We start from the raw sequence: 60008 nt of genomic DNA, 5'->3' as shown, positions 1-60008 counted from the left end.
CGAAACAGTGAGCTGTTGATCTCCCCTCTCATTGTTGCAGGAGTGGTATCTCCCTCTCCCTCACTAGTGAGAGAGAGCCTGTCTAAGATGTTAATGTATTGGGATGGACAATACTTTTTGATGGATTCTAAATCATGGTCTCATTGGGGGCTTTGCTATTGTTTCCATGGTGGGCAGTGGGGAGCTGATGTTTTTTCTGGAGCAAGTGGCGGGGGGCAGTTGATGTTTTTGCTGCTACTCGTGCATGGGGGGAGGGCGCTTCTGGGTTGTAACATCTTCTTCATTCACTCTTTAGATTTTTTTCCTGTTTCCTGGATGTCCGTGAAGAGTAGGAATTTCAGGTTGTATACTCTATTCATTCTCAGATAGTAAATTGAACCACTTAAACTGTTTGGTCATTGAGGGGTCACAGAATGTTAGTGGAAGGGGACCGGGTGATTGTATGGACATTTTTTTTTGATGAAGGCTATGGGACTCCTCCAGCTGCTCTGACTCTGAGTTTAGGGACTCAATTTCATTCTGAATGCTGTCGCTCGCTTTTACTGTTTGTACAATTAGTGTTTTTTTTCCCTCTGTGCATTGGGTGTTGGTCTTTTTAAAAAAATCGTGTTCTTTTAGGTTTCTTGTTTTGTGGTTGCCTGTAAGCAGACGACTCTCAAGCTTGTATAATTTAGACATACTTTGCTAATAAATGTACTTTGAACTGCCCTTTTAGATGGGCTGTAAAGCTGCTCACCCCAACATCCCCAGGGGAATTTGGATGGGCAACGAGTGGTGCATACAGCACTAGAGGCTAGCACAGTGCACCCAAAATGCGCCCCCCAAAAAAGTCTGTGCAGTGATTTCATTGCCTGATAAGTTTGCACTGACCTATTTCTAAATGGGGTTTTAAATATCTTAGAATTATAGGGTTGTTATGGAATTATAGAGAGCCGTTCGGCCTATCAAGGCTAAGACTGGAGAAGTAACTATACAAATAGCCTTATTACGTGATTTCTATTCATTAATTCAACCTTATTCATACCAGTTCTCCCATCCAAACACACATTCACGAATACCCAACGCTATTGGTTTATAAATTACAGCGAGAGCCAAATTCATTGTGGAATGCGAAAACAAAGTTCCCTTCAGTAAAAGGCTCTGAAATGTGCTTAACTATTCTACTGACTTCCCTCGGTTCTCTTTGTTCAGCGGAGCAGCCTATAAGAAGGATTGGCGAAGATGAATGCCCCGCCAGGGTGAAAGGAGCAACACAGCTGATGTCAAATCATACGAGGCAACAGGCGATGTCTACCCTCTGTCAGGGAGACGGATCGGGCGCAACGGCTTTTCAAGGCAGAGTGAGTGCGATCTAAATCGCGAGCAGACTCCTAATCCGCCTGCTGGAGAATTTGTTAATCACCAATGTAGACGACGAAAAGAACTAAGAACACCGTAGCGCTGTTTTATTTTTACAGAAACAATTCTTTAATAGAGTGCCAGAAACAAAATTTCTGTTTCAAATTCATATTCAGAAGTCTCCGCCTTATAAAAATATGAGTCAGTTATAAATCCGTGTTGGAATCTCATTCTTTGTTGAATTGTCGTTCCGTACCTGCGGGACATAGGATTTTTTAATATCGAGTAGCCTGTTATTGGAAGTATTTCGAATTATGTTCAATGCACAGAGCGGAGGTGATATTTAATTTCAAAATGTCTCAACTGGAATTAGAAGATTTCAGACAAATACTTGATTTCAGTAAATTAATTAAAAAGTTGGAAGTAAATTCATTATCAAAATAGGCATATGCCGCCATATACTACTTAGAGATTTATTTTCAAAAAAGATTCATTTTTAGAAAGAATTCGTTTTTAAAATGCTTCCATCTGTTGTATAGTTCTTACAGTATGTCACCATTAAACGAGATACAAAGAAAAATTGCAGGTGATTTTAAAAATGCATAAAATCGGGAGTTTCTGAAACTTCTTGACAGAGTTCCATTGCGAGGTTACTGTCGGTCACCAAATCCGAGACTCCATTCATTCTCCGGCACAATGGCACAAAAGTGAAGGGTTACTGTCGGTTATTCTGGGGAACAGCTGGAGAGTCGTGCTCCAGAATTCGAGGGATTTACTGCGGAGAACACTGCTGGCGAGATTTCATCTATTAAGTCACAGAGACTGCATTGCAAAGTGCATTCATACATTAACTAGGGTGGCGTAAAATGCGGAGGAACCCTTTCCCAAGGCATGAAATGTTTCACTTGGTTACGCAATCATGTGGGGACAAGGTGGTGCAGTTAAACCAGGGATTGAAATAAATGGAGATTTCTCTGGAATTACGCGAATATAAAGTTCTCCTCGCGGGTCGCTTTATTTGACATAGCAGATTTATTGGTGTAAATCATATGTAAATTCAGCGGAAATCGCGCAGGCAGATTTCGGGATTGGTGAATTTGCCTCATTAGGGGAGGTTGAGTGGATTGGGACTGGATTCGGCAGAGTTCAAAACCAATGAGAGATCTAATTCGAACATGCAAGATCGACCAAACCCAGGAAGGATATTTCCCTGGCCGTGGAGTTTAGGACAGGGAGCAGAGGGTGAGAATGTGGCAGTCTGGGAGAGAAATTAGGAGATATTTCTTCACTTAGGAGAGTGGAACCATTGGAATTCGCAAACAAGAGAAAATCTGCAGATGCTGGAAATCAAAGTAATACACACAAAGTTCTGGAGGAACTCAGCAGGCCAGGCAGCACCTTTGGAAAAAGAGTTAACAGTTGACGTTTCGGGCTGAGACCCTTCATCAGGACTGGAAAGAAGAGAAGTCAGAGTAAGAGGGTGGGGAGGGGAGGAAGAAATACAGGATAGTAGTTGATAGGTGAAACCGAGAGAGGGAGAGGGGTAAAGAGCTGGGAAATCGATTGGTGAAAGAGAAAAAAGGCGGGACAGGGGGGAATCTGATAGGAGAGGACAGGAGGCCGTGGGAGAAGGGGAGGGGATAGGAGCACCACAGGGAGGTGATGGCCAGGTAAGGTGAGAGAGGGAAATGGGAATAGTGGCGGGGGGCAATGCCGGAAGTTTGAGAAGTCAATGTTCATGCCATCAGGTTGGAGGCTACCCAGACGGAACATAAGGTATTGCCCCTCCAGCCTGAGTGTGGCCTCATCGTGGAGGAGGCCATAGACTGATATGTCGGAATAGGCAGTGGAATTGACATGGGTGGTCACTGGGAGATCCCGCTTTTTTTTTCTGGCGGAGGGAGCGTAGGTGCTCGGCGAAGCGGTCTCCCAATCTATGTCGGACCTCACCGATATACAGGAGGCCACAACGGGAGCACCGGATACAACAGATGATCCCAACAGACTCGGATGTCACCTCCTCTGGAAGGACTGTTTGGGGCCCTGAATGGTAGTGAAGGATGAGGTGTAGGGACATATATGTGTGGCACTTGTTCCACTTGCAAGGATAAGTACCAGAAGGGAGATCAGTGTGGGGGGGGGGGCGGGGGGCGAATGAACAACGGGGTCGCGTAGGGAGCGATCCTTGTGGAAAGCGGAAAATGGGGCGGGGGGTGGTGTGGCTTGCTGGCAGGATCCCGTTGGAGATGGCGGAAGTTACGGAGCATTATGTGCCTGACCTGGAGGCCGGTGGCGTGGTAGGTGAGGACAAGAGGAAGCCTATCCATGGTGGGGTGGCGAGTGGATGGGGTGAGGACAAACGTGTGAAATGGAGGAGATGCGAGTGAGGGCAGCGTTGATAGTAGAGGAAGGAAAGCCTCTTTATTTTAAGAAGGAGGACATCTCATTAGTTCTGGAATGAAAAGCCTCATCCTGAGAGTAGATGCGGCGGAGACGAAGGAATTGAGAGAAGGGGTAGCACTTTTACAAGTGACAGGGTGGGAAGAGATATAGTCCAGGTAGCTCTGGGATTCTTTGGAATTCTCTTCTCTGGAAGGCCGCAGAGGCTCAGTCCTTGTGTTCATTCTATAGATTTATGGAAATCAGAAGTAATGTGGAATGTGTTGAAGAATGGCGTGGAAAAGAAAATCATCCAGAAAATTACGAGCAAAAGAGTCTCGAAAGATGCTGGTTATCTCCTATTCCCAATGATTTTCTCTTTAATTTGCATAGACTGAGTTGTTTAAAGGTATATTGCATTTGTACGGCCCTTCAAATCCAGTTTAAAATATTGAAATTATATTTAATATGCAGCAAAAAAAATAGACCGGTTTAATCGATCCAATCAAAATGAAAGTACAAAATACATTTTACACAAGAATTATGTATCTATATGTCTAACTATCCATTTCTTTCTCTTTCTCATATATTGTGTGTGTGTGTGTGCGCGCGCGCTGTATATACTGTATAATAAGTCCACAGATACCAGAAGTCTAAAACAAATCAGAAAATTCTGCAAAATTCAGCAGTCAGACAACATCTATGGAAGGAGAAGCGGTGCTAATGTTTAAAGCTGAAGGGTCTTCTGCTGAGTACATGTAACATTAAGCATCAGGGTCGTTCTTCAAAGAACGGGGTTTCCCTTCCTCCATCATTGATGCTGCCCTCGCCTGCTTCTCCTCCATTTCCCCACATCCGCCCTCACGCCATCTTCCCGCCACCTTAACGGTGATAAAGTTCCTCTTATCCTTACCTACTACCCCATGAGCCTCCATATCCAACACATCATTCTCCACAAATTCCGTAATCTCCAGAAGGATCCTACCTCCAAACACATCTTTATCTCACCCCCTTCTTTCCGCAGAAATCGCTCCCTCAGCGATTCCTTTGTCCATTCGGCCAATCCCACTAATCTCCCTCCCGGCATTTATCCCTGCAAGCGGCCAAGGTACTACACCTCCTCCCTCACCACCATTTGGGGCCCCAAACAGTCATTCCAGGTGAGGCAGCACGTCACCTGTAAATCTGCTGGGGTCGAACATTGCGTCCGGTGCTCCCGATCCGGCCTCATTTACATCGGTGAGACCGATCGTAAACTGGGGGACTGCTTCGTCGGGCACTTCCACTCCATCCGCCAAAATCGGAACTTCCCGGTGGCCAAACATCTTAATTCCCATTCCCATTTCCGATTCGACATGTCGGTCCATGCCTCCTCTTATCCCACGGTGAGGCCACCCTCAGGATGGCACCTTATGTTCCATGTAGGTAGCCTCGAATCTGATGCCATGAAAGGCGATTTCCACTACCAGTTTTTTTAAAAAACCCTCTCCTTCCCCTCTTCTTCTATCCCCCACTCTGGCCTCTTACCTCTTCTCACCTGCCAATCACCTTTGCTTGGGCCCCTCCTCCTTCTCTTTCTCCTATGGTCCACTCTCCTCTCCTATCAGATTCCTTCCTCCCCAGCCCTTTACCTTTCCTACTCACCTGGCTTCACCTGCAATCTGCTGTCCCCCCCCCCCCCAACCCACCTTTTTATTCTGGCGAAGGGTCATGAAGAAGGGTCTCGGCCCGAAAACGTCGACTATTTGTTCCTTTCTATTGATGCTGCCTGACTTGCTGAGTTCTTTCAGCATTTTGTTTGTTACACGTAACATTTTGTTTATTTTATCTCGGATTTTCTGCATCAGCATTGACTTTATTAAAATTTTCATTTTCTGAGCCATTGTGACGCTGAATGCATTCAATAGCTTCATTTGTGAATGGGGTAATTCAAGTAGGCTGTGTAATTATAGCAAGCAATACACGCAGTTTCATTAAAGGAAGTTACACCAAACATCGCCTCCGCAGTAAATCCCGCGTCTTAATGAAAGACAACACACCAGCTGTTCCTTGGAATAACCGATAATAACTCCTTCGCTTCAGCTCCATCATGCGAAGACTCGAACTCCGATAGTCAGTGACCGATAGTTACCCCAATTACCCCTCGCCCAGAAACCCTTTCCACAAATGCTGCCTGACCCACTAGATATTGGCAGTATCTTCCACTAGAATGCCAAAATAAAAATACCCGCCACATGTAAGCAGAAACATTAAATCATTGGTCAAAATCACTCTGAGAGAGGAAGAAGTTCTCGGGTCAGTCACCTCGACTAATTTCTCCTTATCCCCACTGGCTGATCCTTTGCAATCACAATTCAAACCGATGGAAAGTAGCCCCTGGGCACAGGATGGAAGAAAAATTCAACAGGTTTTACCAAAGGAACAATATCATCAAGTGTGAACTTTTCTTTGCAAAAGGTCTGTGTCATTTCGACGCTGGCAGTGTTAAGGCGTTTTCGGGTTCAGTTCAACGTGTCTACACAGTTAGATTCGACGTTTCGGGCCGAGAGCCTTCGGCCCGAAACGTCGACTGTACTTCCTCCTATAGATGCTGCCTGGCCTGCTGCGTTCCACCAGCATTTTGTGTGTGTTGCTTGAATTTCCAGCGTCTGCAGATTTCCTCGCGTTTACACAGTTAGATTGGTATGTTTGGTGTACAATTGTAGTAAATGCAGTCACGTTAATTGGTTTTACCAGGATCGGAAAAAAAAAACACCAAAGGACGGTGTGCAGTCGTAATAAGGACGGCTGTCTTGCGGGAGATGTTCGAACGTGGAGACACTGAATCCGACTGTTACATCTGCGAATACATGTGCTTATTTCGCGTGTAGAAAAAGTTACTGCAGTTACCGAAAGTACCCAGCTCCTTCATGTCCAAAGAGTTAACGGGATATGCAGCCAACAGTAAAATAGAAACAATTCCCTCCGATTATAGAAAATTGATAATGAAGATCGACATGCCTCCTGGCTGAAAAGTGTTAGCTGTGAGTGTTAGCTGTGGGGTTGTGCATAATTCACTGCGTTTGGAGAGCAAGCCAGGGAGTGCGATTTATGTTCACAGTGCACGTCGTGAACAGGGTAACGAGGACTGCCTCTGATTTAGAAACGATTGTGCTTTATTTGAATATTTTAACGTCATTTTGTTTAGCAAAAGTAAGTAGAGATACCATTAAAATGTTTACAGACCTAATTTGATTCTGAGCTGATCGATGCTTAGTTTTTAAGATTCTGATCTTGGTTTTCAAATCCTTCTGGACTGCATTCTTCTCTTTCTCTGAATCTCCTCCAGCCTTATACTTTCCCACGTTGCCTGCACAGCTCTATTACCAGTTTCTTACATGTTCTTTATTAAAACGCATTAACCGTGGCCTTTTGGCCTATGCTGCTCCAAGGCCAGACTCCAGAATTCCCTCCTTAAGTCTCCCTTTATCCTTAACTCTCTTCCTCCATTAAGATAAATTTTAAACCACCCTGGCTGCCCAAATTAATGCTCACATGTTCTTATAGTTCTTTATTAAGAAATTCTATCCGATAATGTTTCTGTGAAGTGGCTTGAGTTATTTATAGGCCAAAACATATCCACCTCTGGCCAAGGGTTCTGTGAAGAATAACTTCTTCGAGTGTTGGTGGATTGTAGTTGACAGTCGCTCACCTCTTTGCGGACTGTGGGTGAGGAGAAGGATGCAAGGGCCCGTCTCACCGTTTATCCAGGGCAGCTGCGTGAAAGAGGACTCTCTGATCTACAGGCTGTTCCCGGGGACACGCACACAGGCAGGCCTCAAGTGTTGCTGGAAGATCACGCAACCAGTGAAAGGTGCCCTTTAGTCTTCCCGAAAGCTGTTGGTTTGCTGGCACATTGAGATCTGCAATAGAGGAATGACACTGACTGGCACATTCCAGGCTGTAGGAGATGTGCTGAGGGACATACTAAAGCTAACACAAGAGCTCAGTCGGGAAAGGCCACTATTGGACAGGTAATGGCCGGGTTGGGTGAGGAAGCCTGTCGATTATTGTGGTTGTGTACCATGCCAGGGGGTCCCATGAGTGACAACAGTCCTACTGGGTTTAAGGAGTATACTAGAACACTACTTAATGCAAGGACTATGAACGTAATAATGAGAAGGCTGTGCATGGCTTATTGTAAATATGTTTTACAGGTATTTTGAATAAAGTTTATTTTGATATATAAAATAAAAGTCCTTGGGTTCCAGCACTAACTGGAGATTGGAAGCTTGTGTACCCATCTCCCACTCCGGCATGGATTTGGTCCAATATCTTCTAAGATTTAATCTGGGCCCAACATATTGATACAATTACAAAGGTGGCACAACAGAGGCTATGTTTCACTAGGAGTTTGGGGAGACTTGGTATGTCACCAAATATTCTCACAGAATTCTGCAGATGTACGGTGGAGAGGATTCTAGCTGGTTGCATCAGCTATGGTACGGAGGGGCCACTGCAAAGGATCGGAAAAAGACTGCAGAAAGGTGTAAACTCAGCCAGTTCCATCTTGGGTGCTAACCTCCCCAGCACTGAGGACTCCTTAAAAAGGTGACATGCCTCAAAAAGATGGCATCCATCATCAACGACCCCTTCACCCAGGACATGCCCTCTTCTCATTGCTACCATCAAGGAGGAGGTACAGGAACCTGAAGACACACACTCAGCATTTCAGGAACAGCTTATTCACCTCCACCATCATATTTCTGAATGGACAATACACCCAACCCAAGAACACTACCTCACTGTTTATTTGCACTACTTATTTAATTTAGTTGTTATATATACATTTTATTGTAATTTTATAGTTTTAAATTTATGTATTGAAGTGTTCTGCTACCACAAAAACAACACATTTCACGACATATGCCAGTGAAACTTCCAGTAAAGATGGCGGCTGCGTGCAATGCTCCTTCGGTGGACATCTGCTGGATAGAGCATGAAACCATACATTTCACTTCTTTATGTCTTCTACGTGTGTATTTCTTCTTGGATATGATTCTGGAACTGTTGGAGCCTGTGATTTGCTACTTGGAGATTGTTTGGGTGTTCCATCACTCTATGATCTCTTGAGAAGATTCCGGGAGGCAGAGACAGAGTACGTGAACCTCGCGGTGGGCAGTCTGCGGGACAACACGCGGGCCAATGTCCCGACTTCATTTCACCATTTAAAGCTTCCATTGTTCGCCGATTAATGTGCTAGGGAAGATTGAAACATCGAGGCGAATGCAGAAGTTTGGAGATCGTTTGGGTGTTCCAGTGCTCTGCAGTCTCCGAGAGGATTCCAGGAGACCGAAGTCCGTGCGCGAACCTCATGGCAGGCAGGCTGTGGGATGGGCTCAGGCTGATGTTCGGCTCCATTTCGCCGATTAAAGCCCCCATTGTGTGCCGATTAAAGCGACGTGATAGATTAAAGCATCGAGCCGATTGCGGAGGGTGAGTAGTGTCTGCCTGCCTTCTGTTCGCTATGCGACGGAGAGGAGAGCGCCTGCTGCCGTATCCAGAGAGCGTTGCCCAGGTTTTCTGCATTTTGGACGTGGATTTGGACTATAGACTTTTTCCAGTCTTATGGGGTTTTTTATATTCTGTATTTTTGTCCGATCTTTCTTATATTTTTGAGTGGGGTGAGGAATTTTGGGGGTTGTTCCAGTTTGTTCTTTTTTGTGAGGGAGGAGGGATTTGGGGTTTGATGTGCCTGTTCCATTAATTTTTTTGTGGGGGAGGAGGGATCTGGGGGGTTGACGTGCCTGTTTCACTTTTGTTCATTTTTTTTGTGCAGGAAGAGGAATTTGGAGTTTGATGTGGCATTTCCATTTTTGTTTGGTTTTTTTTGAGCGGGGAGCGGGTTGATGATCGTCGTGCTGCCTTTCTTTTCTTTCTTGGTTTTGTGGCTACCCAGAGGAGAAGAATTTCAGAGTTCTATACTTTGATAATAAATGAACCTTTGAGCCTTTAAACCTTTGATATTAAACCTTATTCCGAAACTGATTCTTATTGTTGAGTAAAGGAAAACTCTAATAATCCAGCAATTGCTCAGAATTGTTCAGAAATCCTAATGGTCCAACATCTGGCTCACTTACTAGTGCAGAATGTGTGTTGAGGGTCCAAAGTGCAGGCGGGGTGTGTGATAAGAGCTGAGCATCCAAATTGTAGTTGGAACCCAGTGGACTGGAGCTGGTGTTGAGTTCGAGAACACCAGGGGATCAGGAGCCAAAGTTGGGTCCAAAGTACGGGTATATCTCATAGCCCCGTTAAACGCACTGGGATCATTGGTAAATTTATCACAGGCTCTCCCTGGGTAATGAATGGATTTCATTTGTACAGACGCCCATCAGTTGATTTTGTCCTTGGTCAGAAAAATTAATGAAAAATCAACCCTACCTCCACAGTATTTTAATAAATGGCAAAAAAAGCACTGGTAAGAAAAAAACAACTATTAAAATTGAAGACAGAGAGCGGAAACAACAGGAATTCTGCAGATGCTGGAAATTCAAGCAACACACATAAAAGTTGCTGGTGAACGCAGCAGGCCAGGCAGCATCTCTAGGAAGAGGTGCAGTCGACGTTTCAGGCCGAGACCCTTCGTCAGGACTAACTGAAGGAAGAGTGAGTAAGGGATTTGAAAGCTGGAGGGGGAGGGGGAGATGCAAAATGATAGGAGAAGACAGGAGGGGGAGGGATGGAGCCGAGAGCTGGACAGGTGATAGGCAAAAGGGATACGAGAGGATCATGGGACAGGAGGTCCGGGAAGAAAGACAAGGAGGGCGGGGTGGACCCAGAGGATGGGCAACGGGTATATTTAGAGGGACAGAGGGAGAAAAAGGAGAGTGAGAGAAAGAATGTGTGTATAAAAATAAGTAACAGATGGGGTACGAGGGGGAGGTGGGGCATTAGCGGAAGTTAGAGAAGTCAATGTTCATGCCATCAGGTTGGAGGCTACCCAGACGGAATATAAGGTGTTATTCCTTCAACCTGAGTGTGGCTTCATCTTTACAGTAGAGGAGGCCGTGGATAGACATGTCAGAATGGGAATGGGATGTGGAATTAAAATGTGTGGCCACTTGGGAGATCCTGCTTTCTCTGGCGGACAGAGCGTAGATGTTCAGCAAAGCAGTCTCCCAGTCTGCGTCAGGTCTGGCCAATATATAAAAGGCCACATCGGGAGCACCGGACGCAGTATATCACCCCAGTCGACTCACAGGTGAAGTGTTGCCTCACCTGGAAGGACTGTTTGGGGCCCTGAATGGTGGTAAGGGAGGAAGAGCGAGCGGAAACCAGTTTTGCCATTTATAGGAAGGAACATACGTTTGTATATTGAACTTCTTCGTTATCATTATCATTATGTTCTGAGTCATATGATGGAAGTGATCATGGTCTTGACCATGATTGCTCTTGGCAATTTTTTTTTACAAAAGTGGTTTGCCATTGTCTTCTTCTAGGCAGTGGCTTTACAAGACGGGTGACCCCAGCCATTATCAATACTGTTTAGAGTACGTCTGCCTGGCATCAGTGGTCACATAACCAAGACTTGTGATATGCACCAGCTGCTCGTACGACCACCCACCACCTGCTCCCATGGCTTCACGTGACCTTGATTTGGGGGGGGGGGGGTGCTAAGCAGGTGCTACACCTTGTCCAAGGGTGACTTGCAGGCTAGCAGAGGAATGGAGCACCTTGCATCTCATTTTGTAGAGTCATATCTCCATCTCACCACCCAATTTATCAAACTTAAGAATTCAAAAAATGATGGGAATTTGTTCTAATGTAGGGATGTCCAAAGCTCAGTGCTTATAAGCCAGCGGTGTCCTGTATACCAGGATGTAAACACAGAAAAGAAGTGAAGAGAAGTGTGTTTCTGTGTTAATGGGAGCAACATCCCATGGTACAGAAAATTTTCTGGTGTGACCCTAACAGAAATCTAAAAGGTGTATATTACTGGAGTTTTACTATGGTAAGAAACTTATATTAAAGTTTTCACTAGAACTTATCCAATATCTGACTACAAGTGTGGGCGTTGGGTCTGCTTGGATGCAGATCAGATTAAGACCATGTCATATCAGCCTGACAACACATGTCAAGATGATTTTCTTAGAAATCTGTCTTCTTCTTCTTGATCAGTATCAGTGCCCTTCAGCCCACAATGTTGTGCTGACCCTCAAACCCTGCCTCCCATATAAGTCCCCACCTTAAATTCCTCCATACACCTGTCCCATAGTGTCTTAAACTTCACTAGTGTATCTGCCTCCACCACCGACCCAGGCAGCGCATTCCACGCACTAACCACATCCTCACACATTCTGGAGCCATGTAGTACTTATACACATGGTCAGGCTCATGTGACCAATTAATGAGAGAGAGAGCGAGAGAGGGAGAGAGAGATTTAATAAAAAATAATACAACTGCAGTGCAAGGAAATATATTTTCCCTCTACTGTTATTATTGATTCACATTAATGCAGACAAATTCAAACCAATTCAATGACAATGAAGTGTGTAAATTCTGTATGTATTCTTTATATGAAGATTGATCTTATCTTCTTCATGGTATGTGGATCATAACGTGTTGAAATCCTACATCCAGACAAACATAGCAACTTATTTTGGATTTTTAAACCAAGCTGGTGTGTTCTTGTTGATTTCATTGTTTTTTTTTGAAAATTTTGAAACTAATGAACTAAAAAAAAACGAGCAACCAAATGAGACTAGTATCCAGGGGGAATTATGATGAGGGGAATGGCATGACCAGCTACCATTGTGGCCCCCCATTGGTCAAAGTCGACCTTGGATGTTGCTTGTTTGCTACCTACTGTACCTTGATGATGTAGTGCTGTCTGTGGCTAACAAGACAAATACGAAAGTGCCGGTCTCGGTTGCAGAGGTCACATCTATGAGTGATCTCAGCTCTGCTGGAGATACAGCATTCCTTTCCATGGGCCCGCTTGTCTTCTGCTGCCTTCAAGAGTTTTTCCTCACCTGACTTAAGGTGCTGTTTCAAGATGCTTCTCCATCTGGTGCACTTGTTTGCAAGTTCCTCCCAGCGCCTTCATGTCCTGCATCCTTGTACTGCCGTTGCAGGCAGACAGCGGTGCTCCTACCTGAAGCCAGCTCACTGTAGAGGATGTCTTTGGAGATGTGGCCATCTTGCATGCAGCAGACATGGTGCAGCTGAGCAGGGTGTACATGCTAGGGAGGCTGACATGAGTCCAGGGATGATGGACTTCAGAAGATTTGTTAGTAGGCAGGAGAAACAAGGGGACAGCTGGTGTACCTGAATGGATCCTTTCAATCTTGGTGACATAAATTCATGCCCCTGTAATTGGAAATATGGAGGAAGGAAGGGGTGACCTGAAATTTTAGGGACAGTTGAAAGAGCAGGAAAGAAGTCAAAGGTCATATTTTTATTTCCAATATGTTCTTAGAGTTATTAACAGTAGAAGGTAAGAGCTGATAGAAGCTGCTGTTGACCAAGAAGCTCTGCATTGAATGGCTGAGCCAGATGTCTGCCAGGTAATCAAGACTGTGCTCTGTGGATAAACAGAAGGAGGGAAGAATATACAGTGTGTGAGCAAAAAAAGGGTTTTACTGAACTGGATCATCAAGAATGAAAAATCTTGTTACAAGAATATTTAGACAAATTGAATACAGAAAGCTATCCAAATGATGTTTGTAAATATATTTCTAAATATGCTTATGGGGTGTTAGCTTTCATAAGTCGAGGGATAGAGTTTAAGAGTCGCGATGTACTGATGCAGCTCTATAAAACTCTGGTTGGGCCACACTTGGAGGACTGTGTCCAGTTCTGGTCACCTCACTATAGGAAGGATGTGGAAGCATTGGAAAGGGTACAGAGGAGATTTACCCGGATGCTGCCTGGTTTAGAGAGTTTGTGTTATGATCAGAGATTAAGGGAGCTAGGGCTTTACTCTTTGGAGAGAAGGAGGATGAGAGGAGACATGATAGAGGTGTACAAGATAATAAGAGGAATAGATAGAGTGGATAGCCAACGCCTCTTCCCCAGGGCACCACTGCTCAATACAAGAGGACATGACTTTAAGGTAAGGGGTAGGAAGTTCAAGGGGGATATTAGAGGAAGGTTTTTTACTCAGAGAGTGGTTGGTGCGTGGAATGCACTGCCTGAGTCGGTGGTGGAGGCAGATACACTAGTGAAGTTGAAGAGACTACTAGACAGGTATATGGAGGAATTTAAGGTGGGGGGTTATATGGGAGGCAGGGTTTGAGGGTCGGCACAACATTGTGGGCCAAAGGACCTGTACTGTGCTGTACTATTCTACATTCTATGTTCTAAATGGGTTGGGGAGATTTCTGTTTCCGGGGGATAAAATATACTGTGGGATTAAAAGGGCCAGAGGAACGCGGGAACAGAAGGAAGCCATTCAACCATTCAATGCCATTTAATAAGGTTATCTTTAACCTGATGACTAACTACACAAATCCCACCTTTCCCCCATAACCCTTGACACTGATAGAAAAATATCAATCAATCAAGCTTAGGTTCAAATATGAGCAGGCATTGATGATGCAGGAAAAGGCACACGGTAGAAGAGACAAGGACATAATGGAGTCAATCTTCACTGATTGAGATAATAGGGATGGAGAAAGTGTGCGAACGGCTGTGAAAATGGGTAGGACAGCTTATAAGAAATAGAAGATTCAAGGAGGACAAGGTCAAAGCACTGAGAAGAGAAGCAATTCGAGAGAATAGAGAATCTGTGACAGTCACAAAGAAATTCATATTTCTTCAAAAGCATGGCTGACTGAATAAACATAAGAGAAACTGCTGAATGCTGAGTCTTGTCAGAGGCAGTGTCAACAGAATACATACAATGTCAAATGCTACAAAAATAGCAAGGACATTACTGGAAAGAAATGATGAAAGCAGGTTTATTTCTTTTTCTAATTGTGAGGGGGTATGATATTTCTTCATTGTTGACCAGAAAATATTATTTACACAGAGTATATGCCTAGAAGTCGTTTATCTGCAAATAGTATTCTGCATGACATACAGAAGATATCTTTTGTTCGTATATTGGATTTACATCCAATCTATGAACAAAAAATGGGTAAGTTAAATGAGTAGGTTTAATTTCCAGTAATACTACTACAGTGGCCACTTAAGCGTAAGAGAGGATAATGGTTATAGATGAAAATTTTAAATGAAGAATGTTTTTTTCTCTCTCCATCACTGAATATTACTGTTTTGGTTTGTTGCCACAGTTATATGCAGAACAGGTTCTGAAATTTAGTCTCATAAAAACCGGTTGGAGTTCTGTTAGAGTCAGTGACCTACAAAATGCAATAATTGTTATGTGATCCAACCAGCCAGTTAATTAGACAAAAACTCAAGCGATAATCCGATTTACGCAAATTCCTTTCAAGTCTTAGTTTAATCGCTTCGGTTTATTGGAACTTGGACATGACTATACTGCGATCAGCAGCATTTTCATTCTCAGCTTGTACATGGTTCATGTGACTGAAAGGGAATGAAACTGATTTCAAGGCTTTCTCTAACTGCCTGGTCATAGGGACACATTCTGGGAATGCAGCTTGGGGCGTTCCGAATTTCAGAGTTCAATTCTGGCGCTGTTCTTTAAGGAGTCTCTGTACGTCTTCCCTGGGGAATGCGTGGGTTTTCCCCTGGTGCTCTGGTTTCCTCTAACAACACACCGGGTAGGTTAATTGGTGATTGTAAGTTGTCCAGTGATTAGGTTGGGGTTAATCGGGGTTGTAGGGTTGCTGGGATGACATGGCTCAAAGGGCCCACTCTGCGCTGTATCACTAATAAGTAAAGTAACCAGCAGAAAAAGGGCGGTAGGTGTCCAACAATCCGCAAGGTAGGGCTTATTACTGCAGTATTGGACAGAGAGGGCTAGGGCATAGAAATGATTTGGATGATATTCCAGTGTCCAGTATCCAGCTGCAGCTTCTGACAATCCGTGTTGAGTTGGATCTGGAACTGGATGAACTCTTGATGGTAACACTCTTGGCAGTGTGGAGGATCAGAGGGATCTTGGGGTCCGAGTCCGTAGGACACTCAAAGCAGCTGCGCATGTTGACCCTATGGTTAAGAAGGCGTACGGTGCATTGGCCTTCGTCAGCTGTGGGATTGAGTTTTGGAGCAGAGAGGTAATGTTGCAGCTATGTAGGACCCACTTGGAGTACTGTGCTCAGTTCTGGTCGCCTCACTACAGGAAGGATGTAGAAACCATAGAAAGGGTGCAGATGAGAATTACAAGGATGTTGCCTGGATTGGGGAGCATGCCTTATGAGAATAGGTTGTGTGAACTCGGCCTTTTCTCCTTGGAGAGACAGAGGATGAGAGGTGACCTGATAGAGGTGTATAAGATGATGAGAGGCATTGATTATGTGGATAGTCAGAGTCTTTTTGCCAGGGCTGAAATGGCTAACATGAGAGGGCACAGTTTTAAGGTGCTTGGAAGCAGGTACAGAAAAGATGTCAGGGGTAAGTTTTTTACGCAGAGAGTGGTGAGTATGTGAAAAGGGTTGCCGGTGATGGTGGTGAAGATGGATACGATAGGGTCTTTCAAGAGACTCCAGGATAGGTACATGGAGCTCAGGAAAATAGAGGGCTATGGGTGACCCTAGTTAATTTCTAAGGTAAAGACATGTTCGGCACAGCTTTGTGGGCCGAAGGGCCTGTATTGTGCTTTAAGTTTTCTATGTTTCTATGTTTCTAACTCCAGATAATTTGGGAGATGATAGATAGGACTTATAGAGAGGTTGATACAGGACACAGGAAACTGGGTGACAGTCAGGAAGGGGAAAGGGGTTAAGGAGCCATTGCAGAGTACACCTGTGGCCATCCCCCTCATAGTCATAGTCATAGTCATAGTCATAGTCATACTTTATTGATCCCGAGGGAAATTGGTTTTCGTTACAGTTGCACCATAAATAATTAAATAGTAGTAAAACCATAAATAATTAAATAGTAATATGTAAATTATGCCAGGAAATAAGTCCAGGACCAGCCTATTGGCTCAGGGTGTCTGACCTGCCAAGGGAGGAGCTGTAAAGTTTGTTGGCCACAGGCAGGAATGACTTCCTATGACGCTCAGTGTTGCATCTCGGTGGAATGAGTCTCTGGCTGAATGTACTCCTGTGCCCAACCAGTACATTAAGTAGTGGATGGGAGACATTGTCCAAGATGGCATGCAACTTGGACAGCATCAACAATAGGTATATCACTTTGGGTACTGTTGGGAATGGGAGTGGGGTTGACCTAACAGAGGAAAATCACAGTGGTTGGATCTCTGGCACTGAGTCAGGCTCTGCAACCTAGAAGGAACGTTGGGGTCGGGGGGAAAGAAGAGGCACTCTGTGGTGTTAGGTGATTTGTTAGTTAGGGGAACAGACAGGAGGTTCTGTGGGTGAGAACGAGATTCCCGGATGGTATGTTGCCTCTTGGGTGCGAGGGTCTGGAATATCTTGGTTCGAGTCCTCAGCATTCTTAAGCAGGAGGGTGAACAGCCAGAAGTAGTCATCAATGTAGGTACCAATGACATATATAGGATGAGGGATGAGTTTCTGTGTAGGGAGTTCAGGGAATTTGGTGCTAAGTTAAACGGTAGAAGCTCCAGGGTTGTGATCTCAGTATTGCTACCTGTGCCATGTGCTAGTGAGGCAAGAAGTAGGAAGATTAAACAGTTTAATATGTGGTTAAGGAATTGGTGTAGGAGAGAGGGCATAAGATTTTTGGATCATTGGGTTCTCTTCTATGGAAGGTGAGATCTGTACAGAAGGGACAGTTTGCACCCAAACTGGAGGAGGACTAATATTCCAGGGGGAAGGTTTGTTAATGCTGCACAGTGGGATTTAAAGAAGAGTTGCAGGGGATGGGAACCAGAGTGCCAGAACAATTAATGGAGAGGTTGTGGAGGAGTAAGGTCTCAGATAAAGTTAGAAACCAAAAGGATGAGCTTAGTACAATTAATGTCCCGAGCTACGTATATTTCAATGCAAGAAGGCGGATGATAGTACTGAAGATGAGGTAGCTGGTTTACAAACAGAGGCTATGTGTAGAGAGGAGGCGCTATTGATAGGGCAAAATTGCAGTCAAAAGGATGCGTTGCAATGTGAAAGGTGGACAAAATCAAAAAGGGTGAATATAGGACTGAAGGTGTTATATTTGAAAGTGCGCAGTATTCAGAATGAGGTATATGAACTTGTAGCACAGTTGCAGATTGGCTTGTATGATGTAGGCATCACTGAATCACAGCTGAAAGAAGATTATAGCTGGGAGCTTAATGTCCAAGGGTACACATTGTATTGAAAGGACAGGCAGGAAGGCAGAGGGGGCAGCGTTGCCCTGTTGGTAAAAAATGAAATCAAATCATTGGAAAGAAGTGAGTTAGGGTCGGATATCATTGTGGATAAAGATAAGGAACTGCAAGGGTAAAAAGAACCTGATGGGAGTTGTATACAGACCCCAAACAGTGGTAGGGTTGTGCTCTACAAATGACAGCTGGAGATAGAAAATGCATGCCAAAAGGTCAATGTTGCAATGGTCAATATGCAGGCAGATTGGGAAATCAGGTTGGCACTGGATTCCAGGAGGGGGAATTACAAGATGGTTGAGTACACTAAAGGATCAACTAATCTGGATTGGGTATTGTACAATGAACTGGAATTGTTTAGAGAGCTTAAGATAAAAGAATCTTTAGGGGAAAGTGATCATAATATAATCACATTTACCCTGAAATTTGAGAAAGAGAGACTGAAGTCAGATGCATCAGTATTACAGTGGAGTAAAGGAAGTTACAGAGGCATGAGAGAGGAGTTGGCGGGAATTGACTGGAAAAGAACACTGGCAGGGATGATGGCAGAGCAGCAATGGCTGGAATTTCTGGAAGCAATTCAGAAGACACAGCATTTATACATACATACCAAAGTGAAAGAAGTTTTCTAAAGGCAAGATGACACAACTGTGGCTAACAAGAGAAGTCAAAACCAACATAAAAGCCAAAGAGAGGGCATATAGAAACATAGAACCATAGAACATTACAGAACAGAAACAGGCCTTTTGGCCCCTTTTGGCTGTGCCGAACCATTTTTCTGCCTAGTCCCACTGACCTGTACCTGGACCATATGCTTCCATACACCTCTCATCCATATACCGGTCCAAGTTTTTCTTAAATGTTAAAAGTGAGCCCGCATTTACCACTTCATCTGGCAGCTCATTCCACACTCCCACCACTCTCTGTGTGAAGAAGCCCCCCCACAATATTCTCTTTAAATTTTCCCCCTTCACCCTTAACCCATATCCTCTGGTTTTTTTCTCCCCTAGCCTCAGTGGAAAAAGCCTGCTTGCATTCACTCTATCTATACCCATCAAAATTTTATATACCTCTATCAAATCTTCCCTCATTCTTCTATGCTCCAGGGAATAAAGTCTTAACCTATTCAACCTTTCTCTGTAACTCAGTTTCTCAAGTCCCGGCAACATCCTTGTAAACCTTCTCTGCACTCTTTCAATCTTATTTATATCCTTCCTGTAATTTGGTGACCAAAACTGAATACAATACTCCAAATTCGGCCTCACCAATGCCTTATACAACCTCACCATAACATTCCAACTCTTATACTCAATACTTTGATTAATAAAGGCCAAAGTACCAAAAGCTCTCTTTACGACCCTATCTACCTGTGACGCCACTTTTAGGGAATTTTGTATCTGTATTCTCAGATCCGTCTATTCTACTGCACTCCTCAGTGCCCTACCATTTACCTTGTATGTTCTACCTTGGTTTGTCCTTCCAAAGTGCAATACCTCAGACTTGTCTGTATTAAATTCCATCTGCCACTTTTCAGCCCATTTTTCCAGCTGGTCCAAATCTCTCTGCAAACTTTGTAAACCTTTGTCACTGTCCACTACACCTCCAATCTTTGTATCATCCGCAAATTTGCTGATCCAACTTAACCACATTATCATCCAGATCATTGATATAGATGACAAATAACAATGGAACCTGCACTGATCCCTGTGGCACACCACTAGTCACAGGCCTCCACTCAGAGAAACAATCCTCTACTACACTCTCTGGCCTCTTCCATTGAGCCAATGTCTAATCCAATTTACCATCTCTCCATATATACCTAGCGACTTAATCTTCCTAACTAACCTCCCATGCAGGACCTTGTCAAAGGCCTTACTGAAGTCCATGTAGACAACATCCACTGCCTACCCTTCATCCACTTTCCTGGTAACCTCCTCGAAAAACTCTAATAGATTTGTTAAACATGACCTACCAGGCACAAAGCCATATTGACTCTCCCTAATAAGTCCCTGTCTATCCAAATACTTGTAGGTCCTATATCTTAGTACTCCTTCAAATAATTTACCTACCACCGATGTCAAACTTACCAGCCTATAATTTCCCAGATTACTTTTAGAGCCTTTTTTAAAGCCTTATTTAATATAATAGAGCAAAAATTACCGAGAAGTTATAGAATTAAGAAACTTTTAAAAACCAACAGAAAGCAACTAAAAAGGTCATTAAGAAGGTAAAGATGGAATACAAAGGTAAGCTAGCCAGTAATGTTAAAGAGAATACCCGAAGTTTCTTCAGATACATAAAGTGTAAAAGAGAGGTGAGAGTGGATATCGGACCGCTGGAAAACAACGCTGGAGAGGTAGTAATGGGGGATGAACTGAATAAATATTTTGTATCGGTCTACACTGCGGAAGACGCTAGCAGTACATGGAAGTTCCAGGTGTCAGGGGTCATGAAGTGTGTGAAGTTACCATAAATAGAGAGAAGGTACTTGGGAAACTGAAAGGTTTGAAGATAGATAAGTCACCGGGACCAGATGGTATACACCCCAAGCTTCTGAAAGAGGTGACCGAAGAGATTGTGGAGGCATTAGTAATGATCTGTCAAGATTACTAGATTCTGGAATGGTTCCAGAAGACTTGAAAATTGCAGATATCACTACACTTTTCTAGAAAGTAGAGAGGCAGAAACTCTAGACCAGATAGTCTGACCTCAGTGGTTGGAAAGATATTGGAGTCGATTATTAAGGATAAGTTCTCAAGTTGCTTGGAGGCACATGATAAAATAGGCCGTAGTCAGCATGATTTCCTCAAGGGAAATTCTTGCCTGACATATCTGTTGGAATTTTTTGAGGAAATAACAAACAGGATAAACAAAGGAGAATCAGTTGATGTTGTGAACTTGGATTTTCAGAAGGCCTTTGACAAGGTGTCACACATGAGGCTGCTTAACAAGCTACGAGCCCATGGTATTACAGGAAAGATTCTAGCATGGATAAAGCAATGGCTGATTGGCAGGAGACAAAGAGTAGGAATAAAGGGGAGTGGTGAATCTGTGGAATTCTTTGCCACAGGCAGCTGTGGCGACCAAGTCTTTATGTATATTTAAGGCAGAAGTTGATAGATTCTCGAATGGTCAGGGCATGAAGGGATACCTGGAGAAGGCAGGAGATAGAGAAGATAGGGACAAAGAGGAAAATTGGATCAGCCATGATGAAATAGTGGAGCAGACTCATTGGGCCAAATAGCCTAACTTTGCTCCAGTATCTTATGGTCTTGTATTGAACTTCTAACTCATCTGGCTTCCAGTCCATTCAGCTCAATTGGCCAACTATTGACTGTAAAATCAGGAGAAAATTAACTGTGCAGAATTAATTAGTCACTATGCCCGTGACTAGAAGTGTTGGGACAGCTACTTTATATTAATGATCTGGATGATGGAACTCCAGCAAATACAAAGCCAAAACTTCGCTTTGTGGCCAAGTTTGCAAATGATAGAAACGTAGGTGGAGTGGCAGGTAGTGGTGAGGAAGCAAACAATCTGCTGATGTGACTTGAACAGATCAGGAGATTGGGCAAACAAGTGGCAGATGGAACACGATGTAGGGAAATGTACGGCCATGCACTTTTATAGAAAGAATAAAGACATAGACTAGTTTCTAAATAGGGACTGAAATCTGAAATCTGAAATGCAGAGGGACTTGGGAGTCCTGCTGCAGGATTCTCTAAAGGTTAACTTGCAGGCTGAGTCAATAGTAATGAAGATAAATACAAACGGACTAGAATATTAAAGGAAGGATGTAATGCTGAGGTTTCATAAGCAATGGTCAAATCACGTTTGGAGTATTGTAGACAGTTTTGTGCCCATATCTAAGAAAGGATGTTCTGGCATTGGAGATGATCCAGACGAGGTTCATGAGAATGATCCTGGGAATGAAAGGGTTAACGAGGAGACTATGATAGCTCTGGGCTTGTATTCGCTGGAATTTAGAAAACTGAGGTGGAATCTCATTGAAACCTATTGAGTATTGAAAGGTCTAGATAGAGTGGATGTTGAAAGGATGTTTCTAATTGTGATAGAGTCTAGGACCAAATGGCACAGCCTCAGAATACAAGAGCATCCCTTTAGAACAAAGATGAGGAGGAATATCTTTTGGTCAGAGGGTGGTGAATTTGTGGAATTCATTGCTACAGAAGCTATAGCAGTCAATTCATTGGTTATATTTAAAACAGAAGTTGTTTGGTTCTTGATTAGTAAGGGCATCAAAGGTTACGGGGAGAAGGCAGGAGGATGGGGTTGACAGGGAAGATAAATCAGCAATGATTGAATGGTGGAGCAGACTTGATTAGCCGATGGCCTAATTCTGTTCGTGTGTCTTGTAGATTTATGTAACAAAACGAAATCAATTAGACACAAGAAATTCTGCAGATGCAGGAATTCTTGATCAACACATACAAGATGATGAAAGAACTCAGCAGGTCAGGCAGAATCTATGGAATAAACAGTTTACTTTTCCGAGCGAGACCCTTTGACCCACAGAGTTCCTCCAGCACTTTGTGCTTGTTCTCAAAATCGATTATTAGTGTGTTGAGGTGTTAATTACATTAACATCCAGTGGTCTGGGAAACCTGTCAATCCAGCACCACAATGTCCAGAGATGAACAGTTTTAGTGTCTTTTCAGATAAGGCAGAACTTTACAGGTCATCGGGAATTTTGTCTTCAAAATTTGTGTTTCCTTTATTTTCCAAAGCAGTGTTTAACGTGGCTTCTTGCCTTTAAATGGCTGCTCAGCTTCAGGAAATCGAAATCCACCCATGTGATAATATGAACTGATACGATTAAAGCAGAACTCAGGGTATACTGATGGAGTGCACAAATTTTTTTTTAAAGTTACATTCTATTAGTGTAGCTAGTGGTAAAAACACATGCTTGAAGAACTAATTTGTTGATGTGATTAGCATCTCTGGCTCTAAGCCTTATGTACATTTTGACGATCAGGTTAGCTGGGAAATTTCCACAGGTACACAGTCTGCAGTTTGGTTTGAAAGGTTTACAGAACACACAGGATTAGTTAATATATCAAGATTTCTTTGCCTCCCCCCTCCCGCCCTCCAACTGTGACAGTTGCTCATAGGTTAACAAAATAAAAAGGGAGACAAAGTCCAAGTTGCAGAAATGAAAAACTCTGAGAATAGAAGCTTCAATTAGACATCAGATTCCTCTCGGGAAGTGTTTTTAAAACTGGAGAAATACCTTTGAGAAGCAATCAGCATTCAGAAAGGTAAATCTTTTTTTGTTATTTTGTTCACTTGAGTACAGATTGTTTGAACATTTCATAAGGGAAAAGGCTAACAGAAAACAGTCTGCCTTCCAATATTCTGGGCTCTGATTAGGGAAATGTTTTTTACCATTGTGTTTCCAGTTACTTTGTGCTATTGTCTTTAAATGAGTAAAGAATGCTTTTGTGTATTGTGACTTGGAATTTTTGTGTTACTCCACTGAGGATCATTGTAACTCGAGAAAAATAGTGTAAATGTGTAAGAACAGTAATTCATGCCACCCTCCCTCAAGACTGTTAGTTCTTTTAATATCACCAGCTGAATGCCTGCAAGAAAATCAATCTCAGGATAGTATATAGTGATAAGTACATACTTTTGTGATGATATTGGGTTTGATTACAATGAAGTTCTAAACTCAAACGAAGACGTTAAGCTCTATCAGATATAAATAGCCATGAGTAGTCCCAATAAAAGATTATGCTGTAACTACCTACTTTTCAAAAATTAGTTCACTTCTCTGCTTATTCTCCATGGTGAGGTTAGCTGCGAATACCCATTATTTGAACAATGTTCCTCCCCTCCCTATGAAGGAGGAGACACTTCCAGCTAAAAAAAAGTTTAAACACAGTTCATTTATTTTTAGTGAAGCAGGTTTAAATCCAGACAAAACTCTAACAATGCATTTAAAACTCAAAGAGGATTTTTTATCTTGAACAGCATTTCCAAATTACAATTAAAACATAAAGGTTTATCAAACCATAGGTACAATTGCTATAAGCTAAAATAACATACCAATGATGCAGACAAATGAATTATTCAACACAGAAACCGAAGGCAGAGGAATAGATTCATCACTCCATCTTCCTATCATTTTTCTTGCTGTTGTTTATCCGTTCTAATAAGCCTAAGCTGCTCTCTACATTTATACTGTTTTTCTGCCAGTTGTTTGACTTCACATGTAAATGATATTTTTTCAAATATCCTTTTTACACAGTCTAAAAGCTTCTTAGCGACCAGTTCCCAGATTCCCACAATTAATGCTGTGAAGCTGACTCCTTGAGCATACAAACTTTCCAGTAACAGATCAGTCATTTGACCTGCTAAGTGACATTGTATTATCAATCTGGTCTGGAAGTTTCCTTGAACTAAATAACTTACCTGGTTTGAAACATGCCCAATTCAATAACCCATTATCTTACACTGCAACTCTTGAGAAGTCAGTTCAGTTGCTGTGAATCAACATCTTGTGTTCTATAGAGTGTAACTGTTTGCAAAGCTGTCCTTTTGACTTCAAACTGATCATTAAGTTTATTTTGAACTTCTGAACTTTGAGTTGAGTCCCTCCATTCCCTTCATATTAATCTATCTATCTAAAAGTCTCTTGAACTTTACCAAACTGCCTGCCCCAATAACCAATTACTACTTGTTCCATAAAAAAATTGCCCCTCACATCACCTTTAAGCAACCCCCTTATAACTTCAAAGCATATCCTCTAGTGTTTGATATTTCTACCTTAGGGAAGGAAATATCTAAATTATCAATGCTTCTCATAATTAAAAAAAACTTGTACCAGTTCTTCCCTCAGGCTCCAACACTGTAGGGAGAACAACCCAAATCATATCATAGGTCCAACTGTAAGTTTCAGTGCTGTCTGTGTGGAGTTTGCATGTTCTGCCAGTGATCACCGCCTCCCCAGCCCTTTACCTTTCCTATCCACCTGGCTTTACCTTTCACTTTCCAGCTATCCTCCTGTGCCTCACTCTGAAGTCTTCTCCCTTCCTTTCCAGTCCTGCGGCCCGAAACATTGTCTGTTTATCATTTCCATGGTTGCTGCCTGATCCACTGAGTTCTTCCAGCATTTTGTGCATGTTGATTTGGATTTCCAGCGTTTTCAGAATTTCTGGTGTTTACGAATAGATTTTGACAGCCTGCTCCGATTCTCTCCCCCACTCCAAAGATGTATTACCTGTTAAGTGAATCGGCTCCTGTAAATTTCCCTGGTCGTAGTGTTGTTGATAAGGGAAATGGAAGTTGTTGTTAATGGGCATGCATTAGGGTTAGAGTAAGAGAGAACTGGGTACAGAGACAAGTAGGATTACTCTAAAAGCTGGCATAATCTCAATGGGCCAAATGGACTCCTTCTACATTATAATGACATATGAGATAGGAAATAATGAAGAATAACAGACAGTACAACAGAACTGTAACTTCTGCATCAGTTAGAGTCATAGGGTCATAGAAAAGCATAGCACAGAAATAAGCCCTTTGGCCTGTCCCGTCTGTGGCAAACCATTTCAACTGCCTACTCTGATTGACCTGCACTGGGACCATAGCTCCCCATACCCCTACTGTTCATGTACCTATCCAAACTTCTCTTAAATGCTGAAATCAAGCTCGCATGCACCACTTGTGCTGACAGCTCATTCCGTACTCTCACGACTTTTTGAGTGAAGAAGTTTCTCCTTATATTCCCTTTAAACCTTTCAGTTTTCACCCTTAACTCATAACCTCTAGTTGTAGTTCTACCCAACCTCAGTGGAAAAAGCCTACTTGCATTTACCCTATCTATACCCCTCATAATTTTGTACATCTCTATCAAATTCCCTCTCAGTCTTCTGTGTTCCAAGGAATAACCTAATCTTTTCAATCTTTCCATATAACGCAGGTCCTCCGGACCTGGCAACATCTTTGTAAATTTTCTCTCTACTCTTTCAACCTTATTTACATCTTTCCTGTAGTTAGGTCACCAAAACTGCGCATGATACTCCAAATTAGGCCCCACCAATGTCTTACACAACTTCAACATAACATCCCATTTCCTGTCTTCAATAAATGGCCAACGTGAAGTTCATGGCATGCAGTGTTCAAACCAATAAAATTCTTGGAAGGTGGAAGAAGGAATCTTTATGAGACCTATGGATGGGGTCAAAGGCTGGAAGTGTACATTCTGAACTATGATAAGGAATCATCAGTACTGATGTGTAACTTTATAAGCAATGGTTCCTGAATGAAATCTCTTAATCTTCATACATGGATTTTTTTTTCAGTATAATACTTTTACATGAATTCTTACACCTAAAATGTTATGTATTTCAAATACTGGGAATCGTGAAGAGACCTCTTGGTGTTTGCAAAATTCTATTCCGAAGCCTGGAATGGGTGTGGAAGTATTTTAAAACTGTTTTGGTTTGCTGCGGACAGTGTTTATACATTTCGATTTGAGAACAATATTTGTGGTGCATTAAATGTGTTCTTCAATGGGAACTTAACCAAGTGAGTATTCATATCTGGAAATCAATTCAGGAGGGTAGTCTTAAGGAAGAATAAAATGAATACATTTGGGCCACTGAAAATCAGTACCAAATATGATTATTGTATCAAAGATACCAAGTTTGTCATTTACTTGTAGCTCTGATTTAATTTCAAGTGTATTTGAATTTTGAGTATAGGTGAATTGCAAAATTTCGTTCAAATGTGGAATTGTTGAAATAAAACTTAACTATACAAAAAGCTACTAAATAAATGTGTCTTTATACCTTGAAGATTTTGAATCTGCTTTCATTGGTTACTCATGTTTTAAGACATCAGTTCCCTATAGAATCATAGTCAAAGAAAAGCACAGTGCAGCAATAGGCCCTTCAGCCCATCTAGTCTGTGCCAAACCATTTCAACTGCCTATTTCCATCAACCTGCCCCGGGACCAGAGCCCTCCATACACCTACCATCCAAGTACCTATCCAAACTTCCCTTAAACATTGAAATTGAGGTTGCATGCATCATTTATGCTGGCACTTTGTTTCACAATCTCATAACCCTCTGAGTCAAAAAGTTTCCCCTCATGCTCCCCTTAAATTTTTCACCTTTCACGCTTAAACCATGTCCCCAGTTGTAATCCCATATAACCTCGGTGGAAAACGCCTGCTTGCATTTACCCTATCTATACCCCTCATAATTTTGTATAACTCTATCAAATCTTCATTCTATCTTCTACATTACAAGGAATAAAACCTTAACCTGTTCAATCATTCCTCACAACTCAGCTCCTCCAGCAACATCCTTGTAAATTTCCTCTATACTTTTTCAACCTTATTTACATCTTTCCTGTAAGTAGGTGACCAAAACTGTACACAATACACCAAATTAGGCCTCACTAAAGTCATATACAATTTCAACATAACATCCCATCTCCTGTACTCCATACTTTGATTTATGAAGTCCAATGAGCCATAAGCTTTCTTTACGACCCTATCTACCTATGACGGCACTTTCAACGAACTATGGACATGTATTCCCAGATCCCTTGTTCTATCACACTCCTCTGTACCCTGCCGTTCACTGTGTAAGACTTATCCTGGTTGGTCGTACTGACGTGCAAAATCTCACACTGGTCTGCATTAGATCCCATCTGCCATTTTTCAGCCTATTTTTTTCAGCTGGTCCAAATCCCTCTGCAAGCCATGATAGCCTTACTCCTGTCCACTACACCGCCAGTCTTGGTGTCATCTTCAAATTTGCTGATCCAGTTGACCACATTGTCATCCAGATCATTGATATAGAAACAACAAAGGACCCAGCGCCGATTCCTGTGGCATTCCACTAGTCACAGGCCTCCAGTCAGAGAGGCAACCAACTACTACCACTCTCTGGCTTCTCTCACAAACCTAATGTCCAATCTAATTTACTACTTTCTCTTGAACGCCGAGCGACTGAACCTTCTTGCCCAATCTCCCATGTGGGACCTTGTCAAATGCCTTGCTTCCATGGAGACAACATCCACTACCTTGCCTTCACCATCTTTCCTGGTAACTTCCTCAAAAACTCTAAAAAAATTGGTTAGACACATCCTACCATGCACAAAGCAATGTTGACTATCCTTAATCAGTCCACGTCTATTCAATTACTCATATATCTGGTCCCTTAGAGGACCTTCCAATAACTTACTCATTACTGATGTCAGGCTCACCGACCTGTAATATCTTGGCTTATTCTTAGAGCCTTTCCTAAACAGCGGAACAACATTAGCTATCATCCTATCCTCTGGTTCCTCACCTGCCCCTAAGGATGATTTAAACATCTGTGCTAGGGCCCCAGAAATTTCTGTAGTTCCCTCCTGCAGGATCCAAGGGAATGACTTGCCAGGCCCTGGGGATTTATCCACCCTGATTTACCACCAGACAACAAACACCTCCTCCTCTGTTATCTGTATAGGGTCCATGATGTTGATGCCATTTTGCCTTACTTCTATAGACTCTATGTCCGTCTCCTGAGTAAATACAGATGCAAAAAATTCATTTAAGTTCTCATGCATCTGTTTTGGCTCCACGCATGGATTACCATTCTGATCTTCCAGAGGACCAATTTTGAGCCCTGCCATCCTTTTGTTCTTAACATACTGTTTCTGTAGAATCCCTCAGGAGTCTCCCTCGCCTTGTCTGCTAAGGCAACTTCATGCCTTCTTTTAGCCCTCCTGATTTCATTCTTAAGTGTTCTCTTGCATTTCTTATACTCCAAATATATTTTTTTCTCTCTTTGGTGTTGTGTGTTGTCAGAACAACACAAGGAAAACATTTGCCTTTTTAAAGTAAGTAACTTAACAGAAGAGGTTTCCCAAGTATTATTGCCAACTCTATCTGATGGTGATCAAAGCCACTTAAGAATTGGATTTAATACTCTTCTGTTTCTGCCATTTTATATGAGTGAACAATGACCCAAAAACCAAAAAGCTACAAGTATAAAAAAACTAGATTTAAGAATAGAAAACCTTGAAAATATTCAGCAGGTTCAAAAAAGTATCTGTTGAGAGGGGAGAAGAGTTAATGTTTCAGGACAATGACCTTTCATCAGATAAATAACCGCAGTTTAATTAGCGACCAGTTACATCTGAAGGAAGTCAAACACAAGCTTACTAGCAAACTTCCAGAAATCCAGTACGGATATACTACAATAAACAGAAAAAAAAATCATTCACTTTCATAAGTTGCTACTATTCTGCAAGAATTTAAATGTGGAAATCCTAACGCAGGATTTGTTATAGAATTTTGGTTTTACCCACTGAGCTAACTTGTTCGCTAAATGATGTACAACTTCTAAGATCTAGTTCAAAGCATCACAAATCAGGAGTGGATTTCCTTTTGATTCATTGAAGTAGCTGGAAAACCAAACATTTTCCATCTTGCGCATGTGATCCACTTGGACAGAATTCCCTTTTCATGTTCCATGCAGGTCTTGCAGTTTGCCTCTTCATGGATATAAAGATTTTTCTAAAGATTATCTATATCTGCCATGTGCATATTAGGTTTTGTAACTTCAAAACTTTAAATTAATTCAAATGAAAATGCAAAGAGTCCAAAAATACAGGCGTAGTTTTAGTTTACTTTAAGTGAGGCATGCATGTATCAAATGGCAGCACGATGATGTATGCATTTAACGTATTTTTACATATAACCCATAATGAATTATTTAAACAAACAAGAATGCTTAATCAATCATGTATAACCAAGCTTACTCAATATTATTGAAATGTTAACAACACAACAGTATACATCGAAAGGTAAAATAAAATAAAATGCATAATTTTACTTCAAATCAAATCAGCGGGAATTGTGTTGGAAGCAGCCCGCAAGTGTTGCTATGCTTTCATTGCCATTGACATGCTCACAACTTACAAATGGCTAACCCTAACCCACATGTCTTCGGAATATTGGAGGAAACTGAAGCACCCGGACAACACCGATGTGGTCATAGGGAGAACGTACAAACTCCTTACAGACAGCTGTGGGAATTGAGCAGCAATCGGTGATTGCTGGTGATGTAAAATGATGTGCTAACTGCTACGATATCACACCTTCTCCTACGCTACCATGGGAACAGAATTTTCTGCCTCATCGTAATCGAAGAATACACAAATTCCAAGTCGTGACCCCATCTAGTACAAGGAACAGCACATCACCCCACATGCACATCCCCTTACTTCCAACACACAGACACCTTTACATTTTGAGGGCTGTGCACACTTTGTCATATAAAAAATAATTCTAGGAAAACGATTGACATTTCTATTGTGTCTTACACTGAGCATTTCACAACCAGTGAGGTGTTTTCAAAGTGCAGATAGCACTTTTATGGAGGAGTGAAACAGCTGATTGATGCCCAGCAGGAGCCCACAAACAACAAAGTGAGAGAAAATATGTAGTCTATATTGTGATGATCATTGTAGAACAAATATTGGTCAGGGCACTGTAGGTAAAGCCCCTTAACTTTTTCAGAAGTGTGTCATGGGATCAAAGTGCATCATTCTCTATTTGAGAAATACAGCTAGAGGGAGAGGGAGAGATAATGTGTTTGTGTGTGTGTGTGTGTGTGTGTGTGTGTGTGTGTGTGTGTATGTGTGTATCTGTATGTGTGTGTCACTCTGTCCGTCCCCCATCATACAGGACATGTCCTGTTCTCATTGCTACCACCAGGATGGACATACAGGAGCCTAATGGAACAATCTCAGCGATTCAGGAACAATTTCTTCCCCTTTGCCATCTGATTTCTGAATGGACATTGAATCCATAAACACTACCTCACTACTTCCTTTTATTTTTATTTTTTTGCAGAGATCCGTTTTCACTTTGACACGAAAGAGTCTTCTTCTGTTGATCAGTGTCAAAACCACTGTGATTCAATGTTGTAAAACAATAAAACATGAAGACTTCTGATTTCACAACATTGAATCACAGTGGATTTAATTCGGCTGTTTTGACACTGATCAACAGACAAAGACTCTTCTGTGCCGAAGTGAAAACAGATCTCTACAAAAATTTTAAAAATATGTATATACTTACTGTAATTCAAGCTGTTTTTCTATTATTATGTATTGCATTGTATTGCTGCTGCAAAGACAACAAGTTGCACAACATATGTCAGTGATATTAAACCTGATTCTGATTCTGAGTATCTATGTGGTTGGAAATAACAATGGATAGGTTTTCTAGTGGTGATAACAGCCATTCTGTCACATCTCAATATTATTAATCATAAATCATAGAGCAGTTTTTGTACCTATACAGGTGGTTAAGTGCAGACATAGAAAAGTGCTTCTCATTTGCTCTGCATTGCATCAATATTTGTGGTGAAGCACACAAATTTGGGTCCCTTCTGTATATTTTTCTCTGGTTCTTGTTTTGCACAGTCTTTTCCTTTCCATTCTTGAATAATTTAAGTATAATTTATGTTGTATATGCTGTACGAAGCTACATGCCAGTGATGCTGCATCAACTTTGTCATTACATCCATTTATTTGTGCACTTAGTAGTAAACTTGGTGACTTGATTTTCTTTCTATTCATTTATTACACACAAAATCACGAACATTTGGAACATCAGACACGGAAGTCTGCTCTGTGTGCTAAGGCAAGGATTCTTTATCTGTTGGGTTAAAAATGTATAGCACTGCTTGTCATTCTCACAGGTCTCAGGTCTCTGTAGAGCAGGAGCTCCCGTCCTGGGGTCTATGGACCCCTCGGTTAATGGTACTGGTCCATGGCATAAAAAAGTGTTGGGAACCCCTGCTCTAAAGGATATTATGCTAAAAAGTCTTTAATCACCATAGGCATCCATGCAACAGGCCAGCAGTGTATAGTCAGCCTGGATGTCCCTCATGCTTCCCATAATTGATCATATTAGCCTTGAATGTACTTAGAGTGGGTATCCACAACCCTTTAGAGTAGAAAATTCCAAGGATTTGCACTCCTCTATAGGTGAGAGAATTCCTTCATATCATAGTCCTAAATGTATTGAGATAATGCCCCCTACTTGAAGCCAAGGGAAATAGCCATTCAACATCCTAAAGATGAGTTTTATTTGTCACATGTGCAGTACATCGAAACATACACTGAAATGTGTCATTTGTATCAAATCAATTCAGCGATGATCGTGCTGGGCGGCCTGTAAGTGTCAACATACGATGCCCACAATTCACCACCCCTAACCTGTATGTCTTTGCAATGTGGGAGGAATCCGAATCACCTGGAGGAGACCCACACGATCATGGCAAGAACGTACAAACTCCTTACAGATAGCGGAGGGAATTGAAAGCCAATCTTACAGCTGGGGCTGTAGCAGCATTATGCTAACCGCTATGCTTCTGTGCATCCTTTAATAGGTTCCTTTTTCTTCTATGCTCCTTAAGACTGAGACACTCTCTCTCCACTCAATCCTGTCTCATAGAACAAAGCCTCTCAACCCAAGAAACAAATTAACAAGCCGATGTTACACGGGCCCTAAGGAACACATAGTTATAATTTGACATCTTCCACCTCATAGTGTTTGCCCCTGCTCTACGTGCTTGAGGTTTGCCATTGGTTTCTGGATGAGAGTATTGGCTTTCTGGTTGTACTTCCTTCATCACTGAGTTCAGTGGAACTTTCAAATGTCAGTGTAATGATTGAAGAGCACTGATCACTTGAGCCTGACAGTGAAAATCAGGGCCATGTTTTCAGTGAATTTTGTAATGAGATCCCTATTTGTAAAGTAAACCAGGTGAAGATGACAAATGCTATCTCTCATGTCTATCAGCCCAGAAAGAAAATTTCAATCCTACATCGTCACTGACAGCAGAACCACTTTCCATTACGCTGGACAACAAAGATTTTGTTTCTTGAATACTTTTGGGTGTATCTTATTGATTTTGGGCTGCAGATCATGAAAATCGCCATGAAATTTCCCTGTCACACACCACTCTTTGAAATGCCCATATTTGTTATTTCAATTTATAAATCAAGTCAAAATAATTGATGCCAAGATTAAAGAAGGCATTTTTGTTGGTCCACAAATCAACAGGTCACCGAAAACAGGCAATTTGAAGAACTTTAATCAAATGGAAGCCATTCAAGGATGTTGTTGAAAAAGTTTCTTGGCAATTACAGAGCACCAAACTACGTGCAGCTGGCTGACAACATGCTTCAAGCATAAGACCATAAAAACATAAGACATAGGAGCAGAATTAGGCCATTCAGCCCATCAAGTCCACACCACCATTTTATCATGGTTGATCCTGGATCCCACTCAACCCCATACGCCTGCCCTCTCACCATATCTGTTGATGCCCCGACCAGTCAGGACTCTATCAACTTCTGCTTTAAATATACACCTGGACTTGGCCTCCACGAAACTATTAAGTGCAGCAAGTCACTAAAGTTTCATTTTCTGCATTCCCATTTACACATCTTCCCTGCAAATCCTGGCGCTGTCAATGATGAGCATGGTGAAAAGCTTCACCAGGACATGGCAGTCATGGAGAAATGGTATCAGAGCAACTGGAATCCATCAATGCTGGCTGATTACTGTTGGACACTAGAGCGAGAAGCCTCAGACAATGAGTACAAATTAAAATCATCAAAAACATATTTTTAGCTTAGTTGAACTATTGCAAAGTGTCAGCACCATTATGCAATGAAACACATTATATTCAATAAAAGTTAATTTCTTATTTCTCCAAATTCCTACATGGTACAAGTTGCCTGAAATTACATTTGTATTCAGCTTCAAACGGAGTATCATAAACAAAAAAAAAATTCTGAGGAATTTTTAGAAGCAAAACTTCTAAAAAAAAATTGTTGGCCAGTATTATCAAAGCAATTCAGTCAAATACATGAACGTCTCAAATCTTGTTTTTTCCCTTTTTGCACAGATTTTTTTTGTGACTTGTGGTTATTTGTTATGCCTGCACTGTGCTATTGTCACAAAACCATAAACTTCAGTGACAATAGATACGATTTTGATTCTAATATAACATTAAGCAAGCAATACATATAACAATGTTATTGAGGAAGATTATAAATTGATCATATCTATTGTACCCTGAGAAGTTTCCAGTTTCTCAGCATCAGGTAGAGTTGACAGAGCAGATATCTCTCAGTTCCAGTGACCTGGAGTCAGTCCCAAAACCTGATGCTGTCTGAGTGGAGTTTACATTCTCTCTCTAACTGAGTGAGTGTCCTCGCACATCCTAAGGATGTCCAGGTTGATCAGTGAATTAACTGCTGTAAATGTCCCTGTCCCTGGTGAACCTGAAGAGGATTGATAGGAGATTATATATTACAAGGAAAATTATTTGAGGAATGGGATTGGTCTGAAAACTGGCATAGACTTCATTGGCCAAAATAGTCTCCTGTGTCATAAGAAAGTAGGGCCTGTGTCTCAAATCTCTGCTAACAACACAGTATGCTGCGCAATGCAAATTATTCGCATTGCAATGCTGTAAGTTTAGATTGAGAAAACTGATCACAAGCTGAAATTGTTTGAAATATTACAAAATCTAGATTAATTATTGAAACCTCAATCTCTGTACTCTGTCCAGCTTGATATTAAGAAGCAGCAGAAAATTGAATTTAGAATTATTTACATTAATATTTCTAATATCCAGGACAGTCTTGGTTAACTTCAAGGTCTATTTTAGATTTCATGGGTGGAGCAAATCTATTTTTGCAGCTGACCCTAAGATTTACTAACCACTTGTGCAAGCATTATCGCAGCAGCTCCAAAGCACGGGAGTCAAACCAACCAAGTAATAGATCCATTATTTCTTTAATCAAAATTGGAGTCAAGACTTTTCCTGCCCTCAGTTTTAGCATTCAAGTGTAGTTAATATTAAAATTGCAGAAATGGATTTCACTGAACGGAAATGATATTTTCCAAGAATTTGAAGAGGAATCAAGACAGAAGGTTGAAACACGAGGAGCAGCTCCCAAGGAGGAGAAGGAGGAAGGACTGGGTATGTCTGGGACAATTATCACATGTGCAGACATCAAAGACAGAACCCCGATTTCACATGTTAATTGTGGGAGGACTCAAAACTAAAGCAACTTTCTATTTTTGTGTGCATTCAGTGCTGATTGAAACGTAGTTGACTTCAGATTTTACTTTGATCTAAATGCGGGTAAATAGTCTTGTCTGGGAAAGAGTGTGTTGTAGAATATAAGAGCAGCAATTAAGAAATTCAGTTTTCTCATCATTTTCCATTTAAAGTTAGATTATTAGAAGTAGTTAAGGTGGAGGTAGGCAATAACTTTTTGGGGGATTATAGGAACATAGGGCATTGGGAACTAGCACAGAAAAGGAAGAAGTCTGTGTGGATCCGCTATCATCATACTAAATTGCAGCGCAGACTCGAGGGGAGAGGTGGCCAACTCCTGCTTCTGCTTTCGTGTGTCTTGTGTGCTAAATCTGAAAGGCTGCACAGACTCATGAACCAATATAGACATTGCACTTTTTATTTCATCTTTTGCAGATACTAGCATGGTATTTATACAAAATATTGAATAAATACCAATGTCCCATTTATTTTTGGCTACAGAAACAATAGCTTAAAAAGACCCAGGGCACAGGAGGGAAATATGGGTTTGTTGTGGTGTGGGCCTGGGTTTGTGGGATGTGTGGAGGTTAGTGTTAGGGATAGGGGTAGGGTTGGGGTTTGGCAGTGAGAGGCTGTGGTAGACTTGGCTGGGCAAAGGGAGTGGGGCCTGCTGGAGAGAAAGACTGGAGTTCTGCGGGGAGAAGGAGAGGGGCCTGGCGGAGAAAGGGAGAAGGGCCTGGTGGGGAGAGAGAGTGGGGCCTTGCTGAGAAGGTTTTCGCTTGTGCTGCTTGGGGACAGCTCTTCTGGAGCATTATATGATGTACATCTACCTACAGGATAGGGTGGGCTACCCCTAGAGTTGGTCTGCCTGGGTGGGGGGGTGTGGTTCTGTAGTGGGGGATGTACAGAGCTGTTCAGGAAGACATAACTTCCCTGCTTTGTGTAATTTTCGGTGATCTCTTTTGTGTGTGGGGAACCCCAGTCTGGATTAATTTTATAGGGAACAGTCATATTCTCAATGGTCTAATTTTATAGATCCAATTAGTACTATTAGGCCTAGTTATTTAGCTTCGTTTTAACTATTTGGGGAGTAGGTTTTGTTTTTTGGCCTTGTTCTTAGGCTTTGTTTCAAAAGAGGACTTAACTTCTTACTTTGTGTAGTTTTTGTTGATCTCTTTTGTACCTTGCAAAAAAATCCTACGAAAATTAGTGGATATGGCCCAGTACATCACAGGAAAAGCCCTCCTAACCATTGAACATATCTACATGAAATGCTGTTGCAGGAAAGCAGCATCCATCACCATGGGCCCCACCACCCAGGACATGCTCTCTTCTTGCTGCTGCCATCAAGTCTCACACCACCAGATTTCGGAACAGTTACCACCCATCAACCATCAGGCTCATGAACTAAAGGGAATAGCTTCACTCAGCTTCACTTCCCCCATCATTGAAATGGTCACACAACCAATAGACTCACTTTCAAGGACTCTTCCACTCATGTCCTTGAGTTTTATTGTTTATTTATTTATTATTTTATTATTTCTTCTTTTTGTATTTACACAGTTTGTTGACTTCAGCACCCTGGTTGAATGCCCCAGTTGGGCGGTCTTTCATGGATTCTGTTATGGTTATTATTCTATAGATTTATTGAGTTTGGCTGCAAGACAATAAATCTCAAGGTTATCTATAGTGACATATTTGTACTTTGATAACAAATTTACTTTGAATTTTTAAGTATAAGTAATATATTTAAGGGGAGGGATGAAGGGAAGGAAAGTTTCTGAAGCTTAAACATCAGTATAGACCTCTTGGATTGATTGGCCTTGTTTCTGTGCTGCATTTCCGATATAATTTTACATTGTTTCTTTCTCTAGCATGAACGTATTGACTACCCCAGCAGAGCGTGCCAAAGGATGGTACTTAGCTTTAATGGCACCCAACATCAAGGGCCCATCATATGCCTGGCTTGATCCTTCCAGACTCTATTGTAACCAACAGGTTAGTTAGCTCAATAACACATGGTCCATAACAACTAAACACTTCTATTGATATGGAATTTCATGACCAATGCAGTACAGTATAAAAGTAATCATAGATCATCAGACATTGACTCTTTCCTAGCAAAGGAAGACGAAGGTTATTGAAATACTCAGGTTAATCTCGTACTTTATTTTGTAACTTTTTTTAGTCATAGTCATATTCATACTTTATTGATCCTGAGGGAAATTGGTTTTCGTTACAGTTGCACCATAAATAATTAGATAGTAATAAAGCCATAAATAATTAAATAGTAATATGTAAATTATGCCAGGAAATAAGTCCAGGACCAGCCTATTGGCTCAGGGTGTCTGACCCTCCAAGGGAGAAGTTATAAAGTTTGATGGCCACAGGCAGGAATGACTTCCTATGACGCTCTGTGCTGCATCTTGGAGGAATGAGTCTCTGGTTGAATGTACTCCTGTGCCCAACCAGTCCATTATTTAGTGGATGGGAGACATTGCCCAAGATGGCATGCAACTTGGACAGCATCCTCTTTTCAGACACCACCGTGAGAGAGTCCAGTTCCATCCCCACAACATCACTGGCCTTTAAGGTAGACTGTTAGTTTATTTTCAGATCTTTACTGTTGTCCAGCTATAATAAATATTGTTTAGATATTGGTCAGCGTGAATGACACAGAGAGAGTAAAAGCTGAACAGGATCTGCCTATTTTTAACCTGTGCCTCACTGCAGAAACCGTGTGTGAATCCCATCTGGGCAAATTCATCAGGAGCTGGATAATGCCCAGAAAAGACCTGACAAAGTAAATCCAACCTCACATTCTAGATAATATCCTTCTTTTATTTGCCTATCTTGCTAAAATGGACAATTTCACATTATCCTATTTACCGGACACATAGACTATCTGTATAGCTTGGTGGCTTCCTTTGTCCTTCTATGGATCTTGGGTGCAGGTTCTTAGTCCCACACTTACAACTGCCCTTGACTGGGCTTATCCTTTAACAGCATAACAGAGGGGCAACACCCATACATTACTGAAGAGTTCCCCACCACTCGTTCTTACTAGTTGGCTGATTGCCAGTATCCACCCCGAATTCTTTTACACTTTTGTAATTCATGCATGTGCACATGCGCGCGCGCGCACACACACACACACACACACACACACACTCCTTCTTACTAATTATTGTGAACACCTGCTATTTTCTTCCACTATTTGAGAAGATTGTGAGATTTCTACTGCCATTCCAACAGTTCATTATTGCTGAGTAGCAGAGGTGTCCACCCAGTTGGAATGGTGATTAGCACCCTTTTAGTTTTCCTTTGAAATGAATAAAATCAAGGATATCTCAGAACATAGAACAATACAGCACAGGAACAGGCCCTCTGGCCCACAATGTTGTACCGAATCAAATAAATTATTAATCAAATAGCCAACTAAACTAATCCTTTCTGCCTACACAATTTTCATGTCCTTCCATTTTCCTCTCATTCATGTGCCTATCTAAACGTCTCTAAATGTCCCTAATCTTTCACAACCTGAGGCAGTACACTCCAGGCACCCACCATTCTCTGTGAAAAAAACTTGCCCCTCACATCCCCTTTGAAATTACCCCCTCTCACCTTAGAAGCATGCTGTCTGGTATTAGACAATACAACCCTGGGAAAAAGATACTATCTGTCTACTCTATATATGCCTCTCATAATCTTACAAACCTCTATCAGATCTCCCCTCAGCTCCACTGCTCCAGACAAAACAACCCAAGTCTGTCCAAACTCACATACTTTTAGACAAAGGCAATTGGTGTCCAACATTAGAGGGACGTGTTTCATCTGAACTTTCCTAGTCAGACTCTTCCACCATGATTTCAGCAGAAGAAAAGAGATCTTAATGTGATTTCTTTGCAGAGTCTATACAGTTCTTCTTCTGATGTTGGTGGTGTTAGGACAGTGTATTCAAGGTGATCCATCTCTTCAACCTTCACTAACATTCTTATTTGTCCTTGATTTGACTGAATAATGGAATTAGCCAAAAGGTGAACCAACTTCTCTTCTTATCTATAAACACAAGAGATTCTGCAGATGCTGAAAGTCTTAAGCAACATGTACAGAGTGCTGGAGGAATTCAGCAAGTCTGGCAGCATCTATACTTAGTTACTTACTGCCCGTTACACAGCTGGCGTTTAGGGCAGCAATGAATATCTTCCATCTCTGGCGATGTTCAGGGCTTTCATGCCAGCAGCTTCCTCCCGGTTTTCGCTACTGTCAGTCACGCAAGTCCTGGTTGGAGACTCAGGAATACCGCACTCAGATGTAGAAGGATTCTTCATTGCTGCTTCCGTAACAATTTTGTTTTACCAGTCAGGGTTGTTAGCCCTGAGCTGAGCCCCCTGAACCTGAAGGACCAATGGACTACTCTTAGTCGGGCCTCTACATTTGTCCTGTTTGGCATGGTTAACCCTGTCAAGAGCCAAAGCATAAAGCCTTGACTCCTGACAACATAGCTCTCTGGGTCTTTGAGGCACACAAGCCTCCAAACCATGACAGGGTTGTGGTCCTCTTGGAAGCAGGCAGCAATTGAAGGGCAATAAACAGTTGATATTTCGGGCCGAGACCAGACCACTGATGGTTTGTTCTCCTCCACAGGTGCTGACTTGTTGAGTTCCTCCAGCATTTTGTATATCTGTTCCTATCCATCTACACAGCCACTGTGTTGGGAGATTATCATCTTAGTATTCCTGTAAAAAAACAATATAAATATGATATTAACATAATTAATATTTGTTTCATGTTATGGATGGTGATTTAAGTGTTGTTTTTTCTTCTTTTTAAAGGCCTTTAAGGACTGCGTTGAAGACTTGATCCAACCATTCCAAAATGACACAATAGACCTCGTAGCTGGAATAGATGCCATGGGTTTTGTCTTAGGTATGTTGCATAATCTGATCAATTGGTTCTGTATAGGTTTCCGTAAGTGATAGCGTCTCCACAGTATATAATTCAGTACGTTTCTTGCCAACGTTAAACTAGCAGCACTGACACCAGATCAGTTGCCAAGGTAATTGATTAATTAAGGCTCAGCTTCACAAGTTTTTGTAGCTTTGAAGCAATAAAGAGCTCCCAGGGTGTCGTTGATTGACAACAAGTTGCTTAGCTGAGGTTTGCTCTCAATGATGAACAGCTCTTCTGGATTCTGTTATTTTTCCCTCACAGTTTTAAAGGTGGAATTATTTTGGTGTCCCAGTGATTGACAGCTTGGAAGCACAAATTCACACTGTGATAGGTAGATGCAGCAAAACAGTAACAAAATGTTTATGCCAGCTGGCTGTGAAACAGCTTCACTCAAGACAAAAAGACAGGCAAGGTGATTATTTCTAGTTATTCACAGAGAACATATGAAACATACCTTATCAGTAGTTCTGATGGAAGGTTATCAACTGGAAATGTAAACTCTGTTGCTGGTATTGCCTAACCTGCATGGCTACCTCCAGCAATTTTTTTTCTTTTCGATTTCTAGCATTATTGGATTTTCTTGTTTGTTTGAAACCTATATTCCGTTCATTGATAACGGTATTGTCAACCACTTACATTCAGACTGCAGTCATACAAACAGCCTGAACAGGGAAGCCTGCAGTGTCTCTTTCCTAAAAGATATAGCTGAATTAACTAATTTAAACAAAAATCCAGCAGTTTTCATCCAGCTCTAAGAAGGGGCCCTTGGCCTGAAGCATCCAATGTTCTCTCTCCCTTTCTCTTTTAAATTGCTGGGAGCTTCTAGCATGAAGATTTTAGCTCAAAGCTTGTCTCTTTCATGTGCCAAGACCACAGATGAGCAGATTGACTGAACTTGATAACGTGGGTTTGGAATCCAGGACCATTGAGCCTGCCCCAGCTGCTCCGAGCTTCGTGACTGCGTGTTCCACGACCTTTACTCCGCTACGTGCTGAACTGAGGCTGAGGCTGTGGCCCTGCTCTGGCAGCCCTGGGCTTCGTATCTGAGGACTCACTTTCAATCTGAGTGCTATTTGCTTCCATTTATTGTGTTTTTTTTCCCTCCCTCTGCACATTAGGTGTTTGTTGTTTTTTTATAATGGGAACCTTTCTGTTTCTTTGTTTTGCGGCTGCCAGTAAGGAGAAGAATCTCAAGGTTGTATAATGTACACGAGGGGTGATTGATAAGTTCGTAGCCTAGGGTAGAAGGAGTCAATTTTAGAAAACCTAGCACATTTATTTTTCAACATAGTCCCCTCCTACATTTACACACTTAGTTCAGCGGTCATGGAGCATACGGATCTTGGACCTCCAAAAAGTGTCCACAGATGGATGATTAATAAGTTCGTGGCCTAAGGTAGAAGGAGATGAGTTATACAGTTCTCGTTACATGCACATGCAGTAACTCTGAGTGATTATGCAGAAAGTTTGGAGTTAATAACTCATTTCCTTCTACCTTAGGCCACAAACTTATCAATCACCCCTGATGCATTATTAACTGATGAGTTATTAACTTAGAACGTTCTGCATAATCACTCAAAGAGTTGAACCGCGTGTGCATGTAACAAGAGCCGTATAACTCATTTCCTTCTACTTTAGGCTACGAACTTATCAATCAGCCCTGCTGTGGATACTTTCTGGAGGTCCAAGATCCGCATGCTCCACGACCGCTGGACTAAGTGTGTACATGTAGGAGGGGACTATGTTGAAAAATAAATGTGCTAGGTTTTCTAGAATTGACTCCTTCTACTTTAGATCACGAACTTATCAATCACCCCTTCGTATATACTTTGATAATAAATGTACTTTGAACTTTAAAGTTCATTTTTTATACCATATTAAGTCAACAATTTACATTGGAAAGTAATTTTAGCATTAAAAAATTCCAGAATTTTTTGCTGGAGAGGTACTAGGTTATATTTTACAGTGAGCCACAAAGGAGACATCAGGAGAGGCAATCTAATGCTTTGTTAAAAAGGCAGATTTTAAACAGTAAGAGGTATGCTAGTAAACCTTGGACGGTTAGAGCTCGCTCTAGTCAGTGAGCCCACAGAAAACCTTTGGTCAGGATCGCAACTTCTTTAGTTTCCATAAAGGTGTGCATGGGAGGTCTTCAAACGCCATGCTCAAGTATCCAGAGAATGAATTATATTCTCACATTATCTGCTTATAAGACTTATGTCTCATTTAAGTATCTGTTCATCACTGTCTGGTTAAAAATAAATGAACAGTTGTACCATCCATTTCCCTTAGCAAAGATAAGAATAGACTCTTTAGCACTTTTGTGTTGAGTGTGGGCAGTGTGCCAAACAGACTCGTTCTGCACTATTGGTCTCGGTCCTTTCATTCCACTAAACCTCCCATTCATCAATGTTATTATTAATATAAGGTTAAATTAACTGCTGTGGCCGCCTGGAAAAAATGTTTTTGGAAGGATAGAGCAAGTACAGTACTCGTTTAAGCAGACTTTGTCCTTATTCCAGTGGCTTAATCCCAATTTCATTTCTACCCTTTCAAAGAAGTTGGAGTTAATGATTGTAATAAACTGGTATAATTAAATTTGCACATTTGCTTGCTGGAGGTATATTAAAATTCCTTATCGATTTGGTTTCTTAGCTCAACCTTCTTGGCTGAAGTTTTTACGAGGAGTGATTGATAAGTCCGTGGCCTGAGGTAGAAGGAGTCAATTTTAGAAAACCTAGCACATTTATTTTTCGGCATAGTCCCCTCCCACATTTACACACTTAGTCCAGCGGTCGTGGAGCATACGGATCTTGGACCTCCAGAAGGTATCCACAGCAGTGGTGATTGATAACTTTGTGGCCTAAGGTAGAAGGAGATGAGTTATACAGCTCTTGTTACATGCACATGCAGTTCAACTCTTTGAATGATTATGCAGAAAGTTTGGAGTTAAAATCTCATCTCCTTCTACCTTCAACAGTGCACAATACCATAACTTGATGAAGAAGTCCATGAGCACGTTAAAGTCCAAAGTTTCTCAAATGTCCCAAATCTCACGCAGACAGGAGAAGGAAGTAAACCTCTCCCTGCCATGCCGACCACAATCCGACTCTGAGTCATCCAAAAACTTGGAGCTCTGATCAGCTCTCTGACACCGAGTACTGAGCGCCATCTCTGTCTGAACGATTCGACCTCCTTCTCAGTCGCCAAAAGCAGGCACGGCTGGGGATTTTGAGACCTACCCTCCAAAAGATTCCCGACCACACAGTAACGACAGCAGCGAACGGGCGTTTCAGAAATTTCTCCAGATGTTCCTCTGTGCTTTCACGTCCATTCTCCATCAAATCAGAATTGTCCACGGCCCCTATTTAACTGATACAATATCATTTTTCACCGGAGGGCTGCGCATGAATACTGATCTTTTCATATTTCTGTTGATTAATTTCATCAGTAATTCATTGGAAATTTATTTATTTTATTTAGAGATACAATGTGGAATAGGCCTTCCAGCTCTACACACACCCCAGCAACCCCTGACAACCACAATTTTACACAACAATTTACAATGAGCAATTAACCTACCTGGTATGCTTTTGGACTCCAGGAGGAAACTGGAGGACCCGGAAAAAAATACACATTCCACGCGGAGGATGTACAGACTCCTTACAGGGGATGCCAGGATTGAACTCCAAGCTACGGTGCCCCGAGCTGTAATAGTGCAGAGCTAACCACTACGCTAAATTCTCTTCAGTCATTTATGAGCTAGAAGACAATTCAATTTTAGACCATGTTTCTAGAGTTCTTTAGGGAATTTGATCTGAAGCACATTGTAAAGGAAATTCTTTCTGACCTGCAGGAAGGTATTTAGCAGTTTCCATCACTGGCACTGAAAAATTCTGGACATGAAAATGTGAATCCAAGATGCTCAGAACCATTGGGCTGATTCAGTGATTCAATAGCTCAATCTGGTGTTGAATAGTGTAAAATGATGCCTTCATTATCACTGTTTGCTATCCTTATTCCCACCGCCGAGGCCCAATTATTATCAGCCAGCAACACTCGGCAGGCTACCAGGCTCCCAAAACAAATACACTCATCTTAGCTGTCTTGTGGGAGGAGATCATGAGCTAGAGAGAGAAAAAAATCAAGGATGGGTTCAAACTCTCCTTGACGAAGTACAAGATCCTTACTACTCCTGGTAGAGTCTCTGGCTGACGACTACTCAAAGTAGAGAATAAGTAATTGGGATGGTGTTAAGCATCTCATGGCAATGCAGTTTGAGCAATCAGATGCCCTTTGTAGGTAAAGGAAGGGGTATCCAATCACATAGACTACCCACTTGCTTCATTAGTCACCACTAGCCTCTTCCCTGAAGAGGAGCCGTTAAGCTGCCCATGTCTGAGAGAAAGGGAGTTTAGTGAGTCCAGCCACTCAGGATGAAGCAACTGGCCCAGTGACACCACTGGAAGGATCAGTGGTGGCTCCACTGGCAATCCCAGAACCCCAGAGAACTTCAGTGGAAGCACATCATACTCAATTCTGAGGGAATTCCTGAGGAGGAGAGTGGGAAAACTCCATGTCATTGTGTTTCAGCAGCATCCTGACCCTACCTCAGGTGCCTTGTAGGAAAAAACTAACAGTTTGTTTCAGAGTGTGATAATGGTAATCTCCTTTTGAATGTTCAACAATAAATCTTGGTCATCTGGAAAATAACCTAGATTTGCAGAAACAATGCGAAGCAAATTCAATTGTTCATTGAGGAAACAATGGAACTACCTTGAATACAAATTGCAGTTTGACTAGAATACAAACTCTTTATTCAAGCCCAGTTGTCATAATATACCTAAAAATAAGTCATGCCAAATATTGTTCTGCTGAAAAATCTTGGGATGTCTCACCATATCAAAGGTGAGCTGTGAATACAAACATTTGTGGAGGAAACAAAGATGGGGCTGATGCCAGGGTACTGGCAGAAGGAAGACACTAACTGAGGTATTAGGCGTAACATTTCTAAATTTACATTTAGAGAATAGATACAAGGTCAAGCAACACACATAAAAGTTACTGGTGAACGCAGCAAGCTAGGAAGAGGTACAGTCGATGTTTCGGGCCGAGACCCTTCGTCAGGGCTAACTGAAAGAAGAGCTAGTAAGAGATTTGAAAGTGGGAGGGGAGGGGGAGATCCAAAATGATAGGAGAAGACAGGAGGGGGAGGGATGGAGCTAAGAGCTGGAAAGTCGATTGGCAAAAGGGACATGACAGGATCATGGGATGGGAGGCCTGGGGAGAAAGAAGGGGGAGGGGGAAGCCCAGAGGATGGACAAGGAGCATAGTGAGAGGGACAGAGGGAGAAAAAGCGAGAGAGAAAAAAATATATAATAATAATAAATAAATAACCGATGGAGTACGAAGGGGAGGTGGGGCATTAACGGAAGTTAGAGAAGTCAATGTTCAGGCCATCAGGTTGGAGGCTACCCATATGGAATATAAGGTGTTGTTCCTCCAACCTGAGTGTGGCTTCATCTTGACAGTAGAGGAGGCCGTGGATAGACATATCAGAATGGGAATGGGACGTGGAATTAAAATGTGTGGCCACTGGGAGGTCCTGCTTTCTCTGGCGGACAGAGCGTAGGTGTTCAGTGAAACGATCTCCCAGCCTGTGTTGGGTCTCGCCAACATATAGAAGGTCACATCGGGAGCACTGGATGCAGTATATCACCCCAGCCAACTCACAGGTGAAGTGTCACCTCACCTGGAAGGACTGTCTGGGGCCCTGAATGGTGGTGAGGGAGGAAGTGTAAGGGCATGTGTAGCACTTGTTCCACTTACAAGGGTAAGTGCCGGGAGAGAGATCGATGGGAAGGGATGGGGGGGACGAATAGACAAGGGAGTCGCGTAGGGAGCAATCCCTGTGGAAAGCCGGGGTGGGGGGGTGGGGGGGAGAGAAAGATGTGCTTAGTGGTGGGATCCCATTGGAGGTGGCGGAAGTTACGGAGAATTATATGTTGGACCCGGAGGCTGGTGGGGTGGTAGGTGAGGACCAGGGGAGCCCTATTCCTAGTGGGGTGGCGGGAGGATGGAGTGAGAGCAGATGTGTTGTGTGTGAAATGGGAGAGATGCGTTTGAGAGCAGAGTTCTATTTTCAAGGGGTTTCAAGCATTCAGCTGAGGGGAAGTATAAGCTAAAGATGTGAATTCAGCAAATACCACTAAGACTCAAATCTATTGTACATTTCAGGAGCAGCCATAGCAAACCGCCTTGGAAAAGGATTCTTAACAGTCCGGAAAGAAGGTCACCTCTGTGTGGAAACTAAAAGGATGGCCTACTCTGACTATACAGGTCGACAGAAAGTGATGGAGATGCGCAGTGACGTCGTAAGAGCAGGTTGGCATTTGGAAAGGTGTATTTCAAAAGATTCTTGGGATGTGAATGTCCTTGATTAGTATTCATACCCATTTTGGGTGTCTTTGTGTTGGGCACGTGGCCAAGTGGTTAAGGCATTCGTCTACTTATCTCAAGGTCGCTAGTTTGAGCCTCAGCTGTGGCAGCGTGTTTGTGCTCTTGAGCAAGGCACTTAACTACACATTGCTCTAGTCTGTGTGAGGAGTGGCGCCCCACACAGACTTCCAATCTGCACCTTGTAAGGCATGAAAATGCCTGACGCAGGCCTCTCATGGTCCGAGTTGGCGTTCCCTCCCTCCCTCCCTTCCCTCCCCTCCCTCCTTAACTGAATAGCTGTCTTTCCTTTATAAGTCAACCATTTTAGCATGGAATTGGGAGCAATATTTCAAAATTCAAAGTTCAAAGTAAATTTATTATCAAAGTACATATATGTGATCTTATACTACCCTGAGATTAATTTTCTTGCGGGCACTCACAGTGAATCAAGAGAATCAATGAAAAAACACATACAACAAAAATTGAGTAACAACCAACGTGCAAAAGACAACAAACTGTGCAAATACAAAAAAGAAAATAAAACAAAATATTAAATCATTATAATAATAAATAATGAATGAATATTGAGAACACGAGTTCTAGAATCCTTGAAAGTGAGGTCCGTAAGTTGTGGAATCAGTTCAGTGTTGGGGTGAGTGAAGTTACCCCCTATGGTTCAAGAGCTTGATGTTTGAGGGGTAATAACTTCCTGAACCTGGTGGTGTGGGATCCCTTTCATGATGGCAGCAGCGAAAAGAAAGCAGTGTCGGGATGGTGGAGGTCCTTATGGATGCTGTTTTTCTGTGACAGTGCCCCTTGTAGGAGTGCTCAATGGTAGGGAGGGCTTTATCTGAGATGGTCTGGGCTGCATTCACTACTTTTAGGAGGTTTGTCCATTCAAGGGCATTGGTGTTTCCATTTCAAGCAGTAATGCAACCACTCAGTACTCTCCACCACGCTTCTATAGAAGTTTGTCAAAGTTTTTGATGACATGCCGAATCTTCGCAAGCTTCTAAGAAAGTAGAGGAACTGCCGTGCCTTCTTTGCAATTAGCACTTATGTTCTGGACCCAGGACAGGTCCTTTGAAGTGATAAAACTGAGGAATTTAAAGTTGCTGACCCTCTCTGTCTATGATTCCCCGATGAAAACTAGTTCATGGGCCTCCCGTTTCTTCCTCCTGTAGTCAATAATCAATTCTTTGGTTTTGCTGACATTGAGTGAGAGGTTGTTGTTGGGGCACCACTCAACTGGACTTTCAATCTCCTTCCTATCTGCTGATTTGTCACCATCTTTGATTTAGCCAACAACAGTGTGTGTGGGTGTGTGTGTCCCCTTAACTCCTGGTGGAGTTGTCAGGGCACCGTCATGACAAGCTTTTTGCACCAATCTTTTTTTTGATGTGCTCATCGTACATTGTGTCTTGGGCATCTGAAACCTGGCGGAGCCCATCCCTCTCCAGGTTTTCTTTGACTAGGTTGAGTTGTTAGCTCGACACTCAACCCAGGCACGGATGGAGAGCGTGCAAGGGAGCCGGCCGGATTCAAACTCAGGATCTCTCGCCCCAAAATCCAGCGCTGATGCCACTACGCCACCAGCTGGCAAAACAACAGTGGTGTCATCAGCAAACTTAAATAAGGCATTGGAGCTGTACTTAGCCTCACAGTCATAAGTGTAAAGCATGCAGAGTGAGGTCACAACAGCAGGTTTTCTTCCTTGAATGAACTTCTGGATTATTGGAGTTTGCAAGTTTGCTGATGATACAAAGATTGGAGGTGTAGTAGACAGTGAGGAAGGTTTTCAGAGCCTGCAGAGGGACTTGGACCAGCTGGAAAAATGGGCTGAAAAATGGCAGATGGAGTTTAATACTGACAAGTGTGAGGTATTGCACGTTGGAAGGACAAACCAACGTAGAACATACAGGGTTAATGATAAGGCACTGAGGAGTGCAGTGGAACAGAGGGATCTGGGAATACAGATACAAGATTCCCTAAGAGTGTCGTCACAGGTAGATAGGGTCGTAAAGAGAGCTTTTGGTACATTGGCCTTTATTAATCGAAGTATTGAGTATAAGAGCTGGAATGTTATGATGAGGTTGTATAAGGCATTGGTGAGGCCAAATCTGGAGTATTGTGTTCAGTTTTGGTCACCAAATTACAGGAAGGATATAAATAAGGTTGAAAGAGTGCAGAGAAGGTTTACAAGGATGTTGCCAGGACTTGAGAAACTCAGTTACAGAGAAAGGTTGAATAGGTTAGGACTTTATTCCCTGGAGCGTAGAAGAATGAAGGGAGATTTGATAGAGGTATATAAAATTATGATGGGTATAGATAGAGTGAATGCAAGCAGGCTTTTTCCACTGAGGCAAGGGGAGAAAGAAACCAGAGGATATAGGTTAAGGGTGAGGGGGGAAAAGTTTAAAGGGAACATTAGGGGGGGCTTCTTCACACAGAGAGTGGTGGGAGTATGGAATGAGCTGCCAGACGAGGTGGTAAATGCGGGTTCTTTTTTAACATTTAAGAATAAATTGGACAGATACATGGATGGGAGGTGTATGGAGGGATATGGTCCGTGTGCAGGTCAGTGGGACTAGGCAGAAAGTGGTTCGGCACAGCCAAGAAGGGCCAAAGGGCCTGTTTCTGTGCTGTAGTTTCTATGGTTCTATGGTTCTATGGTTCTATGGTTATTGGTCCTGGGATAACTATTACACTGCTATAGATAGCACTACGGCCCAGTCTGGTTACAAACACAACAGAGAAGTTTGCTGCTAACTTAAACCTTTCTTTTTTATGTTCTGGATTAATTGGAGCCAAAATGAAGGAATGGAGCACAGCCAAGTGTAATTTCTGCAAACTGCAGATGCCACATATCTTAAATAAAACCAAAAAATGCTATTTTATTTCCGATTTCTACCGTGCATTTTTATTGTTTGCCAATTACCAGTAACTTCAATGTCACTTTTCTTCCATAGTTCCAACGTTAAGCTCTGCTCCTCGATGAGAGATTTCTGCCGTCCCCTTCACCTCTTCACTCTCCATTGTTTCAATTTCCCTCTTTGTGAACAAAACGCAGATTCACAGCCGCATCTCTTGTTGAATAATCATTCTGCAGAGAAACAGGCCCATGTCAATGCCATCCATCAAGTATTGACTCTGTCTACACATCTTGCTGCCTTGGGAAAGCGGCCAATGTACCAAAGACCCCACCCGCCCCAGTAATTTTCTTTCCCCTCCTCACCAACGGAGGAAAAGATACAGAACCTTGAGAGTACATCACACCAGGTTCAAGGACAGCTTCTATCCCACTGTTATCAGACTCTTGAATGGATGTCTCAAATGCTGCAAGATGAACTCTTGTTCTCCCAATCTACCTTGTTGTGGCTCTTGCACTATTTGTCTCCATGCACTGCACCTTTTCTGTAACTCAACACCCCATTCTGCATTCTGTTTTATTCCATTTACCACCTCGGCGTCATTACGTATGGCTCGATCTGTATGGATGGCACACATACACAACAGTTTATCTGCAACTTCAAAGTTCAAAGCACATTTATTATCAAATTATGTACTTTATATACAACCTTGAGATTTGTCTTCTTACAGGCAGTCACAAAACAAAGAAACCCAATAGAACCCATTAAAATAAGGAAGACCATCAAACACCCAATGTGCAGAGAAACAACAAATCATGCAAACAATAAAAATAAGTAAATAACATTCACAGCTGAATGTGATTCCACAGCCACATAGCCAGTCACTGCCGATCCAGGAGCCTGTTAGTCGCAGGCCACAGCCTCAGCACAGAGGCAAGTAAACTGAGCAGCGGGTTGAACACTGGCTCATCCCTCGTCCCCGATTCCCTGACCTTTTCAATCTGGCCCACTGCTTAAATCGATCGAACCTCAGTCATTCCTCACTCTCAGGTGAAGAAAACAGCATTTGGGCCCAGGCCGTGCCTCCTTGCTTTGGCCCGTTCATGCCACGCCGCAACCGTCCTGCACTTCTGAGACTTGAGTTCACACTGCAAACGTGCCAGGTCGCACAGACAGTTCAAAAGCTCAGCTCCATAGGGGAAGTTACAAGCTATTGATTGCAGTGATCATTTTCAATAAAAAGTGTAAATAATAAAGTAATTAATGGTTGTGTTTGTTGTCTGCAAGTTGTCGCTGTGTTTCACCAGCACTATCTTGGTACATGGGACAATATTAAACCAATTCCACGTGTAATAGCAACAGCTTACATCTCTCCTTCAAACTGTACTGTTGGCATATGAAGCAATTATATGGTGGCAGGCATAAAGTGATAGTTCTGGCAAAGGCTTATATAATATGAAAAAAAGGAACCAGAAGTTCTCCTAAAAGGAATGGCCCGCTATTATAATTGTCCACCTTAATAACATTGATCTCTGAGCGTCAATATTGTTTCAATGTTTGCTCTTCAACATGGAAATTACTGAGCACGATAAAACTCTGGGAATTCTACTTTCCACAGGCATTCCGAAGATTTGGGGTTTGATGGATTAATTCAGCAATTGTGCCTGGCGTGTGGTAGAAATCTGGGAGTTTTTGATGGAAATGTGGAGAAAATAAAATGGGGGTTACTGTAGGATTAGGATTAGTGCAAATGGATTTTTATTTTATTTTATTTAGAGATACAGTGTGGAACAAGCCCTTTGGCCCGACAAGCCATGCAAGCCACCTATTTAACACTAGACTAATCACAGGACAATTTATAATGACCAATTAACCTACTAACAGATACATCTTTGGACTGTGGGAGAAAACCAGAGCACCGGGAGGAAGCCCACGAGGTCATGAGGAGAACGTACAAACTCCTTACAGATATTGCAGAACTGAATTCCAAAGTCTGACATCCCAAGCTGTAATAACGTCGCGCTAACCACTACGCTACCGTGGTGTCCAATTCTTAATAGTGGGTCAATGGGCCTGTTTCCATACTATCCTGACTCATCACTGAACACAGTTTCTTTGCAGAATGGCTATTCATCTCAATAGTACCTTATAAATAGGCAAGGAAAGGGAGACCTTTCTAGGAAAATACTTCTGAAATTTATTATTTCAGGTTTGCGAATCCTGTTGGTGGACCAGTGGGTTGAGACCGGAGGGACGATGGAGGCTGCAATAACACTCATTGAACAGGAAGGTGGAATTATAGCAGGTAGAAAGAAAACAGCTGATAAATCAGTGTTGTACACTGTACACCTTTTATTATTCTGATATTTAAATAGAATAGCACCATGTGTGGTAAAATGATATGAACCGTGAGCCTTAAAGGATATCCGTAACAGGACATTAACGATATTCATGCATGTAGATCAGGGGTTCCCAAACTTTTTTATGCCATGGACCCCTACCATTAACCAAGGGGTCTGTGAACCCCAGGCTGGGAACCCCTGGTGTAGATGTTGTATAGGTGGCTAATTATGTCTGATACAGGCGAGGCTCTACAAGTCTTCCAGCCTTTCAGATATCACTCCACTCTTTAAGAAAGGAGGAAGGCAGCAGAAAGGAAATTATAGACCAGTTAGCCTGACCTCAGTGATTTGGAAGATGTTGGAGCCGATTGTTAAGGACGAAGTAATTGAGTACTTGGTGACACAGGACAAGATAAAGCCAAAGTCAGCATGGTTTCCTTAAAGGAAAATCTTGCCTGATGAACCTGTTGGAATTCTTTGAGGAGATTACAAGTAGTATAGTTAAAGGGGATGCAGTGGATGTTGTATATTTGGACTTTCAGAAGGCCTTTGATAAGGTGCCATACACAAGGCTGCTTTCCAAGTTAAGAGCTCATGATATTACAGGAAAGTTACTGGCATGTTTAGAGCAATGGCTGATTGGTAGGAGTCAGTGAGTAGGAATAAAAGGATCCTTTTCTGGTTGGCTGCCAGTGACTAGTGGTGTTCTGCAGGGGATAGTGTTGCGACCTTTTTTAAAATTCTGTATTTAAATGATTTAGATGATGGAATAGATGGCTTTGTTGCCAAGTTTTCAGATGATACGAAGATTGGTGGAGGAGCAGGTAGTGTTGAGAGAACAGGTAGGCTGCAGAAGGACTTAGATAGATTAGGAGAATGAGCAAGAGAGTGGCAAATGAAATACAATGTTGGAAAATGCACGGTCATGTACTTTGGTAGTAGAAATAAATATGCAGACTATTTTCTAAATGAGGATAAAATCAAAAAATTTGAGATGCAAAGGAACTTGGGAGTCCTTGTACAGAACACCCTAAAAAGTTAGCTTGCAGGTTGAGTCGGTGGTGAGGAAGGCAAATGCCATGTTAGTATTCATTTCAAGAGGTCTAGAATACGGGAGCAGGGATGTGATGCTGAGACTTTATAAGGCACTGGTGAGGCCTCACCTTCAGTATTGTGAACAGTTTTGGGCTCCTCATCTAAGAAAAGATGTACTGGCATTCAGAGGAGATTAACAAGGATGATTCCAGAAATGGAAGGGTTATCATACGAGGAACGTTTGATAGCTCTGTCTCTGTGCTCGTTGGAATTCACAAGGAGGAGGGGGGATCTCATTGAAACCTTTTGAATGTTGAAAGGCCTAGACAGGGTAGATGTGGAAAGGATGTTTCCTATGATGAGAGAGTCCAGGACAAAAGGGCACAGCCTTAGGATAGAGGGGCATCCATTTAAAACAGAGATGCGGAGAAATTTCTTTAGCCAGAGGGTGGTGAATTTGTGAAAATTGTGGAGGCCAGGTCATTGGGTGTATTTAAGGCAGAGCTTGATAGGTTCTTGATTGGACACAGCTTCAAAAGTTAAAGGGAGAAGGCCAGGAAGTGGGGCTGAGGAGGGGAAAAAAGGATCAGCCATGATTGAATGGCGGAACAGACTCGGTGGGCTAAATAGCCTAATTCTGCTCCTATGTTTTGTGGTCTTTCCAATTATTATATTTCACTCAAAGCCTCCTCCAGTCTATTTTATGCACCATGCTCTTCATTTGTCAATTTAATATAATGAATGAACAGAATATGACTCTTGCAATTGCACCCATGCCAGTGCAGATTCCATTACTTCACAGGAGCACTCTTGGGAGTAAAAGTACAGTCAACAGGTATCTAACAAATGGCCTGAGGCAGAGCCTGCCTGAATCCTAACATTAAGGTTAATGGTCTTCTTGCAACTGCTCCACTTTGGTCCTCCCATGCCACGACAGCCCCTGTCCCTGCTCCTGCCACTTTGGTTATGAGAAGCAGCAAACTATGCCAAATGTGCACCACAATTCTTGGTTAATTTTGTGGTCGCTTATGGTCACTGCTTAGATTATGAAGACACGCAGTCTTCTTTTATCGTCATTTAGTAATGCATGCATTAAGAAATGATACAATATTTCCTCCGATGTGATATCACAAAACACAGGACAGACCAAGACTGAAAAAACTGACAAAACCACATAATTATAACATATAGTTACAACAGTGCAACAATACCATAACTTGATGAAGAAGTCCGTGAGCACAGTAAAAGTTCAAAGTCTCTCAAATGTCCCACATCTCACGAAGACGGGAGAAGGAAGAAAAACTCTCCCTGCCATGCCGACCACAATCCGACTCTGAGTCGTCCGAAAACTTTGAGCTCTGATCAGCTCTCCCACACCGAGTACTGAGCGCCATCTCTGTCCGAATGATTCAACCTCAATCTCGGTCGCCAACAGCAGGCAAAGCCGGGGATTTTGAGGCCTACCCTCTGAATGATTCCTGACCACGCAGTAACGATAGCAGCAAACGAGCGTTTCAGAAATTTCTCCAGATGTTCCTCTGTCCTTTCACGTCCCTCTCCATCAAATCAGAATTGTCCATGGCCCCTATTTAACAGATACAATATCATTTTTCACCGGAGGGCTGCACACACACGGTGCGCTGCTCTCTCTCCTCCCGCCGTTATCTTAGGGTACGGGAGACTATGGAGTGACGATGGAAAGAAGGGTAAGAGAGACAAAGGAAATATTACAAGGAGGGAAAGGAGAACCTAAATCTCTTTAATCTAAAGTCTCGACTCCCTTACACACCCTTGAGTCATGAAAATCATAGATTCTTTATCATTAGTCCAAATGAAGGGCCTCAACCTGAAACAATGATTGTCCATTTCCCTCCACAGATGCTGCTTGACCCAAAGTTCCTCCAACAGTTTGTGTTTTGCTCCAGATTCCGGCATCTGCAGTGTCTTGTGTTTCTGTAATCACAGAATCATAATCCAAAGAAATAGGCCCTTTGGGCCAGCTTCACTTTTGCCAACTGTGATGTCTATTTGCCTTTGCTCTTAGCAAACATAAGATCTGTTCCCCTAAAACTTCCATCCAAATCACTGATAAAAACGCTGTCAAGTAATATTCCAAGCATAGGTCGCTACATTAGCAACTGACCTCAGGCAGACTACGGGCCCAACTAGAGGTAATGTCCCTTAGTGTGCAAAACGGAGGCAGGCTTTCTCTGGGGTAAAATTGGTTCAAAAGTTGCATAAGTGTTAGTGGATCTAAAACAAGCCCTAGATGCATATGCGATGTTCCAAGCCCTGAGCTAAGCAGGGCAGAGAGGCACTATTGATTGATAGGCCAGCTAGCTTGGCTCATTAGCTCCCTCTTGTCAATTTGCACTAAATAGGACATTGCTTTGGAAGAATGGACATGATGCAACACATGGGTTGCTATTTGGAGCCCCATCTGCACGGTGAAGAAGTGAGCACAGAACAACAAAATAAGCCAAAAGGGCTGCAATAATGAGGAATTAGAGTATATCCATTTGGCCATTGAAACATTCCAGCTTTGCTCAACATAAGTGGAAAAAGTAAAACCCCACAGCTTTTTTCAGAAATACTGGAAGTTGATATGAAGTGACAGAGTCTTGCATCTTCCTTACACCAACCAGCAGGTTACAGTCATCCTGCCTTTCTGTTCTATCTCTTTGAAGATGTTCTTTGTTGCCTTCACAGGTATTGCTGCAATTTGCATTGAAGACACGGAGGGAGGAAGAAAAATTAAAGAGAAATACAAATATTCAACTTGCGTCCCTGAGCTCCTGCAGCCGCAATTTAACAGTAAATACCTAGAGAGCTTTAAAGCCTTTGAAACTAAATGTAATAAAAAAAAGTGAAGCATAACATGAATCACGAAGTCTCTCTTATTGATCTTTGTCACAAAAATGCTCAGGAAAAGAAGTTCAAATGCACATATGAAATGAGATAAAGAGTTCATTCTTACTTGGGCTGATGCTGGAGAGCTTTATACATTCACCTTTCTGTTGAAAGGTTTTTTTTTTGTTAATCTTTTACATTATTTATTGACCTACATTCAATCTTGGCTGATATTGTCCATCTCTATAATTATCTCCTCGACCATCTCCACCTTTTGTTCAGCCCCATTTGATTGCCTTCCCTCCAGAACTTCCTCCCAGTTTTCTTCGTGGCAGCATCACATCAACCTGATCGTCTCCCCAGGCTTCCTCAGATCTCCTGATGATCTAATACCACCTCTTCCCATCACACTACCGCCCTTCCCCCAAACTCCTGGTGTCACCTACTTATCATCTCCCACCCAGCCACCGCAATCCACACTTCAATTTTAAAGCAACGCCCATTCCGTACAATTCATTGATTAATTATGTGCCATGTCATGGCATAGGCGATCACGGTCTTTCCATGATTGTTCTTGGCAAATTTTTCTACAGAAGTGGTTTGCCATGGTCTTCTTCTGGGCAGTGTCTTTACAAGATGGGTGAACCCAGCCATTATCAACACCCTTCAGAGATTGTCTGCCTGGTGTCAGAGGTCGACAACCAGTGCTTGTGATATGCACCAGCTGCTCAAACGATCATCCACCACCTGCTCCCATGGCTTCACGTGACACTGATTGTGGAGTTAAGTAAGTGCTACACCTTGCCCAAAGATGACCTGCAGGGTAGCAGAGGGAAGAAGTGGCTTACACATCCTTAGCTATAGACTTATCTCCATCCCGCCACCCATAATACAGGGCTTATTTTATCATATACAGTTGCTTGGTCTTTATGCATGACAAATTATTGGAATGTGTCCTTGTCCCAAACTAGTGCATTTTCACTTACAGAGTCACAGTAAGCATTCGGCATGCAAGGAACCAGTTTGCTATGTTCATAAGTAATATAACGCTCAGCTATATTGGCCCGTATGTCTCTAGGGGAAACCCCGTCCGCCGCCCACCTTGTCTCCAGGTTGTGTCGGTTGCTGTACGACTGCCACCTGATTCGGCTTCAAACATCAATCATCAGCCAGCACACAATGTACGTTTTACCAATTACACTTTATAGATATTACTAATTCTATGAGATTAATAGAAGTTCAATACAAAAAAGGAATGGAAAAGGCGCCAGACTTATCAAAGTTCAATTTCTTCGTGCACACGTTGGAGCACGGGGACCTCTTCGGGACCACTTGGACCCCTTTGACTCGCAGCTCGGGACACCCGAAGTGATCAACCGGAGCTTTCCCCGCACGACCGTCGTCCTCACGGTCTCTCCTCCGACTCCCCGCCAAAACCCCCTGGTTCCCAGCCAAATGAGACAGCATATCACCCCAGAAAGAATAACATGGACTCCCATTGGCTCATTTACTCTGCCATCTGTTATAACCCAAGCAAAGTGCCAGCTAGAGACTTCATCAGCATTTAACATAACAAAGAAGCCATTTTGATTAACATATGCAGTAACATAAAAGAAACAGTAACAAACCAGTCCAATTTCCCCACCTTTTCTCAACAATCTTGCATTTTTTCATTTAAAGTAATCTTCTAATTTCTCTTTGAATGCATTATTGAATCTGCCCACACCATTCTTGTAGCTGTGCAATTTGAAATCTGATCTCTCACATACATTTGATACCTTTGCCGATACATTCATTCTTTCCTCTTTTCCTGCCCTGCTTCATTCCATGCTGCAATTGGACATTACCAGGCACTGCTGTGCAGCATGTGGATAAACATGGAAGTTTCCCCAAGCTTGAGTAATAAGGACTTTGTGCCCTCTCCGAATTTACTCCACCTTTCTCTAAACATTTAACAGTTCACCCTGCATAGTCTTCAGTGTAGTTTCATACATGATGTGATGACTCTTATCAATGACAAAATGATCTTTATTACAAGAACAGGTATTGTTCTAAAGTAAAGTAAAAAATGGCAAGTCCTTAAAAATTATTATAAAAATGAATAATGCACTGAAAAAAAATACACCAACCATAGCAACCACACACAATGAGGCTTCTATCAGCACAATTGTCTTAGAAGCAACTATTCTGTCCCAAAGTTGTCACTGCTTTATTTAATTCAGTTTTGGACTGCTGCTCTTCACTTTTCAGTCAAAGGGAATTAATTCCTAAATATTTACTCTCCTTAACAAAAGTCAAATTAAGTCAACTCTTGAAGGTTCCAAACATATACGTTTCTGATATTATACACTGTGACTTAATCTCATTCTGTCAATGGCATTTTTATAACTAGCTGACTGAATTAGCAGTAACTTTCTAAATTTTTGTGCTTGCTATTTCCATATATTGCTACCCCTCAATGGATGTAGCAAGACATCTGCCAGACTTAAATAAATATAAAAACACAGGTTATTGTAGATATTAGTCCAGTAGGAACTTATTTTAAAGTCCACATACCACCAAAAACTGATGTTAAGCAAGCACTCTATGTATTGAATACCACGATCAGCGATCAAGAAACAGCTTACCTCGACACCTCACAGGTTATTGCCGGGGACTCCAATTAGGCTCGTTTAAAGAGATCTCTGCCCAATTATCATCAACATGTTACCCACAGCACAAGGGGTCTCAACACACTTGACCACCGTTTACAATTAGATTTGCCCGTCATTTGATCCTGAGACCACATTTCGGGAAGTCTGGTCATCTGGCTGTCCTCCTCCTACCCGCGTACATGCAGAGGCTAGCGAGTAAAAATCCGGAGGTAAGGATAATGAAGAGGTGGTCGTGGGAGGCAGAGAAGCAGCTGTGGGATTGCTTTGAGTTGGCAGACTGGGTCATGGCCAAGGACTCATCATAGGCTCTGAATGAATACGCTATGATTGTCATGGACTTTATAAAAACAGCCATAGACGAGTGTGTCTCCACAAGATCATTTAAAATCTTTCCCCAACCATAAGTCCTGGATGAACCATGAGATCTACAATCTGCTAAGGGCCAAATCAGTGGTATTCAGGTCTGGCAACCAAGTAAGATCAAGGTGTTCAGGTACGATTTCTGGAAAGCAACCTTACGTACGAAGTGCCAATTTTGTACCAAAATTGAATAACCGAAGGTTGCTCAATAGCTTTGGCAGGGCTTGAATGCCATTACCTCTTACAAAGTGAAGCCAGGCGACCTAGATGACAACAAAGTTTCGCTCTCAGGTGACCTCAGTGTCTTTTATGCTCTCTTTGACCATCAAAACACAGAAGCACCTTCGCGAACTTCAACAGCCCATGATTTCAGTCTCTGAGAACATCCTTCAGGAGGGTAAACCCATGGAAAGCATCCGGCCCAGATGGGTTACTTGTCACTGAAGACCTGTGCTGATCAGCTAGCTTTTTAATCTCTCACTTTGGCAGTCTGAGGTACCCACCTGCTTCAAACAGGCTTCAGTTATATCGGTGCCCAAGAAGAACATGGTAACTTGCCTCAATGACTATTGTCCAGTAACATTTGAAGCACTTTGAGAGGTCAGTGATGAAACATATCAACTCCTGCCCGAGAAGGAACTTCACTCAACACTGGAGCATCTGGATAGTGAATTTGCAGGCACCAGGATGCTCTTCATTGACTACAGCTCGGCATTCAATACTATCATCCCCTTAAAACTAAACAATACACTTCAAGGCCTAGGCTTCAATCCTTGAGCAACTGGATCCTCAACTTCCTCATTTGCAGACCTCAGTTGGTTTGGATTAGCAGGAACATCTCCTCCACAATCACCATCAGCACAGATGCACCACAAGGCTGTGTGCTTAGCTCCCTGCTCAACTTGCTTTATACTTATGACTGTGAGGCTAAGCACATCTCCAATGCCATATTTAAGTTTGCTAATGACACCACTGTCACTGGCCGAATCAAAGGTGGTGACAAAACAGCCCATATAGGAGGGAGATTTAAAATCTGGCTGAGTAGTTCCATAACAACCTCTCACTCAATGTCAGCAAGACCAAGGAGCTGATTATTAACTACAGGAGGAGGATGTCCATGAACTAGTCCTTATCAAGGGATCAGAGGTGGAGAAGGCCAGAAACTTGAAGTTCCTTGGTTTTAGAGGATCTGCCCTGGATCCCATAGGTAAGTGCAATTATGTTACTTACGTGCGTGACCCAGGAACTGACTGGGGTCTGCAAATGAAGAAGTCGAGGATCCAGTTGCTCAAGGAGGTATTGAAGCATGGCAGTGCCTCTACTT

General features: G+C 42.3%; 1 protein-coding gene across 3 annotated transcripts; it reads left to right on the top strand.

Annotated features, from left to right (window-relative positions):
• The first annotated feature begins 23208 nt into the window (after positions 1-23208).
• zgc:174895 (uncharacterized protein LOC100126024 homolog) lies at positions 23209-55696 on the top strand. 3 transcript variants are annotated; one of them, XM_063031080.1, is made up of 7 exons: positions 23241-23346; positions 34990-35101; positions 37057-37180; positions 40018-40111; positions 46373-46519; positions 51653-51748; positions 55530-55696. In XM_063031080.1, the coding sequence occupies exons 3-7, from the start codon at positions 37058-37060 to the stop codon at positions 55688-55690; spliced, it is 621 nt and encodes a 206-aa protein (XP_062887150.1). In that variant the 5' UTR covers positions 23241-23346; positions 34990-35101; position 37057; the 3' UTR covers positions 55691-55696. The 3 variants fall into 3 exon arrangements, with proteins under 3 accessions (XP_062887149.1, XP_062887150.1, XP_062887148.1); XM_063031079.1 differs by lacking the exon at positions 34990-35101 and having other exon boundaries at positions 23209-23346; XM_063031078.1 differs by lacking the exon at positions 23241-23346 and having other exon boundaries at positions 34846-35101.
• The last annotated feature ends 4312 nt before the right edge of the window (positions 55697-60008 follow it).

This window comes from Mobula hypostoma, chromosome 23 (assembly GCF_963921235.1).
Source record: "Mobula hypostoma chromosome 23, sMobHyp1.1, whole genome shotgun sequence".
NCBI lineage: Eukaryota > Metazoa > Chordata > Chondrichthyes > Myliobatiformes > Myliobatidae > Mobula > Mobula hypostoma.
Note: the sequence above shows the minus strand (reverse complement) of the source record. Positions and strands in the feature narration are given on the sequence as shown.

Excerpts from the sequence above, each read along its gene's own strand:
- zgc:174895 (XM_063031079.1), top strand. The coding sequence starts at position 37,058 with ATGAACGTATTGACTACCCCAGCAGAGCGTGCCAAAGGATGGTACTTA. Across the intron at positions 46,520-51,652 it reads CAGTGACGTCGTAAGAGCAG|GTTTGCGAATCCTGTTGGTG; the intron begins GTTGGCATTTGG and ends TTATTATTTCAG. Across the intron at positions 51,749-55,529 it reads GGAAGGTGGAATTATAGCAG|GTATTGCTGCAATTTGCATT; the intron begins GTAGAAAGAAAA and ends TTGCCTTCACAG.